The sequence below is a fragment of the Astyanax mexicanus genome, chromosome 1 (genome assembly GCF_023375975.1).
Source record: "Astyanax mexicanus isolate ESR-SI-001 chromosome 1, AstMex3_surface, whole genome shotgun sequence".
NCBI classification, from domain to species: domain Eukaryota; kingdom Metazoa; phylum Chordata; class Actinopteri; order Characiformes; family Acestrorhamphidae; genus Astyanax; species Astyanax mexicanus.
The window spans coordinates 62,274,810-62,337,500 of NC_064408.1; the positions used below are offsets into that span (position 1 = coordinate 62,274,810).

At 37.9% G+C, this 62,691-nt stretch overlaps 2 protein-coding genes across 4 annotated transcripts; both read right to left on the minus strand.

Moving 5' to 3' along the window:
• Positions 1-22,623: 22,623 nt before the first annotated feature.
• Positions 22,624-47,394, minus strand: oma1 (OMA1 zinc metallopeptidase). Of its 2 annotated transcripts, XM_007260655.4 has the most exons (8): positions 46,633-47,394; positions 44,880-45,108; positions 44,528-44,701; positions 43,302-43,409; positions 36,881-37,009; positions 35,379-35,453; positions 33,376-33,525; positions 22,624-25,123 (listed from the first exon to the last, which is right to left on the minus strand). In XM_007260655.4, the coding sequence occupies exons 1-8, from the start codon at positions 47,007-47,009 to the stop codon at positions 24,863-24,865; spliced, it is 1,503 nt and encodes a 500-aa protein (XP_007260717.3). In that variant the 5' UTR covers positions 47,010-47,394; the 3' UTR covers positions 22,624-24,862. The 2 variants fall into 2 exon arrangements, with proteins under 2 accessions (XP_007260717.3, XP_007260718.3); XM_007260656.4 differs by lacking the exon at positions 44,528-44,701.
• Positions 47,395-49,137: 1,743 nt separating this feature from the next.
• mysm1 (Myb-like, SWIRM and MPN domains 1) lies at positions 49,138-60,332 on the minus strand. Of its 2 annotated transcripts, none has more exons than XM_022665866.2 (20): positions 60,002-60,332; positions 59,292-59,373; positions 58,143-58,213; positions 57,999-58,064; positions 57,801-57,873; positions 57,525-57,623; positions 56,446-56,914; positions 55,984-56,188; positions 55,654-55,784; positions 55,410-55,513; positions 55,111-55,188; positions 54,327-54,409; positions 54,139-54,193; positions 53,968-54,018; positions 53,437-53,511; positions 53,021-53,209; positions 52,118-52,250; positions 51,879-51,984; positions 50,193-50,250; positions 49,138-50,113 (listed from the first exon to the last, which is right to left on the minus strand). In XM_022665866.2, exons 1-20 carry the CDS (start codon positions 60,058-60,060, stop codon positions 49,742-49,744), a joined length of 2,559 nt encoding a protein of 852 aa, XP_022521587.1. In that variant the 5' UTR covers positions 60,061-60,332; the 3' UTR covers positions 49,138-49,741. The 2 variants fall into 2 exon arrangements, with proteins under 2 accessions (XP_022521587.1, XP_022521598.1); XM_022665877.2 differs by lacking the exon at positions 60,002-60,332 and adding an exon at positions 59,632-59,988.
• Positions 60,333-62,691: the final 2,359 nt, after the last annotated feature.

Genomic DNA, 62,691 nt, shown 5'->3' on the forward strand with positions numbered 1-62,691 from the left:
TGACAGAATAACGTGCTTTTATCAATTGATCCTCGATTGCTATTAAATGAATGCGTATTTTAGTCTGGCATTGCTATGGGATCAATACTACAAGGCATAACCAGGTCCTGAGTATTTGCATTTCATAAGGTCATAGCAGTGAATTGTACTGACTGTATATTTAAGCAGCATTTCCTCTGGAACGTAATCTCATTAGCAGCAGCTTATTCATCTCAAAATATCTGCACAGAATTATTAATAATAATAATAGTAGTAGTGTAGTTACCAAATACAACAATATTAATAGAATAGGACAGGTCAGACAGTATAGTCTACAGTGAAAAAACCTGGCTGCAGAAAACAATTGGATGCTGACGAGGCAAACTGACCCCTATACAGAGATGGATCGAGATATAAAGCATTGCTGTTTTAAAGATGGTTAAACTATATCTGGGGAAGGTGAGAAAAATCACCACTTCCTACTGAAAACTGAAAATACATATTTGACACGGCTGCCTTTTCAGTAGGAAGTGGTGATGTTTCTCCCGTTCCCCAAATATATATAGTTTCTAAATCAGTTTCTCTGATTTTGCTGTTTATAAGTATATGTTTGAGTAAAATAAACATTGTTGTTTTATTCTATATTCTATAATAAAATAAATAAAAATATTGTCATTTAGAGCATTTATTTGCAGAAAATGAGAAATGGCTGAAATAACAAAAAAGATGCAGAGCTTTCAGACCTCAAATAGTTCAGAAATCAATATTTGGTGGAATAACCCTGATTTTTAATCACAGTTTTCATTCATCTTGGCATGTTCTCCTCCACCAGTCTTACACACTGCTTATGGATAAGTTTATGCCACTCCTGGTGCAAGAAATCAAGCAGTTCAGCTTGGTTTGTTTGCTTGTAATCATCCATCCTTCTTCATCATTTTAGCTAGCTAGCTCTGTCCATGTTGTAAAATAAAACACACACTTCCATATTCACACACTCCCTACACATCAACACACACATTGATTAAGTATTCTAAGTTGTTTTGTGATAAAGACATAGAAGTATGTTATTGTGGCCAAAAAATGTTTTTTACGAACTTATTTACAAGACTATTATTTTGCTTTCTAATGAAACATTGATTTTGCCTCTTCTGATTGTGCCAATGTGGATGGCTGTTAGCTTATTTAACAGGACTAGTAGTTAGTGTGGTACTCTTAGAGTGTTCAAATGTCTAATGACGTTAGATGTTATTGGCAGTTTGAAAAGATGTGGTGACACTTTATGTGATGTTCAGAAAGCACAAGTTAACATTCACTTTCCACTGATATTACTGCTTGTTGGTGGAAGTGGGGCTTAACTTGTGATTGAGAGCTGAAATAATAAAACATAATGTGGACAATGACGTACATATATGGACATATAAACGTACAAATGGCACTTAAAATCCAGCCCGACCCTACCCAAACCCAGGCCATCATCATAAGCCCTAATTTTAAGCACAAATTTTTTAGTAAGTAGAGCGTTTAAACTTATCTTAACTACAATTTTGAGTTGTAGGTGACCTGTACTTCCTGATTTCTGCCCCCAAAACTTTCCATTGTCTTGTCTGGCAGCCGTGTCCACACCCCCTCATAGTTAGACAAATTCTGATGTGCTGAGGTTTTAATTGTAGCTGTGTGGAAAGCTGCAGCTGTGGACAGGTGGAGGAGCTGGCGTGTGTGCACTGCACAAGCCAGTGTTGGGTGATTATAACATCCTAACTTTTTTAAGGATCCCAGCATACTTAATGCATTCTTACTTTGCTACAGCATATTGTGATTATCACGCCATAGAATTGTACACAAATCTAAACAGCAATTAAAAACGTAGCCTTACATCATAGACCATTTTCTTGAGCTTAGGCAGAGAATCTAAACTCCAGAGCACCATGACCAGCATTTTCTGTGGTTTGAGCCGTGGTATGCTGGTCAGCCATCACAGGACTATCTATGTAAGTTTTAAGCATTTTAAATTACTCTGGGACCTACTCGTTCTTGTAGTTGTAGAACTGAGACTTTTAAATGCATTCCTCTCAGAATATCCCAGTGCCCTCTGCTGGCGCTAAAGAACCCAAAGCCAAGCTCTAAAGACACAATCAAGGGAGATGAGGAGTAAAAATAGCACAGATGCTAAAATGCTAATTACACAGGCAGCACTAATGCCCTTCTCTGCTGCTAGCATGAATTAGCATTAGCGGTCCTCGCCTGCCTCCAGCAGCAAATTCACCCTGACAGTAATGCATGCTTCAACCCAACGCAGCATAGAAAAAGAGAGGGTGAGATAAAGGGAGAGGAGAGAGTGAGAGGAAGAGAGGAAGAGGATGAAGAAAGGAGGGAGGTTATAATTTATAGCTGGGCTTAACCGGAGTGTGGAGCACCAGTGACCGAAGAGATCTGTGGGAGTTATTAAGCCGGTGTTATTAAAAGTTGAGGAGTCCCGCTAAGACCCTCACAATGGGGCCGATCTGAGTGTGTGTGTGTGTGTGTGTGTGTGCGCCATAAAGGATTGGGGCCTGCTGCGGTACTCCAGCTGTGGATTAAATGTGAGGAGGAATGTAAAGAAAGAGAGAGAGAGAGAAATAAAAAGAGGAAGGCTTAAATCTGATGTGTATCACTGTTGACTGTGGGCTGTATAAAAGGGGTCAAATAAATAGAGTTGGGGGTTTTATACTAATTCCTGACAGAGTTAGCACTAGGCTACTGAAGCAGTCCCGTATCCATTCAGAGAAGTGCTGAATATAGCATCTGCAGCTAATCCCATTAAGTCCATCCAAACTAGAGGCTGCATGGAACAGTCCAGGCCTCTTTACCTCTGTTCTTTCTATCAGCAAGCTCAGAGTTATTGGGCGGCACACACTCAAAGGCATGAATGTATGTAGATAGACCTCCTATTTTTAAGGCATAATGCATGATGTATAAGCTTTCCCTGTTAAAGAAACTGTTAAACTGGATATAGAAATAGAAATATCATGGAGTACACAGTCAACTGTTCCCTTTAGCTCTATAAAGTGTTATTCTATCAGTTTTAATCTCTATTTGTTGCTATTATGGATTGAAGATTTGAAGTACCGTAAATAGAGCACACTTTGCGTGTGCATGCATGTGTGTGTGCGTGTGTGTGCACGCCAGCAGACATTGCTTTAAAACACAGATGATACAGGGTTGACCTTGTGTCCTCCGGCTCTGTAAGTGCTTCGTGTACAGTTAGAGAGGCTGGATGTAATGCAAGGTCAATGGTCAAACCACAGCTAAATGCCAGAAGGAAAAAGTCTGAGTGGGAGGGTGGTGGTGGTGGTGGTGGTGCTGGTGGAGTTCTCTTACCCACCATATATACACACTCACACATACTTTATCTCTCTCCCCCACATCTCCCTATATTTCCCTCTCCCTTTGTTCCTCAACACTCTTTTTAATTCCATCCCATTTCTTTCCCTTCCCCCATCGCTCCCTCCTCCTGCTTTTCCATTCCCTTCCTTTTAACTTTCTCTGTAATTGAAAAAGACATGCTCTGCGCTTAAATTCCATAGCAGCCATTTTCTTAATCCACAAAGCCGTAGGTGACAACCTTAGGTGTTAAATATCATCTTTGACTGTCTCTTTGATCTGAATATGTGCTGTGCACCAGCTGTGTGTTTCTTTGGCTGTATATAATATATACAGTTTCTTATTTTCTGTATTGATTCCTCTTTACTGAGCATCTCATATAAAAGCTCCTTTCTGTGTTTTGTTTTTTTCTAAAGAAGCACCACATGCCTACAATGTAGAATCTAGAACAGCTTGGGAACACCCAGACCTGTATAAATTGTGAGGTGCTATCTTGTGAGAGAAGCTAAACACTGGCAAGCATACTAATGGAAATTAGGATTCCAGATGTATGGGGCATTCAGTTTCTTTCTAAGTTGTTTGTGCATTTATAATTTCCCAATTCACAGTGCCACATGTGTACCAGGAATATTGTGTAAGATAATGGAAACCTCTTTATCTTTTAGCATTTTTATCGTGACTTTGTGGTGTCTGGCTAAACCTGTGCATGCAAATAGACAAGCAACATTGGCAAAATCATATTAATCCACCATATAGACAACCCCCAGGTCAGTGCAGCGTTCTTTAGCTTTCATAGGACATGGCAAAAGACAAAGGATGTCAGACATCCCAAGTTGCAAAAGTTGATTTTAAGGCCCTGTCCCACTGCGACTGCGTCTAAATATCCACTAAAGTACGTCCAAATTTATCAGAAAACACTGCGTCCACTGAGTGAACGCGCTGCGTCCAAAATATAGACGCACTGCGTCCAAATTACGTCCATATTCCGTCTAAATTGAAGTTGTACGCCGACTTCCAAATTTGTACGTCCACTTCCACTCTTTGGACGTCGACTTCCAACTACATATGGTTGTTTTTTCTAGTGAATCATCATTTCTTCTTGAGCTACAAGAGAGAGCACATCTATTCTCTTCCATGGACCACAGATTCCTTGCAGTGATGGTGCAGCAGCAGAACATACTCCTCCATGTGCTGGACCAGACCGGGAGGAGGAGGAGGCGGCAGCAGGAGAGGACTGTATGGGTCAGGCCTTGGATTGTACGCCGGGTGGAGTTTGGACTGTATGACCGGCTGATGGTAAAGCGATGGACGCCAGAAAAATATTTTTATGGACGTCGACGTCCACCTGGACGTGCCGTCCAAATATCCACTAAAATACGTCTGTACTGCGTTTAAATATCCACTAAATTACGTCCATATTAGTCGCTGTCTATTCCAAAAATTTTGGGAGGTACCAAAACCACTTTTGCGTCTAAAGTGGACGGCAACGTCTAAACTACGTCCACTTGGACGGTGCCGTCCAAATATCCACTAAACTACGTCCAGATTGCGTCTAAATATCCACTAAATATCCACTAAACTGCATCCACTGAAATTTGGACGTACTTTAGTGGATATGTAGACACAATCGCAGTGGGACAGGGCCTTTAGAGAGGTTACCATGAAACACAAATGGAAGGACCGAGGCATGGTATAGGATTTGATTTACAGCAGTGGTGTACTGAGTTTATTTTTTAATAGCTGAGTAGCCTTTAGCTTGCTACCTATTAATGCTCCATCAGATTTTAAAAAGGTTGTTTTTCAAATACTAATAAAAAACTATATTTTTTCTCAGTGATCAGAACTGATAAAGATAATAAAATAATCCCCAATATATGAGGGGCTCAGTAAGAAATAATCTAATCATGCCATGGGAAGTGAGCAGGTTTCATCTTTTCATTCATCTTTGCGAATTAAGAAGGACCTAACGCATGATGTGAGAAAAGAACGAGCCAGTTCTGCAAATGTTTCCCTAAGAACTTCACAAAGCGAAAATTAACCAACAAGTTAAAAGAACATCTTTGTTGACTACTCCCCTGAAACAGTGCTCAATATGCAGTATTTAACTAACTACTTCTAACCTCATTTCCTTCTTGCCCTCCTTCACTTTTCTATCCCCTTACTTCCCTTCGACCTCCTTTAAGCCCTATCTAAACAATGTTTTACCTTTAACTTCTATTACTTTTGTATTTGACTATTGTAAGTAGCTTTGGACAAAAGCGTCTGCCAAATGTAATGTAATGTAATTTATTGATTATTTCACCCAAAATTTGTAGAAATGTGTTAATCATTATTATTATTATACATATTCTGAAATTTGAATAACAAACGGATGTACTTAGGCATTGACGAAATACTCCTAAAGATACCTATGACTAAATAAATAAACAAATGTAACTTTATTAATGCTACAATCTATTTTAAATCACTAAACTGCTGTGTATTCATGTGTGTGTATGTATGTATATATATATATATATATATATATATATATATATATATATATACACACACACACATGAATACACAGCAGTTTAATGTAAGTTACATTTGTTTATATAAATATACATACAAATTAACAGGTTATTCGTTAATTTGCAAGCGAGTTCACATAGTACTTTATTTACGTAAGGTTTTGGGAATCAAATATCAATCTTAAGTATGAGTTAATGAAGTTCTTAGCATAAGCTATAATGACTGTTGAATGTTTCTAATGCTAATTCAAATGTCAATTTAGGCAGGAATTAATGAAAGCATAACTGGCCTTATGTTCTGTGAATGGACATTCTAGCAATATTGTTTTTTAATATTGCAGATTTGGAATATATTTGTGCTTATGAAAAGGGAAATCTGGAAGAAAGACCTCATAACACCTGCAGCCGCATTCAAACTGGTCTCACAACGGCCTGAAAAGGATGAGAAAAAATGGATCAAACACCCAAGCATCAATCCATACTTAAACTTTAACAGAATATCTAACATTTCAATGTCTGACAAAGAATGAGTGCCAAAAAATGAGGGCCAGTGACTGGTAGGCATGTTTTACACATGCCCAGTGATTAAAGTTGACGTTAAGGAAGAGAAGAAAAAGCACCCGCGCTCATTCAATACACACTCCGTTCCCTGGCTCTCTCCTACAGACAGGCCTGGGTAATAAACCGATAAAGCATGTGTCCAATCGAAGGAGAGAGAGAGCGGAGATGAGGAGAAAGACAGAGCGACAGAATAAGCTACATGAAATCACATCTCTGCTTTACAAAATCGAGAGTGAGGGAGGGAGAGAGAAAGGGAGAGAGAAAAGAAAGAGAGAGGGAGAGGGAGGGATATCCTGTTTATTGATCAGATAAAAGCAGAGACACGCAGTAACAGAATGGCTGCTACAGCAGATCGCCTAACTCATAGATCTGCTTCATCTGTAAGCACCAGCCCCCTATGGAGAGAAGCAGTGAGCAGCAGAGAAGGAGGGACACGAGCAAAACGCTGCAGTTTAACAGCTAATTGGACTCTCTAAGGAAAGAGGAGGAAAATCTTGTTTGAAACCCTTGCTGGAAGCTTTAAATGTCACACAGTGTCTGTATGAGCCTTATGTTAGGAACCACCTTCCATCATATTCTGTATAGAAACAGATAGCACTATAGCATTAATGGCAGGAAGCATTAGCTAATAATATGAATAATCTGATTTTAAAAAAATACATTTACATAAAAAACAGGATTTATTACTTACAGTGGTGTGAAAAAGTATTTGCCCCTTACAGATTTCTTTTGTTTTTGCGTTTTTGTCATAATTACATTTTTCTGATGATTAAACAAACTTTAATATCAGACCAATATGACCTGAGTAAATATAAAAAGCACTTGTTAAGTAATAACCTATCCAAACCAATCTAGTCCTGTGTAAAAAAAAAAAAAGTGTTTGCCCCATAAAGTAGCTGTGATTAATCACACTTTTTGGAAAACTGAGTTCAATTTCACTATAAATTCCTGTAAAATCAAGAAATCACTTAAATAGGACCTGTCTGACAACATGAAGCAGCTAAAAGATCTCAAGAACTTTAAAACAGACGAGAAAACAAAGTCATTGATCATCTGTCAGTCTGGAAAAGGTTACAAAGTCATTTCTAAGGCTTTGTGACTCCAGTGGACCCCAGTGAGACCTATTCTTTACAAATAGAGAAGACATAAAACACCAGTGAACATTCCCATAAGTGACCAGCCTATACCAAAATTACTCCAAAAGGGCATGAACAACTCATCCAGGAGGTCACAAAAGAACCTAGAACAAAATTTAAAGAACTGCAGGTCTCACTTGCCTTGTCTTGCCTTGCCTCGCCCTTGTGGCAGCAGAGGGGAACAGTCCACACATGACACTGTGGGGTCACACGGGGTTCCTGACCTTTAGTCTTCTCTGGCTCGCCATAATGAAAAATAATTGTCCTGCCATGATGGGCCTGGGCCAGACAATTAGGAAGGATCGATGAGAGCAAGTAAGAATTCACATTACCCTCCCTGGCCTGCTCTGGCCCCAGTCCAAGCCTCCAGCCACCAACACAGCATTTTCTCATTACAGGGTGAAACAATTTAGAGGCATGAAGGTCAGCAGGACCAGGGTAGGGTTAGTGGGACAGAGAGGGCTGTCAGAGAGGAGGAGGAAGGGGAGGGTCAGGATGCTAAACCAGAATAGCTGTAGAATAGTAAATATTGTAAAAATAGTGTTTAGAGAAGACGTTTAGTCAAGATGAATGGTTTAGATCCTCACCTAAATTATGGAATTAAACATCCTAAGCCAACCATCACAAGACTGGTACTCTACAAACTATGGGATTTCACCAGTGCTATACTTTATCAGCTGTCAAATATTAAAAGTGCTTCATCCAGGAGAAGCATATACAGAATACTGGTGGACAAACTGATAAACCAAAAAAATAGACAGATCAGATCACAGAAAGAACATGATGGACAAAACAAACAGAATGAATGAACAAAATGACAAATAGATAGAGGGATGATTGTCTGGAACAGCACTGATGAGTTTTGGTTCTGCTAGCAGAGTTAGCTTTATCTTACTATGGCAGCACAATGACAGTAATTAAACAGTACAGTATTTAATATTGAAATGTTGTTCATTGGGATTTTTTGTGTATCGTGTGAAAAGCGTGTGTAATGTGATCCCACAAAACCTCATTATCTTACATTTAAATGTATCACTTTCATAACCACGAGGCCATGTTCAGACTGTAGGCAAATCACATTTGTTTGTTCCCCTCCACCAGTCTTGCCCACTGCTTTTGGAAAAATTTATGCCATTCCTGATGCAAAATTCTAAGCAGTTCAGCTTGGTTTGATGGCTCATCCATCTTCCTCTTGATTATATTTCAATTTATAGTTATAGTTTTAAATTTGGTAAAATCAAAGAAACTCGTCATTTTTAAGTGGTCTCTTATTTTTTTGTCCAGAGTTGTATATGCCTGGGTTGCTATGGGAACAAAGTCAGCATCAGTAACCACCTTTTGACTTTTTTCTTGGATCCCCACCCTTCTGTCAAATCCCCCATTAAAATCTGATTCAAGAATCCATACCAACTGATTGTAATTATTTTGTATTCATATAATCAAATGTGTTTTGGATCTGATTTGCAAAATTTTGCTTTCATGTGGTTTCTGGCTGTTCAGACTAACAGAAATCTGGATACAATCTAGATATAATATCTTTTTTTACTGTAGATGCCAAATATAATGTTAAATTAATCATTTTAACGATAAATGCATTTTTTACATGCTGTTTTAAGCTTTAATCCATCTAATTCTAGTATATATAGCTAATTATATGTTTAAATTTGTAACTAATCTTCGCAGCCTTTGATTACATTCAGTGTGATCAGGTTCAGTTCTTCACTTCTGACACTGTACTCAAGAGTATGTGTACCATCAGAATAAGCATTGGAATATTGGATCATTGGAAAATTGCAGGTTTGATCCCCCAGTGATATCTGTTCCAGGAGTCCAAGAAAGAACATGTAGTAGTGTAGTACACAGTATTGGTGTTTGTTAGTTGGTGTATTAAAGCAGTTTTTTTACCGTTCTATTTTAAGTGTGTTAAATTTAAATTCTAATATGAATAACTGTAAATTAGGCATATTTCTGTTTGCTACAATTCTCCACAAAAGAGAAGTAAGGATTATAAAGTGACATCATATGCTCGTTATCACCAGTGATGCGCTGCACTGCTCAGGGTACGGTAAAGTGTGTGCACGCTTGCGTGTGAATTTGATCTGATGACCTCCGGCTGCTGACTAGGACATCACTCAGCTCACACACCCCTCTGAGACCCCCAACAGGGCCGGAGATCTGAGTCAGCTCCTCTCTGACACGCACACACACACACCACTGTCTACCCAGTCAAATTTTCCCCTTCACCACCCGCTGCTTTTTGGTAGTGTTTTATTCTCTATCTCTTTATTCTTTATCTCTCTAAATCTTTCTTTTTTTCTCTCTCTCTCTCTCTCTGATAGAGTCTCCTAGGATAACCCAGGATACGTTGCCCAACTTTGAATATAGTTCACTGCTAACAAGATTTCCCTGTTGAGTGTTTTCAGCTGCTCACACTACACAGTCTAATTCTAGGATCTTCCACCTACATGACAGTCCAGAGTCTCTCCTGAGATTTTGCCCCCTGATGTGAGATAATCACAAGTGTCACGACGCCGCTCACATTTGAGGCAAATAGTCACGTTAGAAAATAATTGGCATGTCTCAGACACGTCTGGAGGTATGGAGTTCGTATCTTCAAACTGTCTTCAGTGTTTTCATACTGTAAGACTGCAGACAAAACAAACCTTCAGCCCATAAACGTCAGAATGCCAGTATCATGCTGCTCATTCCCTTCAGTGTCCCTGTGAGCTTTCTAATGTGATGTTAGCACTGAGCCAGTGGTGCAGAAGAGCTTTTTTTTTTTTTTCATTTTTGACATGGCATTCAAAGCCTGTAAAAAATATATATATATATATTTCACATATTTTATTTGTAACAACTTCTGAAAGTCTGTGGATCCCCTTTTACATTTTTTCTCCCATTTGAATAAGTTTGGAACTTTTTAGGGTTTAAAAGAACATATCGCCAAAAACTCCAATGAAAAACAAGTATATCCATTTACTACTACTTTAATACTGTGTCAAAATATCTTGATGAATGGGTTAAAACAAATCTCCAAAAGCACCTAAAGTAAACTCATTTTATATCAACTTCCATTAAAAGTTAAGAAAGTGTTATATCTCTCCTGTAAAGTTTTTCATTGGACATCAAAGACATGGAGTCATAGAGCAAAAGAGGTTAACATTCACAAATAAAATCAATGACAGATGAAATAATGTATAATATGGAAAGTAGTGGGATACATGTATGCATGTTAGGAAGCATGTAAATGCCACTGGGTAATAGGAATCCAATAGATGCCTCGCCTCAGACCACACAGGACTAAAATCTGTGTGAAGCTGCTTTCAAACATCTGGGTGCCAGATAACTCAGGACACATTCAAAAGTATTGGATTCATGAGTTCATGCCTCAACAGGTCAGAAATTATTTGGTGGTAAAATGATGACCTACACTATTTTGCAAGTGGGTTTATGTTATGGCTAATTGGTTTATATTTAATACAATAACCTTATTAAAACTCTATTGTAAAAACATTATTGTTTAGGCGACAACTATTGTTTATACTATAGTATTACTTACTTATTTGTAAATCAGTTTTGTCAGTTTTATAGTCAGTTTTATGTTATTTATTACTTGAAAATGTATGAAAATGAAAATATTTTGTAATCAACCTTATATAACCACGTTTCTAAATCAGTTTTTCTGATTTTGCTATTTATAGGAATATGTTTCCGTAAAATGAACATTGTTGTTTTTATTCTATAAACTACAGACAACATTTCTCCCAAATTCCAAATACTAAAAATTGTCATTTAGAGCATTTATTTGCAGAAAATGAGAAATGGCTGAAATAACATATAAAGATGCAGTGCTTTCAGACCTCAAATAATGCAAAGAAAACTAAATCAAATTCAAGTTTCAGAATTTCAGAAATCAATATTTGGTGGAATAAGCCTGGTTTTAATCACAGTTAAATTTAGAAAAAAAAATGCTGAAAGCTTTCATTATATTTGGATAGTTGATAATTAGGTGATAATAGATGTTATGGGTCCAGTGCTGACTATACAGTTCCTGATATAATTAATGATAAAACTTATTCAGTTGGTGGTACTTAGTCTAGGATTAGGTTTAAACAGAATTCCTGGTTTGAGTTGTGTTGTGGGTTGTGGTTTATATGTGAGAAATTTCCAGTTTAATTAAAGTTGTAAATGATAATACATTGTAGTCTAAGAGTATATATATATATATATATATATATATATATATATATATATATATATATATATATATATATATATATACATGTGTATATATATATAACTTTGCTGTGCTTTTGTTCACTAACATTTCAGAAACAAGCAGAGAGACAAAGGGAGGGATAGACCAAAAATCATCATCCCTTTGTCCTTCACATCAAACACCACACTGTGCATAATGCCAGCCATGGCAATGAGACTAAACACACACTCGCCAAACATAATCTCTGATCTCTCTGAAGTGTGTGTGTGTGTGTGTGTGTGTGTGTGCCAATGCTTAGAAGTAAGCTGGGATCCTAAAGCAAGCACTAATGAAGTTACACTGAGTCTACTGCTTATATTAAACCCATCACATCAAATTCTTTTAGATTTAAGTAGTACAGATAATATCTCTGCAATGGCAAAGAACCTCTTTACTTTCTGACATGCATCTGATTAGTTGGATTAAATGTATTCTTAGAAGTGTTGTCGATTGATTGCAAAAAATCTAAATAGTATAACAACAATATTCTGTGGTTATTCAAAATACAAACTCAAAATACTGAATTGAACTGCAGAACTGCATTCTGACAGTGAGCTTCATCACAACATCTGGCAAAGCAACTTGCAGAAATCATAACTATCATTCTACAAACCAATTAATATAGCATTGTATATTTACATAATTAGTCATACTTAATGTATTTCCGTGCAATACCATATGTAAATATGTCTACAGTGTAAGTTATTGTGTCTATTGTTATTGTGTGTAGTGTGCATATTGTGTATATAGTTATCTGTATATTCTATTTTATTTTACTATTCTACTTGTTGTAAATACTGTTCTCTGCACACTAGTGACAACCTGCAACCAAGTTGTTCAATCACATGTACACCTGTATTCTGTGACGTGACAATAAAAATTGTGAATCTAGAATCTTGAAATGAATCTTGTAAACAGAGACTCCACCCACGTAGCTGCAGGCGACAGGATGTAGTCACTAAACTGCACTGTGAAACCAAAACTAACAAACACACAAACCTTAGTGTGGATTCTGGTCTGGACTTTCAGGTGTAAAAACACCATGAAAGACATGACATGACATGAACCACAGAAAGTTCCACAGGTTTAGTGATGGGTTGAGCCTGAGGATCAGACACAGGGCTAATTTTTCATCATTTACGAAGCCTCTGATATGAGGAACAGTCAATCAGCACATTAAACTAACCACAATCCACTATCAGGCCCTGAGACAGCAATACACCCACTCTTCCATTACACACACATCGATTTCTGATCGCTTTGGGAAGCAATCAGTCCGGGAAGCTAGACCTGATGCAGGCTCGCCCTGAAACAGAGAGGCTTTCTCTAAGCATTGATTCTCAATTGATAAATGGGTTACAGCCAATGAATCATTGAACAAGTCTTTGAACCGCTGCATACCAAAATAAGGCAGATCCATGGGTGAAAATTGGATGTGTGATGGAAGACTGTCAGTTCTCGATGCCATTTATTTAGATCTTTGTGGGGACCAAATGTCTCCTGGTGAATAGAAAATGCATATGACTTTTTTTTCGCAAGAATTAAAAAATAAATAAAGCATATACACCTTTTTTATAAATCACATTAAAGTACGGTACTATCTAGAGTAAAACAGAAAGCAGTGGAAGGTGCCCACACAGTCAGGAATACAAACTGTGTGTGTATGTGTGTGTTAGAGTGTGTAATTAGAGACAGATAAGGGATGTCTGAAGCGTCTAAGGCAGCAGGAGGCCAGCCTCTTCCTCTTTAGTGTGTTTTAATGACCATGGCATCACGCTGCAATTAAAGGATGAAACATTTCCTCTAGAGTGGACGGAGTGACGTCACACATCACGTTCCTGCCAAAACCTGTGTCTCATAGCACAAACCTGCTGTAAATAAGTCCAAGCACGTGCTTATTATAATAATGGCATTCTGCTTCACCTATAGTAAAGCAAGTGCAAGTTGTGGTGAAAACAACAGCTAATTTATCATTCTGGGCCTATTTTACACCATGCACAAGGTGTGTCACGATGCTCATTGCTACCTTACAACAAGGCAACAGTCACCATTTAAAGCTCCACTAGGTAGGATTGAGATTTTGTGCTTGTGGGCTCCCCCTACACTTGCAGAGTGTAATAATTATTTCAGCCTTTTCTGGCTTTCACAGACATATTTGGTCTCTTTTCAGCTTCTGCCAGAGTGTATGTATGTTAGTTTGTAAAGAATGAACCAGTAGTCCATGTAGAACTGTTAGAACTAAAAGTCGGAAAGCAGGTCGCAGTTCTCGCGAGCGTTGGTCACGGCCGCCTCAGAAAACTTAAAGAGTCTGGTTTGAGCTCAGAGGAGCTCCGGCACAGACACGAGAGCACCGCTATTCCTCCTATTACACCTCAGTGCAGCGCTGCAGTGAGTTTAGAGCTGTAATTTCACTTCTTTAAAAGGATAAAAAAAGAAAAAAGCTTCTTTATATACAGCTCTGGATAAAAATAAGAGACCCCTAAAAATGATGAGATTCTTTGATTTTACCAAATTGAAAATCTCTGGAATATAATCAAGAGGAAGATGAATGATCACAAGCCATCAAACCAAGCTGAGCTGCTTGAATTTTTGCACCAAGAGTTGTGTGTAAGACTGGTGGAGGAGAACATGCCAAGATGCATGAAAACTGTGATTAAAAACCAGGGTTATTCCACCACTTATTGATTTCTGAACTCTTAAAACTTTATGAATATAAACTTGTTTTCTTCTTTCTGAGGTCTAAAAGCTCTGCATCTTTTTTGTTTTTTCAGCCATTTCTCATTTTCTGCAAATAAATGCTCTAAAAGAAAATATTTTATTTGGAATTGGGAAAACTGTTGTCTGTAGTTTATAGAATAAAACAACAATGTTCATTTTACACAAATATAAACCTATAAATAGCAAAATCAGAGAAACTGATTCAGAAACTGAAGTGGTCTTCTTTCCAGAGCTGTTTCTATGCCAATGGAAAATGGTTTTACATGTACTGTACTACTGTGCATGCATGCTGGAGCTGTAGTTTTCTTTGTGGGATGGTGAGCTGTAGCATAGCTTCTGGTCTGTTGTGCGTATCCTCAGTTATTGAGACAGTAATGGTGAGATGTGATGGTGACTTAGCCACTTTAAACACTTATTTTACCCCGCACAGAGTATGTCATGTGTGTGTGCCTCCACAGAAGCCAGGGACCAGTGTCCTTTTTTTTTTTCTTTCTAGCTCCTCCACCACGCACTTTCCCACCATAACACGGTGCTCGGTTGACGGCTCGCCTATAGATCGCTAAAATAGGACCCATTGTGTCTGTTCTGGTTGCTGGTTTTATTATAGAATTTGTGAACAGATCTGGAACATCAGTGAGTTTCAGATTCAATATATAAAGAAATGGGTGTCTGTCAAAAAATAATGTAAGTGTATCCAGTGTCTGGTAAAATAAAACAACAATGAAAGTCTTGCCTTCTGTACAGTTTGTTATAGTGATTTTAGCATTGCCTATTCAACATACAAAAGACATGTTGAGGTTAGTTAATGTGACATATGTATATATATAATTTTTAGGACGGGGGACAGAGAGGGGGTCCAAGTTCAGGTCTGGGGGCACCTCCCTGAAATTATTTTTTTGCAACTTGGGATGTCTGAAATGGGTAGACAGGCCATATTGATTCAAGAGTCCTTTTGGTGGAAAAGCTCTATGTCTGATGATAAAGAAGAACTACTTTTGGTTTATAAAGTACAACTGAAGTACTTTTATAATGGTAATGCATCTATAAACCATGCTATCATGTTGTGCAACTGAAGTTAGTACATCATACTAAGCGGTAAATAAAGGTTTGATGTACAGATTGTGTTTTTGAACCCACGGCCTGAGCTCCATATTTGTTGTTGCATTCACTTGTGGAGAAATCCAGAGGGCTGCTTGTAAAGGCCCCGACACCAGGATGTGTCGTGCGTGTTGTACACGGCTTTGAATTGTAATGTCACCATTAGAATGTGTGTCCTAAAACAACAGGCGCGCAAGTGTTGGGAAGGTTAATAGGAAATTATTCAAACGCATTCGTATGCTAATCCTTCATCCCCGCACCGCTGACAGCATCCTCCTGACTGCTGTAATACATCATCTCTCCAGCCTTTTCTTTGGCTCACACAGCGAGTTTGGGCAAGGACGCTTCCGAAAAAGAGAGGGAGAAGCAAAAAATTTGAGTTTCTAAAAGCAATAGTTTATTGAGTTGTGGGTGACGGCGTGGCTGGAACGCTCTATTGCTCAATACTGAGGGAGCAGGGAGCAGTCTGATGAAGCAAGAGAGGATAAAATCTATACATGGGGCCTAAATGTACGAGTTTGAGCGAGAAAAAGAAAATATGAAGACTGAGGCCAAGTGTAAAGCATACAGTACTCTTTCTCTAAACATACTTTGAGCCCCAAATCCAAATGTAGTAATAAGTAACCAGCTAACAGGCTAAGAGCTTGTAGGATACAGAGCTCTGCTCTTAAAGTTGTCTGTAATAAACAGCATGTGAGTGATCTGCTTAGACATGCGCTTTAACATTGTGACAGAATTAGAACATAGAGGACAACAGAGGAGTTCTCATAACACTCAACATGGTTTCTGATTTCACATAAAGTCTCATTTAAAAAAAATAACCAATCAGCTTGTTGGTTACATTGTGAGTGGAAAAAAGTGAACGATCTTGTGGAACCAGATGAAAAAACAACCCTGCTACTTCCAACTTAGTAATTCGTTTTTGCTTTTTAGTTTTATAACATAAATAAATTATCATTTTTTAAAAACTGCTGCTATTGAAAAGCTGCTATTGAGTTTTTCACATTTTTGGCTTAATTAAAATTTTTCCCTTTGAGTTGTACGTGTACAGTAATGGTGGCTGCAGAAGGCCTTGCAAGTTGCTTCAGTTGCATCCTCCAAATCCCTCCAAATATTTGGCTGCTTTTTTTCTGTTGTAAAGGGTGTTAAATGCAGCCCTATACTTTGGGAAATGCACACTGTCTTTTATTAAGAGCACCTACAATATGATTTTTATTTTTATTTTTTTTTAGTTCACAGACTACTTTTAAGATATTTTACCTGCATAAGGATGATGCAGAGTAATGGAGACCCAAAAACCAAGCAAAGCCTGGTTACCAATAACCTTCACTCCTGCCAGCGCATCAGTTTAAGCTTTAGCGTTAGTTCTAGCAGGAAACTTTTGTGCTCATCACTCATATCTCAACCAATCACCAGCTTTCATCTGACTTTATAAGACTTCCCCTACACGTCTTTCTCTGCTTTGCAGGCGCTGTTTTGTTTTCCCTTCTTCCTCCCCACGCCTCCAGTTTGGTCCTGCCGGCTGTTTTATTACATTGCTTGCTTCTGGAATCTTCCTGGTAGAACTATGCATTTTGAACTGTGAGAGTCTAATATGGTCTGGAATGCTCAGTATGGGTCTCTCTGCTACTCTAACTGGTTTATTGTGTAAGCATTAAAAACACTCATATGTAGAGTGTTGACTATACACTACACAGTCTTTTGTGTAGTATAAGGCTCCTTCAGTCTCCTACTTCTCTGTGGTAAATAAGTTGATCCCTCCCTTACCTGTAGCAGTGTATTATTTTAAGTAAGACCATTACAGTAGAGTGGTTTTGAATGGAAAGTCAGTATCCAACAAAGTACACAGATAATAAAATGACCACTGAGTGTACATACAAGGTCAGCATCAGTGCTTTTCACGCTCTTGATTAACCTCTGGAAATAAGGCCATTATATAAAAGCACCCACTAAATCCCAGTAATATGAACATTTGCCGCTTGTGCTCTGTTAGTAAACTCTGAGCTAGTCCCTGGGGCAGCTGGAATGTCGTTTTAGCAATCCCAGATGGGGCCTTTAATCTCTGTACAGCTGGCTAAATGCATTGTTAAACTCACTCTTATCTATAATGGCATGAGGAGATCGCTATCTGTGACTCGAGGAGATCTGAAGGATAAAGACGCAAAGCAACTATGAGATGCGCACACTCTCACTGCCTGATAACAGCTCTGGGGACTTATTAGAGATGGAAAATTATAACACGCAGCAAAAATAGCATTTTGAAAAAGGCAGTGATTCTTATCTCATGAAGGGGAGGAAAGCCTTCTAATCTCAGTACATTCCAAAAATACTCAAAGCGGTGCCCCCCAGTGGATGCATTTTTTTAAATAGTTCCCCCAACCTTTTTTTTATAGCAGTCATATCCCACATTGTTTTTCTCCAGTTATAATTAATCAGGCCTGAGTGCCATTAATTCTGCTATTAATTCTGTAAATCGTCTCTATCGTAAATTGGCTGCCCTGTGCCGTCCCTCATTCACAAAGCATTTCAAACTCAATTCTTTCACTCCTACTTTTTAAAAGCTTTGCACTCCTAATAGCTAATCTAGGCTGAATAGGTGAATGTATGTATCTAAATGTTCTGTGACACAGAGGTGGACTGGATATTTGGGTATTCTGGAAAATTCCAGCCTCTAGTCATTATCAGTGCTGTTGTGATGGTACTTTTTTATGGTGACACATAGAGGCTGTGAGTACATGTTAGTACTATTTAGCTCTATTTTATTTAGTTGTTATACACTTCCTGGCCAAAAAAAAGTCTCCACCTGGATTTAAGTAAGTAAATGATGTGGGGTTAAAGCTGCAGTTGGTCAGGTGTAGGTTCAGCAACAGTATGTGCTGAAAGAATGAGGTCAGCTGACTACCTGAATATACTGAATATAAACCAGGTTATTCCATCAATGGATTTTTTCTTTCCTGATGCACGGGTATATTCCAAAATGATAATGTCAGGATTCATGGTGCTGGAATTGTGAAAGAGTGAATCAGGGAGCATGAGATCATCATTTACACACATGGATTGTTCACCACAGAGTCCAAACCTTAACCTCATTGAGAATCTTTGGGATGTGCTGGAGTTTTTGCAGCTCAGTTTCTACATAGAAACTTTGCTAAATAACACATGTTTAAAAAAGAAAACAAATTATCCTATGGACCATTTAAAGTAATATTTTGTGGAATTTGTAACTCAAAAGAACTGCTGTAACTCAAATAATGTTGCAATTGGGACAATATTGTCTCTATCAATGTTACTTGGGCTCGGAACATCATCTACTCTATGTATCTTTGGTGAAGTGGGCAATATAACACTCATAAGAACTTCATAGTGCGCCGTCATTTGTATAATTTTTTGTATGAGTATGAACTGTTTCAGTCCATAAACTTCTTTCACTTTTAGTGATGATGAGTATCTTTCTATTGTCCAGAAATGCATCCGCAAAGCATGTCCTTTAGGGTTGATGCAAAGCATGAATTAAACTTCCCAATTATAGAGGGATCATAGGAGCAAGGAAGACCAATTCTCACATGCCGCTGTTTTAAACCAATACTGAGTATTGTGAGAAACCTATTCTGGAAAAACAGCATGCTTTTACATGCAATGAGTATCCAACACGTGGTGTTAAACATTATTGGAAGGAGAAGACAGAAGAGTTCATACTGCACACTATCGATTGTTGACTGATCAGGAAGAAAAGATGTGCACAAAACCCTACTAACCAATAAAAAAGCACTAATAAGTGCAAGTCAGACTTGTTGTAGAAATGATTATGAAATATCTGCATCACTCATTAACCAAACCTTAAGCCTTCACCTACCAACCTACTTCATGGGTAGCAACACCATAGCGACAGTTTCTTAAATTACACAGACACACTTTTCCACACCTTTACAGGAAAGCCTTCATCTACAGACAGCCGGCTCTATTTTTATTAAGTGGGTCAGGATTCTGCACCAGAGGCAACAGGGAGAGACCAATTTCACAGGTAGAGCTTAACTTAATTAAGGCATTAAGGTGCTGTTTTTTTTTTCCTTAAAATGAGTCCGGTGTTGGAAAGTATGTGTAATTAAAATGTTCTGGACATACAATTCTAAACTAACAAACAAAAACACCTAAATGAAGTAATCTGTCAGAATCCTAAGAGGGTTCCACCTGCACAGCAGCACAGTACTGCATTCTAGATGGGACCTCATACTGGTATGGTATCTGACCAATACACCACATTTCAGTATTTTATTTAATTTTTTATGGAGCTCATTAGCAATAGAAAACAAGCTTTTCGCACTGGACCACACATCTTCAGATGCACCAAACATAAACAGAATAACTAGTGTCTGACTGCTGGAATACAATATGAGAAGAGAACCAGCGGAAACAGCGAAACAGACACACAGGAGGATAACTGTCAGTTCTAGAGAAAGAGAAAAGCAGGGCAAAGATGTCAAACTGTTTGGAGTGCACGAAAACAATCAAACAACAGCATACTAAATAAAAGAAAGTGTATTGTTTGTCTGTGTGTGTGTGCTTGAGAGGCTATGGATAGTGGCTAGTCTCTGTTCTGGCTTTCTCTTGGGAAGAAATTTCTTCAACTTTTCTGTTCAGCAGCAGGTGTGTGGGTGTGGTTCGGAAATGTTACTTGTGAAAGAGGTCACGGAAAACAGCGCGGCAGGATATCGTCGGGCCACCTACACATAGGAGACGTGTTCCAATCTACTGCCCTCAAACACGTCTGTGTTGTGACTATCAGCAGTAAATATGGAAAAAAGTGCAGTATTGCTCAACATAAAGGCAAGACCTTATACAATACACACACACACACACACACACACACTCGCACATGCTCACTCAGAGTGCTGGATCCCAACCTGGCAGCTCACAGCAAGTGGTCGCTTTCCTTCGGCATGGAAGCCACTGGTGGGCGGGAAAGTGAGCACCACTAAAGCTGTCTGCTAAGAAATTCTCTGCTTTCTCCCAGCCAGAACAAATTCATCACTCTTCTCCTCCTTTTGCTTTAAGACAGGATGATAGGAACAAAAATCTTATTATTTTCTTTATTATTCAATTATTCAACATTAGGCCTGTCATAATCCTGAAATTTTGGCTTTACTTTGATTTGTCTTCAGTATCCTGGCGACACTAACTCTTGTTGCTGAATGCAACCAAATCCTCACACTAATCCTAACACAATTTAACAGTAAAGACAGTCAAAAGCAGGGGATACCGAGTGGTCAAGCGTTCTAAAGTGCTGCCACTATGAGTGGGAGGTCGCAGGTTTGAACCCCGCTCATGCAGCTTTGACATCAGCTGCTGGTACTCAGAGGGAGCACAATTGGCCCTGCTTCCTCCGGGTGGGTAGATGGCGCTCTCTCCCCATCACGCTTAAAGGTGGCGCCGGGCGGCACGAGCCGTCTGTGAGCAGATGTATCAGAACCTAGCCGGTGTGCTTTCCCCCGAGCCGCTATCTGCTCAGACAATGATGCATCAGCAGCAGCTCGAAAAAAAGTGGTGACTGACTTCACAATTGTGGAAGGAGGCGTTTGCTCGTAGGCATCCTCCTAGGGTCGCAGGTGCCACTGGTGATGGGGACGCACAAAGGGGTGGGACAATTGGATAGCCAAATTGGAAGAAAACGGGGAAAATCTGAAATAAAATTATAAAAGATAATAAAAGTTAAAAGCAGAAAATATGTCTCTAACATATTTTTCATATAATTTGAATTACTTCATACTAAAAAAAAGTTTATAGTTTCAGAAGAATCAATCAACTGCTCATCAACCTAAACACCTAGGTTCCCAGCAACCTTTGTCGGAGAGAGAGTCGATGGTTATGGTGAAGTTATGTTGGATAGATAGTTTGGTCCAAAAAATCACACTGAAAAAGAGAGTTTTGGCACGGAGGCCTTCATCTCACAGTGCTTGTCTTATTGTTTGGGCCGAAACCTGAGTACCCCCCTCTGATAAGTCCTGTACAAGTTCCTCATCTGTCAGCCGGGGATTTTCCCCAACTTTTGTTTCAGGTACCGGACAGCAGTCGCGTACAGCAACCTCCTTTTATGCCCAGGTAGCGTTTGCTCTTTGCCTTTAGCTTTAAATTTGCAACACCATTAACTGTCTAGAAGGAGCTGAGAATCTAAGTCCTTTTAAATCCGCCTAATAGCTGCTTGTTATGGTTCTGTTAACATCTATGGGTGCTTTCAAAAACCAAATTAAACTTCTGTTCTTGAGAGTGGTAATTTTTTAAGGGATTGAGTCATTTTGAAAATGAGGAAATCACAAAAAAGATATTTGTTGGTATATTAGTAATTTAAAATGTTGTAATTGAAGTATATACTCTATTTTTTGTCAACAGTCTGTATTTGTTAAGTTTAAGATATTTTGGAATAAAGTGATTGTTTTTCATTACACTGTAACAAATGAATGGTTAGACCACTTCCTCACTGTAGAGCACTGTACCGCCTGTGTGCCCTGCCAGACAACATTTGTGTGCAGTGTTACACAGCCAGTTCTATCAAAGGAACCTCTGCTGGATTTTCTAGATATTCTCTGGCCCTTAGCTCACCATGTAGACTAGACTCTGAGCTACAGGTTGAGAGCGCTTTTAATTGGCTCAGCGGGTGATGGCCAGCAGCTTGATGTTCCTTATGCAATCTTACAGTTGGTAATGAGTTTCTGCTTCAGTTCCCCCGTGGGACCAGCCAGCCCAAGGAGCATGGCGGCTAAATTAACGTGTTCGGAAAGAAAGGGAAGCGCTTAAGCAACAACGCTGCCAATTTCAAGCCAAACACCCATGTGCACACACACACACAGATAGGCCAAGCAGTGCAGAGTAGAGCTGTGAGACCAGAACTACGTGAGTAGGCAGACACTAGCACTGAAGTCCCTGATGAGACGTACCCGTCTGCCAGACATGAGAAAAGAAGAAACATCATCTTTAATAAATGAGCAAAACACCGCACCCAGGCAAATTTGCTTTTCCCAAAAAAAAATGGTTTACTGGTTCCCAACAAGTCATTCCATAGCACTTATATAGAAACAGACATTAGCTGGTTAGGCAGGTCATTTGTACGTGTGAACAGAAAACGAGCTAAGCTTAGTCATAGTAATTCAATGACTCTTATCTTTAATGAGAAAAGGATAAAATAAAGCATTCAAAACATGGAACAATGATAACAATCTTTTAATTCATATTCACTTTATAATCTTAACATAGACATAACACAAATTTATTTAATTTCAAAAGAACTTAAAATTTAATTTCCACACATACTTTTACTTTGAAAGTGTACTGCAGATAAGCAGAGATTGTTTTAAAAAAACACTTTCAGTGTCAGAGAAAACAACCTGGTGATTTAAGCACTGGGTCTGGCTTAAATTTACGGTTAGATTGAGCGAATTCTATCACATTCATTGAAACTCCCTCCTTGTTTCTACATTCATTAGGAATGGGAGTAGGAGGTAGGAGTGTATAATAGAGTGGACAGTGAGTGAACACAGTGTTTAAAAACTCCAGCAGCGCTGCTGTATGTGATCCACTCGTACCAGAACAACACAACCTAATATACCCCTACCATATCACTGCAAGTGCTGAGAATAACCCACCACCCAAATAAAAGCTGCTCTGTGGTGGTCCTGTGGGGTCCTTACCATTAAAGAACAGGTTGAAAGTAGGATAATGATGAAGTATGAAGAGAAACAGATACAGAACTACAATCTGTAATTATAGAACCACAAAGTGCACCTATATACTCAGCTTAGCTGGTACCATGGACAGCAAATATGGAAACATGGAGGTGGTGTTATTGAAGTGGCCATTCAGTGCATGTAGTTAAATGTAAAAAACAAATTAAAAATTATAGAGCATCTAAAAGGGACTCTCAAAAATGCTACTTAAAGCCATGAGGAGAAGAAACAGGATCTATACCTTCACTACAGCTATGCTTATGTTATACAGCTCCCAGTTATTTAGGGTTCATTTCTCAGAAAGGATATTACACCAGATTTTCAACAATTTTAAATTTTAAATAATTTTATATTACCCGTCTGGCTTATAAATATTGCTTTAAGGATAGGATCGAACAGTCTAATTAAATGTAGATGTGGTATAATCACAGCAAACATAAAATCAAACATCTTTGCATAGACAGAAACGTATAGAACTACAGAAGAATTACTTGAAGTATAAAACTACAACGCTATATAAAAATATATATTTTTTCTACCATCAAGTTCAGATGGTACCTGCTACAAGACAAATGACTATTCCGGCTAAGTAAATGATAAATGTGTCTGCATGGAGCCATTATGGTAATTGTAACATTAAAGCTAATCAAATCCTTGTTTACGATCGCTCCCTTATTCTCAGGACGAGCGTGCCCTTTGTTCAGACTTTTATATGGAATATAATACCTCAGATAGACTCTACCTCAGATGCTTGTCTTTTTTTACATTCCTAAATACAAACAACAAAAAACTGAGAAAGACTCGGTCACTGATGTCTAGTGCAGTGGATCTATTCTGACTTGGGTTTTATAACCTGTCTGCACTTATGACATGTTTTTGATATGTGATTTAACAGGAAGTAAAGGGCATTAGGCTAGGCTAAAAGGAAAGTGCTGACAGTTTGATTGAAACCCTTTTCTTTTTCTTTTTTTTTTTTTACTACAATGAAGAAAACTAAATAACTCCTTCCATTTCTTATTCTCAACTTTAAGCAGCACCTGCTAATACAGGGTATTATTCAGTTGTGCACATACAGCTCATATAATCTCCATAGAATACTCTAGAGCACCCATATATAAACGCATGCCCAGTGGCAGGCATGGATTTGAGAGGTATAATGCCCCCAGCACTGGGATGTGGAGCAGCAGATCTGTGTTCTCTGGAGTGATGGAGCTCCATCCAATACCCAATATATAAAGAGCTGAAGAGGTGTTTGAGATCCAGAACTAACCATTCAATATCATTACCTGAACTCACTAATACTTGTATAGCAGTATAGCTATACAGTATAGCTACAGTAAATATTACCATATGTTTTGTTTTGTCATTGTGAAAAAAAAATGAAGCAAGAAAGAAATGGAACACCATAATTATGATCGAACATTAAGCAAATTATAGACAATAAACTACAGATTTTAGAAGCAGCTCTGGTTGTTTTTCACCTTTATTTCAATGTACAATGTCCAAATCAATGGATAATATTTGTTAAACTCCTTTTAGGGCCAGACCATCCATCTGCAGCAGAGCAGATGCAGCCAGTGCTCCACCCAACTGAGGCTGTCCTCCATGTGGTGGAATTGTGGACACTTGTGGAAGAGGTACTAAAGCTCTTTCCCTCTCTTGGTTCTCCTCACTTTCTTGCTTCTTGGCGTCTTCCAGCAGCTTCTGCACAGTCTTAGAGAAGACGGCACGAGGATCGACAGCAGGAAGGTGGGGGCATTCACACTTTGAGCGGAGCTCCAGGGCCTGCAGAAACAACACACAGGTAGATATGCAAATGGAGGACATGATCTTTGACCTTACAACCAGATGCCAGAGCTCTTTAAATGTTAATACCAGATGGATAGATGAAGAATGGATTTACAAAAAAAAAAAAAAAGAGAACTAGAGAGCAGAATTATTGGTATTCAGTCTGTGCACAAAGGTAGCTGCACCCAGTCTTTGTGGAGACTGATCTAATTCAGTGTGATCTCTACCCTCTGACCTCGCTTTAGATCAGAGGACAGAAGCCAACATACAAGGGCTTTATAAAGAACAGCAGGGAAACAAGCATGAGCCCATCATCAGTGGTGCAGTAACAGAAATAAAAAGAACAGTAAAAAAATAATAATAACGTACATTTTCGAATGTTTCCTAAAAGTGAATATGATTAACTGCAGTTTATGTATCAGGAAAATACATGCATCGCGAGGTAATCAGATGTTAACTAGGTACCTACTCTGTTGCTGCTGAATTCAAACCAAAAACTAAAATGCTAAATAAAAAAAATGCTGGCAATTTAGAAAGAAATACCTAATGATGATAATTTCATTGCTCTTTGTTTTATTTTATAGCTAAATTTTAACTTACAACATTTAGCAGATGTTTCTCTCCAGAGTATCTAGTTAAAAAAAAGGTTTGTACCAGAAAATGTTTACTTAGCTGGCACAAATAATTTAGGGGGCACAAATGCCATTAAGTAGAGATCAGTGCCACAAATTCAGACACTTAAAAAGGGGGGCTAGCTAACACTAGCTCCCTAACTAGCTTTTGATTATTTACATTAATAACTGTGTGTCTTTGGCTATGTTTATACAGCCAAAGTCAAAGGTGTCTAAATCTGATCATTTTTGTCAAGTGAGCAGAGTTTAGATCAGGCCCAAAAAATCCGACCCGACCCGGGCCTGATTTAAACCTGACATTTTTTAGTAAGTAAAGCATTAAAAGTAACTGAATTAACACTGCAATACTGTTATTTAAGAACAATGTTTATTAAGAACAGCTACACACAGCACTGCAATTCAAATAAAGTTGGAATGCGGACAAGTGGAGTGGAGCTTACGTGTGCGTGAGCCCCAGAGCTACATTATTATAACATTCTAACTTATTTAAAACACAGTTTGGTTTGTTACTTTGCCATTTTGTGATTATCACATCATAGCTTTATTTAAAATAAAATGTATTCGATCGTGTTTCAGGTCTGGATGTACTGATATTACAGTACATGCAATATAATCAGAAATGCGTATCGCTGTACAAATAAAGATTTATTCCAACATTGTATCATCAGCTGGCATAGCCCCATCACACAAGCCACAGAGGTCTGTGTAAAATGTTACAAAACATTAAGTCAAACATTGATCTGTGGGCCTGCAGAGCATCGCTGAACAGAGGAGCTTTTTCTGGTCAAATCCTTATTCAGAGCAATCTCCCCAAAGGAACATATCAGATACAGCTCTTGACACAGACTCTTTTCATTAGCCTGGGAGAGGGACGGATTTAAGGAGCGCGTGGATGTTTGAAGATCAGGCCATTAGAGGGATCTCACAGCTCTGAACAGATAAATAAATGCAAAAGACACTTGATGAAAGAGCTGCTTGTCCAAAGCTTATTGGCAACAATTACCCAAGGGAACATAGTAGAGCGGCATATCTTTTGTGTGTCATCCAGTTATTTAAAGAGCAATCTAAGATTGTGCACACACTTAAATACTTGTAGATTAGTCAATAACAGAACTATGAATGAACAAGTTTACAATTCAGCCTAAAAAATGGTAGTGATTTAAATGTGAATTCGGCATTGCACAGATCATTTTAATGTACAAATGAAGAACTATGGCATTGCTCCAACTTAAAATAATGTAAAACATTAATGTTTCCCAATAACAATAACATTGTTCTTGGGTTTTGTGAAGTTCTTTGTGATAATTTAGTATTATATTTAACCCACATATTGGTATTAGTAAGAGAATGTAAAAGCTATCAGGAAACTAAAAGAAACAGATTACCATATTTTTGCATTATAAGGCGCACATAAAATACTTTAATTTTCCCCAAAATTGTTGTGCGCCTTTTAATTCCGGTGCACCTTGTGTATGAATTCTACCAGTCAGGTTTTAAGGAGCAGTAAAGCCACTCTGCTGAGATGCAGCATTATACAGGAGTTTCAGTTTAGTTCTCCAGCAGTATTGGCATTAGCAGCTAACCGCGCTAGCCATTCGGCCGTTCAAAGGTGAGTATTATCTGCCTGTAGTCTGCGCATTTACAGTCTTAAAACAAGCTAAGTGAGACAAACAACTATCTAACATTGCCCTGGTTTACCGGAACACTCAGGGTTCCTCAGTGTAGCGCTGCTTGGCAGCAGTTAATGCTAATGCTCCATCCTTAGTGGAAATCTGGAAATCTAAGCTTACTGCAAATAAACAGAAGCGCTTTACTCACCCAAATAAACAGTTTTCAGGAGAGAAATCTGTGTAGCTTAATATCCAGGACTTGTTTCACTTGTCTAAATTTTTTGAAAATGTTTTTTTTGTTTGTTTGTTTTAAGAATTACAGTCTTGTTTACTTTACTTAGCTTAGATTTACAGGTCTCGCCCCCCAGTGGCTGAATTAAAAGGGAAACATGGGGACACCCCTGCTAATAACAAGTGCTGCTTAAAACGTGCCTTATAATCAGGTGCACCCTATGTATGAAAAAAGACCAGAAAATAGACGTTTATTGATAGTGCCCCTTATAATCTGGTGCACCTTACAGTGCAAAAAATATGGTATGCTAACCAGAATCTGGTGTCTTTCACTCTTTATTTTTGGGTTAAAACATAATTTGGGGCTGCACCAATCCCCTCCCTGCAGTACTAAATAAAAAAGAAAGAACAAGAGAGAGAAAGAGAGACAGGGAGAGAGATGGGATCTCCATTTATCCAGCTACAGAACTCAGAACTGCAATCAAGCCACAGAGGAACCCTGTGGTGGTAATATTTAGTAAGATTACTCACGTTTTGTCTCTCTCTCTCTCTGACTGACACACACAGTGTTTCAGAACAGTCTTCCACTTGACTGCTCCATAGGCGAGCTGAAACTGCCACTCAAACCTATTCTCACACAGCACTGCGGCCTTCCACACGTGAACCAACTGCTGGGAGCTCACATTACCACAGCTACTCACGTTTTTAGAGTTTCTGTTGCTGTTCTTTCGTTAGCTGGGATAATGGTTATCAAGAAGGACGTGGAGAATGCATCTCTCTACACTCTTACCAAAAATAGATGATTCATCGACTTATAACAAAAGCAGAAACTTTTGATACAATTTGGTGCCATTTTTGCCATTTTTGGCAAGTCTTTAGTAAAGAACACTTTTAATTACTACATCTTTTTAGATGTAGTTAGGTTACAGGACACTAGAAAGTAACTCTGTATACAAATTATACATTTGAAAAGTCAAAAAATTACAGATTTGCTTTTTACTAATGTCACATGTCCTTAAAATGTTCAAAATATTCTGAAGATCTAGAAGATGTCTCAAACCATAAGTTATGTAATGTGTGTTTGTAGTTGTGGTCTGGATTGGCATTAGTCCTGGGTGGTGTCCCAATATTTCTGCTGCCCAGTGGACTGTAGTGTATACTTTTTGTTTTTCTTAATATTGTCCAAATAATTCCAGATAAATGATCAAATTTCAATACATAATGAATCAAATATCTGTTGTTGATGTTTACAGACCTAGGGCCCTATCTTACACCCTGTGCAAGGCATGTTGTTATGCCCATTGCTATCTTATATCCAGTCAACAGTCTATTTTCACCCTTTGCGCCTTTGCTATTTAAATAGCAAAGACCCTTATAAATATTTCTAGGTAGAGGGGCATGGTGGTCTGGAAGTGCGGTGTGTTTAGATACATTATTGGCCTATTTCTATCTTGGCAACGGAAAACACAGGTACACCACTGACTGATTAGAACCCAGACAACAGTCAGCCGTCAGACGGTGTGCCACACACACACTCATTGCAAGTGTACCTCGCCTATAGATCGCTAAAATAGGGCCCCTTAAATTTACGAACAAAAAAAATTTGATGCCCCTTTATTTAAACTACACAGATGTTATTCTTAGTTACTCCAAAACGTTTTCATCCAATATCATCATTTATCTGAAATTTTATCTTCTTAAAGACAGTAGGGATCACAAAAGTCTTATTAGTAGAAATACAATACAATAAATTACAAAAAAATGTATACCCAATTTAGCACTCGCATAGTGCATACTCATTTTGAATATTCTTCTGGATGCAGTGTCGGGCTTGGAAACTACCTTTTTATGAACAAAGTAACCTTGTGGTAGAGAACGATGAAATGAGCAACAGTAGAAACACTAGTTTGACCATTAGTTTTGGTAATAATCATTAAGATTGGGCACAGAGGAGGCATCTCTCTTGCTGGGGTTGGGTCCTCTAACAGGACACTTGAAAGCACCTTCCCTAAGGAGTAATATAGGTGCACTAAGATTGCAAATGAACACACACAAACACACACACACAGAGACACACACACACACAGGCTTGATGGACAATTAACGTCTTTACCATCTGTTCCCCCTGTGTTTGAGGCACCTCAGTGCCAGGGTGCAGGCAGGACTCTTTCACTCACTGTTACGAGTTCATGCTGAAGGTTAAGTTAGCCCCCGTGAGTCACTAAAACACACACACACACACACACACACACACACAGAGGCACACACAGCAACAGCCACCTCCACCACTTTGCATCGTATATTAAACAGCCATTTTGTGGAGCCGGTGGTGTGTGACGGCAGAGAGGACTGTGCATGTTCCAGTAAATGAGTGTCCTCCACACTCACTCGCCAGCTTTCTCTTAGCCTGCAGTGTGTCAAACTGAGCTCTTCATCTACATGCACACACACACACACACAAAGCACATAAACATCAAATTATCAGCAGAGTAAAGAAGAAGCATCTATGAAAATTGAGGAGATTTCAGGCAAAGCAGGGAATGTGTTGAACCATGCAAAACGTCCAATACAAAAAAAATCTTTTAGTCTTCAGTTTATTAAAACAAAGAGGAGAGCATATTATGACATGAGCAAATTGTGAAATGGTGAGACCTCAGCATCCACTTGTGCTTTCACACAATCCTGCACAAACAACTAAACCATGCTAGCCTTGCTATCTTGTTTTTTTTTTAAGAAACACTATTGTGTGTCCTTAATTAATGTCAATGACAATCAACTATAATATTTATGAGGCTGGGACATTGGCTAGGCCAGCCCCAAAGTTTTACATTTCTTATTTAACCATTAAGGTGTTAACCTGCCTGTGTGATTTGGACCATTGTATTCTTGCATGTCTCTTCCAACACATGTAAAGCCAGCCACTACATCTCTTCAAACTTTCCCTAGTAGCATTACTGGGTGTTTTAAATTGTGATATTTTCATAAGATGTTTCATACCTGAAGTTATAAACATTGAGCTTAGCTAAGACAATGCATATTTACAGTTTTTTACATTTTGTTTGATGTTTTTTTTTCCATTTTCTTAATCATTTATACCTTGCTTTCAGATAGATTTTAGAGGATGGCCAATTCTGTGAGGACAGCCTACAGTTCCTAACATTGTCTATTTGTACAACTGTCCTTCCAAAATGTAGATCATTGGGACCTCAGACCCACAGAAATGCCTGAGGTCTTCAAGAATCCTTCTTCTCTGCAGAATAATGTAAGTGACTTGACAACCTGTATGCTGCTGAGTTTACTCTGATTTACAGGGCCAAAGCTTTTTTTTTTATTGGACAGGGCTGGCCTTAATGTTTTTGTTTGCATTTTCTGTGGGTGGGGGTTTAATAAAAAAAAAAAACTCAATTTCTTACCAACTCTTTTACTGTGTTTGGTGCTTTTTTGTGCAAGACAGTGTTGTGTTATGTATCAAATAATGCCAATGAGGGGAAATGGCCAGTAGCATTAAACTTTACAATTGTTCAAATAGGCTAAGAGTTATAAACATTACTTTTAACAACACATTTTGTTGCTACAGTAATTGTGTTAGTATGTTTTATGAATTAAGTTTATTAAATTGTTACTTAAGACATAATATCAAAGTACGTATTTTGTACTCTTGTATAAAATATGCAAATATGCTAAAATGAACAAAATGTACCAGTATCTGTATCGTTTTTTTTATTTACCCTGCACCATTTGATGTTATGTGCAGTCTACCTTTCAGTTCTAAAATTGCTGACAATATATTCAGCATAGAATATACATCAATATAAAATATATGTGTAATCTATCATAACAACAAAATAGTCATGTTGCCCACCACTAATTAAGAGTAAATAATTACCTCACGCCTGTCAATCAACCATTTCTCCTGCATTAGCTACTGTTCAGCAACCCAACAGCCACCAGCCAATATTCCCCCCTTTTGCCTTTGTGTGTGTGTGCATGCGCACGAACATGTATGTGTGTACATGTGAGTGTGCATTTGAACACTAACGGCTGCAGGAGCAGCAGGGCAGTCTCTAGACGTCTTGTTAGGGTGGGTCTAGTCTGGAAATCACAGACAGGACTGGGAGCTCAGTGCACTGCCGTTCTGACTGCTCCTCCTCGCACCAAAAGCTTCCAAAATGAGAACATCATGTCTGTGAGTTATGTTCCTGTATTTCATTATCCATAAAAAGCAACAGCACCTTTGTATAAGGATTACATGCTAGCTGTTTAACTGTGGACTCCAGTGAGTCCTCTAGCGCTTTAGCAAAGGAAGGTCTTGAAGTAAACAAAGAGGGATCTTCTAGCAACTGATCTGATTTCTACAGGCTTTGTTACAGTAATGATAATTATTATGTCATGACAGTCTGTTTTATAACAAATAAACTGTTAATGAGACACTATTTAACAAAGATCTGAGATGCAATTTAGGTTTGGAGGACTCATCTGTGTTTCTGTGTTACATCTGTGTAAGTGCATGAAGACTAACACAATAAGGGGCCAGAGCTGTGTAATTTTACAGACAGGCACAAGTGTGAATTTTTGGAATTTCATGGTCAATCTGATCTGATCTTCATCAAGTTAAAGGTGCTGAAAAAATATATAATGTGCCTAAAATAAACAATGATCATTAATTTCTTTATTTACCATAAAAAACTCATGGTTTAAAGCCTTGTGTTAATGACAACAAAAATGCTAATTAAAGTCAAGTGTTAGCACACCTGTAGTCTTGTGAGTTTGGAGGTGTGGACTAGAACCAGTTTGACTGATAGAAACCACTCAAATTTTCACAAAAAATATGCATGTATGTGAGACATACTACATGAAAAAAAGGAGCTTTCAGAGGATCTTCAAATCAAAATCCTTGAATTATATAAAGCTGAAAAGAGTTGGAAAGGGATTTCAAATACTTTAGAAATTTACCCGTCTAATGTAAGACAAACTGTCTAAAAATTTAGACAATTTGGGACTGTCGCTACTCTTTCAAGAAATGGGCACCCAGTCAAAATGACTCCAAAAGCACGGAGACTCACCAGCGAGGTAAAGAAATAACCCCAAGTGACAGCCTGTCTTAATGATGCCTATGGAGAACATTATGAAGGAAGCCACCTGAAATTTGTGAAAGTTTACTTAAGAGCACACTGATGTTCCACAATATTACTGGCGAAATGTTTTATGAGAACTGAACTATTGCTGCACTACATCTAGCACAAAAAGGCACTACACATCACCATTAAAACAACTGAAAATAAGGTGGAGGGATGGCTTTGATGCATTAGGGTTTCAATCATTAAGGGAAAGATGAATTGTGTATCAAAATATTTTACAGGCTAATGTGAAAGTGCCTGTGTGTCATCTTAAACACTGTAGTAGTTGGGTAATGCAACAGGACAATGACCCAATATTGGAGCAAGTCCACAAAAGAATGCCTTTAAGAACAACAAAATCCGCCTTTTGGATTGATCACATCAGAGCCCAGATCTTAGATGCTATAGCCTGATGGCTAAAGCTGCTATACCATGAAAAATGGGTTAATAACCATTTGCAAGTTTGATTCACAGCTACAGGAAGTGCAAGACTGAGATTCCAAGGGTTCACATATCTGTAAGATCATATTTTGCTGTGTGTTATAATTTCAGACATATTACATTAGTCAATGACGGGAGATCAGATCACATTTCATGGCAAATTCATGCAGAATTTTAAAGGGTTAACACACTTTTTCTTGCCACTGTATGTGTATTACCTCTGGGATCAAGCGGTCGAGGTGTGTGATGCGGTTGCGGTGGGAGGGGTGGGTAGACAGCCACTCTGGTATGGTGGGTTCTCCTTTCAGTTGCTCAGCTAATTCCATCTGCTGCCAAAACACAGGTCCAGACCTCACATCTGCACATGCCTAGGGACCAGAGTGACAGACAGATAGACAATTATATTATTTATTTATTTATTTTATATTCTCAAAGCTTACTTTCATTTGTTTTGTTTTTTAAGGACATGATGTACAGTAATGTGAAAAGGTGTTTGAAAAGGTGTTTGATTTCTTTTTTTTTTTTTTTTTTAGTCCAAATATTAGTCCAAGGCAACACAAGTAAACAAAAAATGCAGTTGATAAATGAAGGTTTTAATTATTGAAGGAGAAAAAATATCCAAACCCACATGGCCCTGTGTGAAAAGGTGTTGCAATGACTTAAACTTTAGAAATGGCTTTATAACCTTTTCCAAACTGTTATATATTAATTACAGGTGCATCTCAAATAGAATATCACTGAAAAGTTACTTTATTTCAGTAATTCAGTGCTTACAGCATGTAGTGCTGTAAGATTTTTGGTTAAAACACTGCACCTACTTTGGACTTAAAAAAAACCCACAGTGGATCAACACCAGCAGATGACATGTCTCTCCAAACCCTTACTGATTGTGGAAACTTCACACTAGACCTCAAGCAGCTTGAACTGTGCGTCTCTCCACTCTTCCTCCACACTCTGATTCTTTGATTTCCATATTAAATGCAAAATATACTAATGATCAGTGATGGTTTGGAGAATCATGTCATCTGCTCGTGTTGATCCACTGTGTTATATCAAGTGCAATCTCAGTTGACTGTGCTGTCTCTGGACTATACTTAAGACTTGTACCGTCTCTGAACTATACTTGAGACTTGCTGTAGTAAAGAACAAATAGGTCAAAATCCCATTTTCTGTAGAAATCCTTCAACGTAATGCTACAGTTTAGCCAAGCTCTCTTTGATAAGACTGAAGGCTTTGTCCAGTGCTGTTTATAATCCAACACATTCACTACAGACTGCATTAACCTTGGCTCTCAGTCTGTTCCTTGTTGCTTTTGGCTTTCTGTCAGCCCACACATCTGTATTAAGGAGTTCTGTAGCTGCCTGCAGACCTTCTCACTCAATAAGTACCCTGACTACTCTCCCTCTGTTACCCAGGAAACATGTGGGTGCTCTTGATGGTAAGGGATGTGACTAGATATAGGCACAGGAGGTGCCCGCTGACAGCAAAGCTGACCATTTCATTCTTAAGGAGGTCTGCTTAGAATGAAAGATATGATGGCAACACGGGTCTAGATGGCACACTAAAGTCTCTGAACCAGCAAATACTGCGCTCTGTAAAGCCACATTTGTGTGTGTGAACACTGCCATCTAATGGACACTGTGGATATTACATTTAGCATGAGCACAATCTACAAACCAGAGCAATAAGCAGTAGACCTTGTTTATTCATGTTGTTCATGAATTTTTATCAAATGGGTTTTAGCCCCTGCCTTTTCTGCAGGTCATGCTTTTCTTACCATTACTCATTATTTGCTGTTTAACATTAACACCACCTCATCAGCTATACTGAGGCATACGTGAACACACTGTAGTTCTATAATTACAGACTATAGTCGTTCTGTTTCTCCGCAAACTTTGGTAGCTTTCGGTTTATACTTTTGAAAATAAATACTACTACACTGTTTGTTATTCTTGGTTAAATGTCTTTACAAAAACTGGCAAAATTCATTAACCTTCTCAGACCCTGCTTGCCTGCTTTTTTTTTATAACGTTGTGTTGCACATAATTATTAGACCATTAACCAGCCAATGAACAAGCTCATAAACCAATGAAACAGTAACTTGGCCCCACCCACTGCACTGAAAAAACAGTAATTTTTTTTTTTTTTTTTTTTTTTTTACTAATTTAATGTCATTTAGAACACTTTTATGATTGATGAGTTCGTGTGTGGTCAGCAGTACCTTAGCAGCCAGTTGCAATCCAACCTGGTCAGCCTCTGATTCCAGCTTTCTGCTGTAGGGTCGGTTAAACATAAACTAAAACAGAGACAAACAAACCAATCACTCAGTACATTGTCAAAATACCAAAACAAACTCACAAACAGTTTAGCACAAATGTACAACAATTTCCATATTGCTTACTGCTTGTTTATTTGATCATTTTCTCTGGAGACGTGTGATGCTACTGTATCCATCCACAAATTAACAGAAGCTTAGCACACATATTAGCATTATACAAACTGAATGGCTTGCTCCTACGTAGCCTTAAATGAACTTGTGTATATGGTTTCTGACACTGTATGACTGTATGTGATTTTCTATACAAATGGACAAAAGTACTAACAACATTTACATATTTGACGATACTATCGGATACTAATATAGTTGTACAAAATTACATATACCTATAGGTGTAGGTCAGCTACCTACAGCACTGTAACCTCAGTATGAAAGTCAAGACATAAACTTTAGATGTTTTGGCTGACTGACTGCCAGAACCGTTAAAGATCCTCAGAAAAAGACAGTGGGAAGGAGAGGTTCATGGGAAAGTGGCAGAGACATAAAGAGAAGTGAATGAAAAAAAGAACAAAAGAATAAAATCAAGGAAACTGGCAGGGGAGAGCAAGTATCTAGTTAAGTGGAACAAAGAGTTCAATACAGTCTGCAGTGAGTTAGATTGCAATTAAAACTACAATTAAAACAACCAGTGACTTACTGTTGTTATTTAAATGTGCTAAAATACAACTATACAACCATCTCCGGGTCATTTTTAATTTCAGTACTGAATGGAGAATTGTAATTTTACTGCAGACGTCACAACAGGAGTGAACACTCTGTCAACTGCAGGAGAAAAGCGTATGCCACAAGAATTCTATTTCATTGTGGATTTATAATTCACTTTTAAAAGGCAATTGTCTGAAACTTTAGAATCAATATGCAGTCAGTGTTGGCTTACTAAAAAGAACCCCACCAAGTTTCATAGAGTTTGCATGTCTGACTTTAATTTAATTCTCAACAAGTACATTGTTCATGTGTATGGTTTACAAAAGAATACAGCATGCCTTGGTGAATGGGATGAATTCCAAGCTTTTAAGAGTAAGATTTTGGATGTATCTACAAAAATATAGCTATAACTTTACTTTTCATTACAGACCTGAAGTGCTTTTGGTCTTTGGTGATGAAAAAAATTCACAAGTTTAGTGTCTGAAGTCTGACACAAAAAGGCCATTAGCAATACTAAATATGCATTATGCTCACTGTAAGCTATATATTTCCCTTAAACTGTTACTCTCAAATAGGCTTTTCTAACATGTTTTCTGGCCCCATAGGTTATCTCTGGTATCTTAAAACATGGACACATTTTTTTAGACAAAATTCAGGCTGATTCCATTTAAAGAACATGCATATTCTTAATCTTTTGGTATTTTGTCAAACTATGGCTTTAATCCTCAGATTTCTCTCACCTGGACCAGTTTACTTTGTATCCATTGGCCCAGCACAGCAAGGCTGTCTCGAGGACAGATGGCCCATATCGCCGTCAACAGGATCAGAGACAACAAATCCACCACATGAGACAAACTGGCCTGTTCAGCCTGCAAATATGAGAGAGAGAGAGAGAATGTAAAGAGAGAACAAGAGAGAGAAAATAAGAGCATCCGTTAGAGAATGGGACATATAGAAAGAGTGCAAAAAAGTGAGAATGCACATGAGAGAGACAGAAAGACATTGAGAGAGTGAGGACAAATTAAACAAAAAGAAAAGTAAGAGAGACAAAGATACAGAAAAAATACATTTGTGAATGTGACAAAAAGAGAAAAAAATGGACAGAGAGATGCGAGACAAAGAAAGGGAGAGAATGAGAGAAAAAAAAGAGAGAGAGTAAATTAGTATTACATAGATCACACTCACAAAGCTCATTATTTTAATATTCAGTGCGAGAGCCAGAGCTTCGTAGCTTTGCTTTTATTATCTCGGCTCGTTTCATCATTCAAGTACTCTAATTTGTTTGTATTTTGTGGTTGTAAAGAGAAATTACGGCGCATGTTATTTTTTATTGTTTATCACCCATTTTTGACAGGCCAATTATGCGTGAGCACTTACCAAAACAACAGCAACACAAAAAAAAAAAAACACACAACACACTAAACAATTTCAAATAAACATAGATAAAAATAAATTATTGATCACCACCTGACTCAAAATACCACTGTGAAAACCAAGCCAAGTGACATCCCAAGAGTCACCGCCTCGCCTGCAAACAGCTCAGTAAGCCGCATTAGCAAAATCTGCCGCAATGCAGATGGCATCGAAACTTTATATTACCTCCCGGAGCAATCAAATCAAAAACAACCCCGCTCAAAACAGCCCGTCTTTTCAGAAAGCTAACGTGCCGCTCGCTCGCTGTTGCTATAATATGACTCCATATCCCTCCCAGCAGCCCGGCTGTCATAGAGCCCTTAAAGTGCACTTCGCTCGTTCATTCTCCTCTGCGTCTCAGGGCACACAAACATGACACTCATCTCATAAACATCCAGTCTTTCTCCAAACTCCATAGTTATAGAGCCCCTCAAACACACAGCCTAGAGGTAAACATTCAATACAGAAAGATAGGGATCTGGAAGCCGCAGCCTTAATATGACTGACAAGGCTATAAAGGGATGGCAGGCATGAGAAGAGTAATAGGTTTTTTTTATTTTTACAGAATAATGGTAACATTTGACACAGGGTATTGTGTTTTAAGCAAAGCTAGGAATGTGACAGCTGCACAATCGTTTAGGATAATGAGGATCTTTAAGAGGCTTGTGAATACGGAGGACTAGCTCTTTATGTGTGAAAATGGAAGAGAGAGTGAGAGACACTATGAGAGACAGTATGACAGAGCCAGAGACAAAGAGCAGAGAGAGAGATTTCCGACTTTAGAAAAGCGCATTCATTATATCAGACTGAAAACCTCCGTCAAAATGACAATATGCAAATTATTACCTGTTATTTATAATGTCATTCAAAAAACTAATTTACACACATCCCTCAGCTGTATTACATCAGCCAAGACATGTTTAGTTTGCTTCTTTAGTTTTGTGCTGGATTTATAAGGCTAATATAGCTTCTAGTGAACCAGTATCTCTCAAAGCCATTGGTTGTACTTGAAGCATTCCTATATTGTAATCCAGATGATCGTTAACTTTACATTTGTTTTTGTTTACTGCTTAACCTGTTAGACCCTGTATGTAAACTAACACTTAGTTTCATAGCAATTACAGTAAAGCCCTGTGGCTTTACTCCACAGGATGTGCTAAGTCAACTTGCTACCAATTCATTCACAATAGTCTTCATTAGGATTAACAGCTAATAATTGATCTAGGGTTCATGGGGATGCAACACTCTAGTTCACTATAAACTACACTTCTGTTGTTTTCCTCAGTCTCATGCTTTCTGAACTAGGTAATAGGTAAAGTAGGTATACTGTATTGACCTAAAACACTAATCCTATTGTGTTAGCTTGCAGACTGCAAAAGCAGGCCAAACAAGTTCCAAACAATTGGTGGAGAACCATTGGCGAAATAGATGATGTATGATGTGTGGAGGGAGGTCTAAACATTTGAGAATAGCTGCCTCGGCTGTACAGAACATGTTCTTTACACAAAATCACTCTCACATAAAGAATTTTTACAGCTCTATTCTTGTCCGGATTAGACCCTTTCAGCATTGAGCCGTTTAAGGGCTCGGTCATTTTAATGCAAATAAGATATTGCTGGTCACTCTGTGTTTAACACCACACGAGGGTTCGCTTGTACTAAATGGCAAAATGCGAACAAGCCCATGCTTAACAGCGATAGTATCACAAAACTCATTATTTTACTGACTTGCCAATGACAGTAGGTAAAGATGCCTCCCTCTGACGAAGTCTGCTGAGGTTTTCAATCAAAATATACAAAACAGCAGATCTTCAACTAGTGGGTGGGGCTCTGGTGGGGGTTGATGAGTGAAGGGTGGTGCCAAGGTGGTTCTATGCAGCCATCCAATCAGCTCATAGAAGCATATGATTGCTGACACCAAACTTTTTAAGGTGAAGGAAAGGATTGATGTTTTTATTCATACTTGGAGTGTTTATAGTGGAGTATAGTCAAGACTGAAATGGAAATGCATAAGCACACAAAAAATAAGTTTTGCATAATATGCCCCCTTTAAACCATTAAACCTCAAGCTGTCTTGTGACATGTATCCTAGATTAACATACAGAGAACTGCAAGCCTTACTCACTTAAACAAAACAGCATTTCTGATCATTAGAGATGCAATAAGATGCAGTGGCAGACGTCACTATAAAAACGCAGGTCAAAAATGTTATCCATGATTAAGCTGAAAAGCAAAAACTAATGCTAACCAAAAGGAAAATAAAGACTTGTATCACATATGCCAAAAAAACACCCCCAAGAGGAACAGGAACTTTTTTATAAGACAGAGTCTCAATGAATCAAGTGCAAAGCTGACACAATAGGAATAATTTCAATATAAGAACTAATAACTGTGGTAGTGTCATGGTGTGGGGACGGTGTACTGCTTCAGGACACACCTGATCAACTTGCCACAATTGATGTGAACTATAAATGATGCTCTCTGATTTTCATTAGCGACATTAGAGTGATGCAGCAAAATAACAATATAAAGCACACCAGCAACTGCAGTGCTAAAATAATGATTCAAAATAAACAAAACTAAAGATCTGGAGTAGCTTAATTAAAGTCCTGACTTGAACTCCATTAAAATGCTGAAGCAGGGCTTTTATTTGGTACTTTAAGGCTGAAAGCCTTCCTATGTGACCAAATCAATTACACAAAGAAGGGAGGGCCACAAGGCCTTCACAGTCCTTCACAGTTTGGTTTAGTTGCAGTTGTTGCTGGGGGCACATTCAGTTAAGCTCATGTACGCAAATTCTCCTGGGTAACATAGGTGTTATAAACATTTTTATATGTCTGTTCTTTTGTTCATTTATTAATTAGTGGCTGGATAATTGTGCTTTATTAGCTGGGGTAAGCAAATGCTTTTTAAACTCTTTTTAAAATGGTGTCTGATGTAAATATATTAAATGTCCTAAATAAAAAAGTGTTATTTGTTTTGTTTTTTTTTACAATATTTAATATATTTATATCAGACACCATTTTAAAAGTATTGAATATAGAAAATTGGATCAGCAGTTTGTAAGGTTATTCCATGGGGTACCCTAATTGTCTTTGCACACCTCCGCTCCTCACCTCGGGCATTGTGTTGTTAATCAAATGAAATCATGAAGCCTGGCCAAAAGGGCAGTTGACACCTCTTGCTTGAAGATGGGGCCAAAGGGCAACTGACCATCTTGCTTGAGGATGTCTACTGAGCTGAAGAATCTTTTTAAATGCTGGATCTGAAATGTATCTTGTTAATATGAAATGTGAATGTCTTTGTGTTTGGTATCATTTTAATGGTCTCAGTGTGAGAAGTACAATGGTCTCAATGAAGAAATGTTAAAGATAACCTTAATAAAACATCTCTGAACTTTGGGAGAAATGTCTCCATTCTGGAGAGACACTCCCCTTCCTGCTCCTGATGGGTTTAGGATTGCCCCGTGATGATCAAAGGCCATGATGAACAAATGGTGGTGATAGTCGGTAAATAGTGCCAAATTCCAATCTCAATGTAAATTTGAGGTGTAATGTTCTGGTTGGATATTTAAGGAAAGCACAAAGACCTACTCGCTGAGTTTGTCTGGTAGTATGAGACCTCCCATGCTCTGCATGTAACCATCACTTCAAATATACCATACAACATTGTATTTCAAATGTACTGTGCACTATTCTTAACTGTTATCTTTAGATCTGTCTTTAGATTACTTTAGGAATATTGTTACATTGTTACATATGTCAATTAAGGTCACAATAAACCACTAACTGTTAATCTGTAGCAATTACTTTGTTGAGTCTTTTTCCTAGTAAGCCTAGGAGCCAAAGAGGTCTGTAGTCTGAGATTCATTAAGTTCCTAGACTTTCATAGTTATATAGTGAGTTTCACTGGGTGCTATACTAAGCTCTTAACCGCTGAGGGGAATATGAAGTTTGAGTGTTATGTCCTGTAACTATTAATTTAGATTAAGTTCTGGACCGCTGAACATCTCAACCTAGGTGCCGGGCTGTTTTCACATGTTATGTAGTTTTGTTGGCTATGCCACACTCTAACCTCTGAGGGAAATAGATAAGATTGAGTGTTATGTTCTGTAACCGCTAGTGTAGACTAAGTTCTGGACCGCTGAACATCTCAACCCAGGTATCAGGCTGTTCTCACATGTTATGTAGTATTGGTGTCTAGCTTTTATGCCCATATCTCCTATCACTGAACTATTTAACAAGACCTAGTTTTATTAGATAGACTCTAATCTTAGTAGATGTGCTACTATTAATAGTTAACAGTTAATCTTTACCTAGTTGATAATTATAAATGGAGTCAGATTAGTTTAAATTAGTGTCTCACCTAAGTCTCATCTAAAAGTACCGGTTAGACGGAATACGCATTAGGAGGACAAGGCATAGGCCTGTTGTCGCATCCCTTACAAGTTTATAAACATAATGCTTACTGTCCCTTTAAACAGTCAAAAGGATTTTAGAAACTGATGAAATAACTTTTAAAAGTTACAGTTTGGCTTATCACTAACCTATTTTTTTAACAAGGGGTTTAAGGGGATGCAGCATAGACACCCTAGTTATTTCATACACTGCACTCCTGTTGGTCTCCTCAGTCCTAAGCTTTCTGAGATGTGTTAGTGGGTAAACTGAAACTGACCAGAAACAAGCAAGCTCCAAACAAATGATGGAAAAACATATCAGAGAGGCAAAAAATACCTTTTAAGCACCTGAAAAAATATGAAAAAAAGTTTCTAGACAATGTGTGGACCTTCACTGTGACTGGACTAAAGGGAGCAAGTACTGAAATGTCTATAGCCACTATTAAGAGAGTGATGCATCACTAAAATGTATTAAACAGACATTTCTCATTTCAACTGTGAGACATGGTGCCACCCATATGAGACAGGGTGGCAGCATTATAGTAAATAAAACCTTGAACCGATAACAATCATGAATTGCATTATATCTTGTGGAATTTAAGCACATACTCTGTTTGGACAAAGTCAGAGTTTGAACGTAATTTGTCATTAGGTGGATGTAAGTTTTGACCCTTGAAAATAACTGAAAATATAAATTTTATTTCTTTATTTATATTTATTATATATATTTATATTTATATGTACTCTATTTGTTTTTTGCTGAGTGAAAATAGAGGACAAGGAAGTACAACTGTCTTTGTTATGTCTTGTCATTTACTGTCAGTGTGATGAAGACTCTCCCAAGCCTATCCATTACTTTATACCATAAGAAGGCATGGAGACCTTGGCAACATTACAGTGCTGACTGTGCAGTGCTTATTGAAATCATACCCTCAGACTCACCTCAGTGCACTGATGCAACATCACTGAAACTACACAGACTAACATTAAACTTGGCCTTTAACTTTAACTGCACTTAAAATGTACATTTAAAAGGGGGAGCACATTTTGCTGCAATTAACCCCAGCATAGAGATGAAAGCCACACATAATATGGCCAAAGAGAGATAAACAGGCAGTTTAAACCCAATGAAGGCTGTTTTACCAAAGGGCAGGAGGACAGCAAAGGGAAGGATGGAATACTAATTCATCTTTTTTAACACTACTACAAGAGGCATAAACAGGCCTACAGGAAGCATATACAGCTCTCACGGTTTGCAAAAATCTGAATTAAAATGAAGCAATTGCATATTTCTATACTAACATATAGCAATAAAAGATGGTAAATACATTGACATGAATGGGTGAAACTTACAGCATGACCAATCAAAGCGTGGGCCATCTCATGCCCCAGTACAAAGGATAGCTGGTGGATGTCTGCCACAGCTTCCAACATTCCTGTAAACACAAATACCTTTCCATCCTGTCTCAAGTGCGTACACACACACACACACACACACACACACACACACACACACAATTAGTTAGCTTACCTAGTTAGTCAGATACTTTATTACTGTCACACAAAAAATGGTAGCTTTACAGCAGAAGTAACTTTCACTGTGTTAGTATAAAAAGAGCATATCTTTTGGTCCATTCATAGTGAAATTTCATAATAACAAAATAGTTAAATAATAAAAAATAAAAAAAATGTCAAAAGTTAAAAATGGAAAACAAACAAGGTTTTTTGTATGACAGAATTGATTTATTAAAGCCATTTCATAAATATAAAATTTGGATGAAAACAGAATCTTAAATGATCAATTCTATCGACACAAAGCTGAAAATGGGACAGGTCTATACACACATTCCTGCTGAAATGGCTTGGCTTTTAACAATCAGTTATAAATTCAGTTACCAGAAAACTATAGGTTTTTCATATCCTTGTAACTAAGCATGCACAGTTAAAGATTTCCTCATCCTATGACTTTGATCTGCACCATATTTTAAAAGACTGAGTATTATTGGAAAAATTATCAAAATGATAAAATGCATCTACACAAATGATAACACATGAAAAAATACTCCTAAATAAGCAAATACCAGAAATTATGTATTTATTGGTGTCAGTTTTACAGACATTAAAAAACAATATACTTCACCGCAGGTTTACCCTATTCGCTTGATTAGCTCCACCAAATGGAGTAATGAAGGAGTAACTTTAGTCAGTCAAACTTGGGGGTGACTCTTAGTGAGTTTACAGTAGAGTGCCTATGTTTCAATAATAATATGGATATTTGACACCACATATTGATAACGCATCACAAAACTAAGACTAAACGATATAACGTAATATTGATAAATTGTCCCACCCCTATTATACAGTGCTCCTCGTCTCATAAACCATCACTGATAAATCAGCAATGTTTTTTTAGACCCCAAAGACCTTTACTGGCTATTCATTTCCTTGTTATGGTGTCCAGCAGCCATAACAGGACATAAATCTACAGTAGCTGGACAAAATAATTTGGGATTAAATCTGAGGAGAAATGGTTCCATGGCGTGATGTTGCTTCTATTAATAATCTCCGAATCGACTCACAGGCAGAACGAAGGCATTGACGACTGGGCTTTCTACTACATGCACTTTCCAGGGCAAATAATTAATCCCATCCATGTCTTGGTTTCTTCGGACCAAGTGCTGGACCACTTGCTCAACCACCTGTTGCCTGGGGTCTGAAACAGGGATGAACAATTTCTCAAATTCCTCCATGTACTGGATAGAATAAAAAGAGAGAGATAGACAAGAATTTTAGCAATTTCTAAAAAAAAAAAAAACCTCATCACTGATGCCTTTTTAAATCACTGCAGGATTGTTAAAATCACAGTATTACGATCTTAACAAAACATTTAATTCCAATCTAAGAGTGACGGAGTGAAGGGAACCGCCCTACCTCATTTGACGCATGCTGGGCCAGTTCCATAAAGCTCTCCTTACTAAAGACCAGTAATCTGGTTCTGCCTGTGATTGGAGACTCTTCCAGATGGGTAAATAAAAAGAGCGAGGTGATGAGCATCAGTCCCGCACCAGCTGCTACCAGATGCCATCGACGCTGCCACACCCACTCTCGGAATAGTTGCTTCTTATTGGGTGGCAAAGCCTTCCACCATTTCCTGATACTTCTACGAGAAGGAAAAAAGGGAGAAATGTGCTGTAAAGAGCAGAATGATTCTGAATTACAGAGAATAACAGTGAACAGAGAATATTCTGTTGGGCTGTATCATCAAACAGTATGTTAACTGTACTGCTTTTAAGCCGAAAACCCTGAAGAGGGTGGTGCGCACAGTCTACCTTATTTCTTGGGTTCAGCTCCCAAAACTGCTGGATTTGTACACCAGCTGCTGCCTGAGGAACCTGGGTAACCTTTCATGGTACTGTCTGTTCTCACAAGAGTTACAGAAGAATGGAGAACCAGCAAGTTCCCACAAATATAAAACTATAAACTAATCTTTCTGACATAGTCAGCTGCCAATACGTTTTATATGTTGATGTCATAGGTGTGGGGTTCGAGGAGTGAAGTGTGGGAGTGGAGGACAAAATGACAAATGACATAACATACAATCAAACAAAAAATCAAAAAGTTTGTGTATATACTGCACACACACAGATTTCAAACAACAGTTGTTCATAAGCATGTGTGTGTGCATGTATAATAAGAGTGGGCTATATCAAGGTATTGTTTATGTTTGTGTTACTAACGTTGTTGCCTCTTTACTTACTACTCTTAATTTGGTGCTTAGTAATTATACTAGTGCAGCTCAAAAAATTTGAATATCATTGAAAAGTTACTTTATTTCAGTAATTCAGTTAAAAATATTAAACTGATATTATATAGATGCATTACACAAAGAGTGATCTATGTGTGATCTACAAAAAAAATAATATTATATAAGAACAACTGGTACTTTTTACAGTGTGGGCAGTGTGCCAAGTCCTGCTGGAAAATGAAATCTGCATCTGCACTGATACTACACTGCACAGTGGAGCAACACCAGCAGATGACATGTCTCCAAACCATCACTGATTGTGGAAACTTCACACTCAACCTCAAGCAGCTTGAACTGTGTCTCTCTCCACTCTTCATTCAGATTCTGCTCCCTTGATTTCTAAATAAAATGCTTAATTTACTGATGGCCAGTATTGGCCTGGAAAGACATGTTATCTGCTTTGCGGTGTTGGTCCACTGTGTTTTATCAAGTCCAAAGTCAGTGCAGAGTTTTCCCAGAAAATCTTACAGCACTTCATGTTTTCCTCTGCTGACAACTTTAATGGAGATGCAGATTTAGTTTTTACAGCAGGACTTGGCACACTGCCCACACTGCCAAAAGTACCAATTGGTCTTAAATAATATTCTAATTTTCTGAGACACTTCATTGGTTGTAAGCTATGATTATCAAAAATAAAAGAAATAAACGCTTAAAATAGATCACTCTGTGTGTAATACATCTATGTAATATACAGTATTACTGAAATAAAAACTTTTCAATGATATTCTAAATTGTTAGATGCAGTAGCACTTGTGCTATTTAATAACACTTGTATTAAATGATAAATGACTATAGTGGGTGTGATTTGGTGTTTTTGGGTGGTTTGTGAGAGTTTGTTCATTGATTTATAGTCCATTAAATAGATTTACAGTATCTCACCTTCCCAGTATTATAGCTGCCAACTTCTGGAGGGGTTTGAAGACCAGCCAAAGGACGGGGGCGGGCAGGGCTCGGAGTCCAGCTGAGGTGTGCAAGAGTTTAGCGGGCTGAGTTAGTGCTGGGAGGCGGCTGGAGGTCTGGGGGAGGAGGTGTTCAGGGCTGGAGTAGATGTGTCTGGTTCTCTGGAGTCGAGTCTGAACCCCCGAACTCGGACAGAAGACGGAGTGCAGCCTCGGGCGGGTCTGAGGGGGGAGCTGCTGCTGCTGGTGCTGGTGCTGAGACCACCGCGGCGCCCGAGTCCTGCTCAGAGTCCTGCTCAGAGTCAGCAGAGGTGACCCGCTCTGGGGTTTAAAAAGCCGAATACACATGAAACTCATACTAGCCCTCTCACACACAGGTCTAGATACTAGACTCTTTAACTAATATACCCGAGCCGGTCTGAACTGACCTGCTCGCTATAAATCAGCTGTTAAACATCATCACACACCAAAGTCATTATAACAGCAGTGTTAGTCAAGCGCTGGTGTTTTTATTAGTGTCGCTTCAGACTTCCTCATCCAGAGACCGGCTGCTGCTTTATTCAGGGCTGAAATCCTGTTAATCCTGAGTTAAAGATCTGAATAAATACACATCACATCTACAATAGTGATAGTTAGTCGTGGCGGGGTCAGTGTGAGCTTTCTGACCTCTCTCTCTCTGAATCTCTATGAAACTCCCACCGCCGCTGACAGTACTGAGAGAGCGCTACATCAGAAACGGTCCCTCCGCAAACAGACCCCGCACACGTGGTTCCTCCTACACCAGAGGTTCTCAACGGCTCTCAGCTCGGGACACAAATTTACTGATGGTCATTAAGTCGCGACCCACTTTTATAGCATACAAATTTATTTTTGAAAAAATTAAACATATCTAAAAGTGAATTTAAGAGCATTTTTAGGAAACTGAGGAGGAACAAGACAACTCCATGTATAAAGGTTACCACAATAAAATTAAATATCAAAACTTCACAAAATATGTAAGGCCACAAATTATATATTTCTATCTACATTGTCACCTAATATTAAATATATCAATATTAAATTTACAATATAAAAATATAAACATTTTTTTTGTAGATTTAAACAAAAAGTTTTTTATAGAGAGAGATGTCTGAGAAGGTGTTTGATAATCATAAGCATGTTGTGTAGGACAGTGATTTATAACTCATAATTAAAAAATAACCCTCATCTGATTTTGTACTCGTCTTTTATATTGAAAAAAGACAGTCAGACGCACGCTGTGTGGCCTTATTTTTTTGTGCATTTTTTGATATTTAAATTTGTTGAAGTAACTTTTATACGTGTATATGTTCCTCCTCAGTTTCTTAAAAATTCTCTCCATTCAGAATACATTAGTAAGAAACTGAGCAGAAACATGCCAACTGCATGTATAAATGTTACTACAATAAATTGAAATATTGTAGTTTTCCTGGAGGGGATGCTGAATTTTGGCACAACACCAGCAAACAAATGATGGTTTCCATGGCAACGTAAATGCTGTGTGCATCTGACTGTCTTTTTACCAATATTAAAGTAGCAGTACAAAATTAGATAAGCATTAATTATTTTCATTTTTTTATTTTTTAAATGTATTTATTTTTTACAAGCTGTCTGCGACCCACCCATTAGGAATCACTGTCCTACAAAACCCGCTGAAGATCAGTCTCTATAAAAAATATGTTTTTACATATTTATGTATTTAATATTAGGCTACAATGTAGAAATAAAATACAATAAACACAAATAAAAGTATTGCATGAGAAGTGTCGAACCTTTGGCTTGTACTGTACATAATTTTTTGTTTGTTTGGCTAAAGTAATAAAAATGAAAGGTGTAATTTTGTTTCTTGTAACCTATTAATTCTTGCTCTTTTTGAAATATAATAGGTAACTCCGAGTTGTATATGCATGCTGCATAGGAAGATGTTCTTTATTGCCTGCTTTAGAATAGAAAATAGACAGAAAAACAAGATTTTAAATTTTTTTTTGCAGGATTATCTTCTTTCAAATATTGATATAACCTGTTCTTTATTATATTAGAACTGCCTTTAAACATGTTATTTAATGTTTTAACCTGTTAATACACCTGTTCAAATTGCAATGAAAAAGAGCCCAATGCCTCCAATGTGCATATCTTCACTGTCCAATGAAAAACAAGTATTTCCAAAACAGTAACTTTACAGGAGAGAAAAAAAAACCTTCTAAACTTTCAATGGAAATCAATGTAACAGCTTTATTTCAGGTCATTTTAAATTTTTATATTGGTCCATTCGTCAAAAAAAATTAGCACAGTTAGTGTATTCAAATTATGTAATAAACTAAAAATCGACAAAAACTGAGATATTTTTTTTTTTTTTATTGGACAGTGAAGATATGTTGTTCCAGGCCTATTTTACCATAGTCATTAAGAGCATTTTAGTTTTCCAATTCTTAGCTGATGCTTACAGAATTATTTAAAGACAAACTGGTTATTAAAAATAATCAACACTGGCTTTATTAACATTATCCTATCTAGTTAACACTTTCAACAAGAAAAAATAAATATTGACGAGGACGTTAAAGCCAATGTAAACAGTCAATAAACATAGTATGATGTGAAAGAGTCCATCTTACTGACATTTCTATTGTGGTGATGGGAAATCAGGGGTTAAGATGTTCCTAATGTAGCCATATAGCAGTTTATAGCATATAGCAATTTCATTTACCAGTTAACCTGTAAGAGTCTTATAAGTTGCATATATAGTGGTAAAATATGGATACTGTATTTACTTACAAAAACTTTCATGCATCTCTGCCTAAAAGGATTAAATCATTTTAATTTAGCTAAAATATTGAATATGTCATTTGACTGACACTCATTTCCACAGTGATACATTAAAATTATGTTACACAGATAGATGAAGGTAGAGTTAGGAGTGCTGCCCAATGTCTATAATTAGTGTGGCGTATTTGCCCAGCCTGAAAACCCAAGTTTTTATAAATCCAGATACACTAGGTCACATCATAAACAAATTGGAATGGTCTTGTTTATATAATACATTACTCTCTGAGAGATCAGAACTAAGATAAGAGTCATTTCTCATTTTCTTCATTTACTGTTTGTATAGAGGGCACAGTGACTTCTGGATGGGGTATAATTTGGTTACCAGGACTGGAGGACATTTTATCAGAGTTGCTGGAATTAGTGGTGGATTGCTCATCTGTAAAACACATTTCATCAAAGTCCAAAGCTGCACCACTGTTATCTTGCTCAGAGATGGTGAATATGTGTAAAGGAGATCTTGTAACTGGATCATGAGGATGAGAGGAAGAACCAGCCATATCTTGAGGAGTCTCTTGCTTAACAATGAAATGTGTAATGAACAAAGTTTCAATCTGGATGAGGAAGGTCTCGGTCTCAGTCTCTGGAACCTCTGTAAGGGTCTTCTTTAGTGAGACAAGCAACTGCAAAAAACAGCCAAACACAGTTTTAACTTACAATCAATATATTACACAATTTAAACAAGGCTGAGTATATGCTTACCTTTTCTAGACATGTGATCGAGGAATCTCTGCGATACAGCCTGTCCATTGGAACACACCTGAATAAGGAAGCCCACAGAAAGGATTGCAGATAAAACAGAAATATTAAATCTCCCAATAGTGTGACAATTATTGGGAGTGTAAAACTTAATAGCAAACAGAATACACAGTATTTTAGGTCTTCTTGTATTATATAGATCATAAATCCTGTGTATTGTTTTTAGTATGGTTTATGATAGTATGTGTGGATGTTTAACTGGTATTTTTAAATGTAAGATACTTTGATGTGCATTTTAGAATCTGGTAGAACTGGGCGATAAGTCGATTTTATCGATTTATTTGCATTTACTGTTAAGGACGATGTGTTTTTATGTGTTTTCTCATGAGTTCTCGTTTCTCCGACGAGGATCTGTGATCCATGATCAATTAATTATGATCAAAGTTTCTTTTACAGTAACTTTCTGTGACTCGTTTACTGCTTTATTTCTCAGTTTTCAGCACAAACAAGCATTCTGAAGTATGTAGTATCCAGTGTGTATCTCTGAGTTTCTGCCCGACTGCGTATAAGGAGTGTGATATCAATGCATGGGCTTGTAAACAATGTTCTTAATCATGGATCATTGTCAACTCTATACTAAACCCTAAGCATCTGAACACCACAGATCACATGATAATTTATAAAATATCAGTAGAGTTTTAATGTGTCCCAGCTTTTATTTACTGTACAGGCCAAAGGTTTGGACACACCTTCTCATTCAAGTCGTTTTCTTTATTTTCATGACTATTTTACATTGTAGATTCTCACTGAAGGCATCAAAACCATAAATGTGGAGTTTTATGTGCTTAACAAAAAATGACCTGGCCTCCACAGTCACCAGACCTGAACCCAGTCCAGATGGTTTGGGGTGAGCTGCACCACAGAGTGAAGGCAAAGGGGCCAACAAGTGCTATACACCTCTGGGAACTCCTTCAAGACTGTTGGAAAACCATTTCAGGTGACCACCTCTTGCAGCTCATTGAGAGAATGCAAAGAGTGTGCAAAGCAGTAATCAGAGCAAAGGGTGGCTATGTTGAAGAAACTAGAATGTAATATAGAATATATATATTTTTTTAGTTATTTCACCTTTTTTTTGATGAGAACATAACTCCACGTGTTCATTCATAGTTTTGATGCCTTCAGTGAGAATCTACAATGTAAATAGTCGTGAAAATACAGAAAACGCATTGAATATTGAACACATTGAGAAGGTGTGTCCAAACTTTTGGCCTGTACTGTATATATATGATTTTTGTGCTTGTTAGAAACAATGTTGGAGAGAGACTTCTAAAAGTTACAGTATGTTGTCACTCTTTACAATGGTATGGTCTGCCATCATATGTACATACTTGTTTCTGGTTACACTTGAAGAAAAAAAATAAATAAAGGAAAGTCTAGTTGTCAACCATTTCTTTGTGTCCTGTAGTTTGATTTTTAATAGGGAAAAAAAAAAAATCAAAAATCATTTTTTTTTTTTTTGTGTAAAAATTCTAATAATTTTTTGGCCATATCGCCCAGCTCTAGAATCTGGTCATAGAAATCAGATGAAACTCAGACTTTAGGGCTAAATCCATCTTATTACCAGTTACCAGATACTATTTAATGAGTGCTGTCTGTAACAAACATATTATGAAATCAAATTGCACGAACCCATGAGACTCTCTGTATTTGAACACCACCCATTCTGCTCTTCTCATCACCTCTGTCCAGTCAGGGATCTCTGCAGAGACCAGGTACTCAAACTTGTATGGATGCTCTGAAACAAAAAGTTTGCCCAATTAGCCATATTTTGAGATTATAGTCTTAATGTGTTTTTAGATTTTTAAGCAAAATTTATATCAATCATTTTTGGTCTGATTTTCAAGTTTAAAAAGAAGCTGAGTACACACTTTGAGTATCCGTAGGCCCAGTCTCTTCCTGCACAAGCAGACAGGTGGTCTGGGATACAGGAGAGGTGTTACTGGGGTTATATGGGCTCACAATCATTCCTATGAAAGGAGCACCTCCTCGAGAGAAATAACTCTGCAGGAGACAGAAAGAAATGAGTAAAAGATATACATAGTATATAATAAAACAGGGAAGACACTGAATTATTGTAATACTTGCAATACTTCCATGACAATTTTATGAATAAGTGTATATCTCATTTTTCACATTACAAGGCGCACTTAAAATCCATTAATTTTCCAAAAAATCATCAGTGCGCCTTATAATCCAGTGCACCTTATGTACGAATTTTACCAGTCAGTTGTAAGGAGCAGGAAAGCCCCTCTACTAAAGTACAGAGTTATACAGGAGTTTCACTTTAGTTCTCCAGCATCAAGGCTGGAGCAGCATTAGCATTAGCCACTAACTCTTCTTAGCGCTAGCTTTTTTGCCATTCAGAGGGGAGTGTTATCCGTCTGTCCCCTGCTGCTAACCCTGGCTGGCACTGCTGGAGCACCGTTAGCATTAGCCGCTAAACGCAGTGCTAGCTCTTTCGTCGTTCAGAGGTGAGTATATCAGAATGTAACCTGCGTGTAAAGTCTTAAAGCAAGCTATGTGGCACAAACCTCTAGCTAATATCACCCTGGCTTACTGGAACACTCAGGGCTTCTCAGTGTAGCACTATCAGGCTGCATTTACTAATGCTAACCGTGGCTAGCAGCGAGACCTGCTAATTTAGATTTTAGAATTTAAATCCTACTAGTGCCACTTAATGCACCTTATAATCCGCTGCGCCTTATAGTGTGAAAAATACGGTTTGCTAATTATCAGTTGCTTCTCTTAATCAAAGCTTTTAGATTTCATACCTGGTATTTGGCCTGGGTGTCAATGTCTCTAAGGGAGGGGTTGGGATCAAAGGCGGGATGGGAGTGATACCAGCCGACTACATTGTGACCTTTGGCCCCGAGAAGCTCAGAAGCTTGTGTCTGGGAGACAGGGTCCATTTCACACTGTAGTCCAGTGCTGAGGCTATTACATGGCTCGGCAGCGCAGATCTGCAAAACACACACATACCTTAAGTTTACTTAGACATCATCAACCACCCAGTAAGTCTATTATTTTCAATGACAACAACCACAATACAGTAACACTGATATAAAGTGAGCATAGAAACATACTTTATTTTCTATGTCTACAATATTGCAGGCTTGTAAATATCAGCAGCACAAAATTACCATCATATACATCATATATATATATATATATATATTATTACTCTCACCTTCAGCACTTTCTCTTCATCATCATAGGATCCGCCTAGCAGCCCGATCACCTCTCCCATAGAGACATGAGCGTGCTGGCAGAAAAACAAAAATCAGAAACTGGTGGACACCAAAGGGTTGGGTGTCTTATTTAAAGACTATATATGAGTCTGCTGTATTTGATTTCAGAGACCAGACTAACAGTTACAGGCTAAATACAGAGTTCCCCAATGGTGGAACAAACTTCCTTCCACTACCAGATCAGGAGCATCACTCACTATCTTTAATTAACTCTTGAAGACTGAGCTTTTCAAAGAAGACACTTATTTTCCTTACTCTATGTACATCATTATTAAGTCGCTTTGGACAAAAGCGTCTGCCAAATGTAACGTAATAATAAATATTCTTCCTGTTATAATAAATAAAATAAATGCAGTGTACATATGGTAGCATATGTTGTTCCTGAAGGTGTGAAATTCCCGCTGCAGTGTAAAACCAGACTGTCTTTCAGAACACATGCATAAGTCAAAACTAGTCAGTTGTAAACATACCACATCCATGACAACCAGGGCTTCAGCGCACACGATCACTTGAAATGGCTCCTGGACACAAAGAAAAATGTGACATTAATGCATAGTTAATCTTCATTTACTCTTACAATATGCTGTGTGTGTGGTGTGTGTGTGATTGAGTTTGTGTATTTTTGTGTGCATGTCTTTTACCTGTGTGTCCTCTCCAAATGTCTTGCAAGGAATGAGCTGGAATGGATCAAAAGAACTACGGGGCAGACAAAAACAATATTTAGCATACTTTTAAAAGTATGATCTGTGTCATATTAAGGCAACAAAAGTGTGTTGCTTTAGCCTAGTAATGTGAACAAACCCAAAGACATACACAGACACATGCTCACCTGCGTTTAGGGAATTTGCAGGGCCTTGGCTGCCTTTTCTTCATTTCCTCTCTTCTAAGGGACAGATCTGCTGCGCTTAAATGCTAATAGTAAGGGTGGCACAAAAAATATGGAATATTTTTGTCAGAAACTGACCACAGAAACAATCATTTGTTTTTTAATCGAATAGAAAAAGTATAGATGAATAAGACAAAGCTTCAGGGGGTAAAAATAATAGTATAATATAACATTAAGAATTTTGCAACTGCAGAGGGTACACTCCACAATACACTAGGCCATTAACATTAACTCATGTAAATGGTAGACCCAACACAAAATGACAATGTCACAGAGGTCACTTATGGGCGGACCACGGTCTGGGTCCGGACCCAAACGTTGTCCAATGCGAACTCAAACCTACTGAGATATATTTAATTGTTTACGTGCTTTACTGCGGCGCAGTAAACTCACAGATCACGTGTGGGGTAAGATCACCAAACGCTCTCTTCAGTCAATCAGATCTGTGCAGACGCGGTAAGGAAAAAATAAATGAATAAACACACCGCTCCTCACGCGGGATCGAACCCGTGTTGTTAGGGTCACAGTCCCGCTGCTCCGGCTGTTGAATTTGGCCGTGAAAAAACGCCTTTATAAGGAGATAGGGTGCCCGAGAACGGGCGGAAAAACTAGAACTGGCGGAAACTAAAGTCACACCGAGCGCGACAGAGAGACAGGCGAGGAATGTATACAAAATCTGGCCAGAGAATTGTAAATGTTATTTGTGTTTGTCCAGTTAATCCACTACCTCGTATGTCTGGCCCTCTAGGTCTTTAGCATCACACCAGTTTCCCCACATGTCCCGTACTCGGCGCTTCCTTGTGCGCTGAGAGACAATAGGACAAAGAGACAGATTAAAATTAGCTTCAAATACACAATAACCATTTAACAAATGTGTAAACAATTTATCAAATGTGTTTGAATGCATCATATTAGATAAAACTTAACAAGCAACTAAATGTATATGTAATTACTAATTCTGAGTAGAAATGGTACCAGCAGCACCAGAAAGTGAGTGTGAGAATAACTGCTACAGGCCTCCCTCACCATGGACTGCAATCTTTGAGCCAGCTGATAAGCCTCCAGACTGTCTCTGCTTTCCTTCAGACGAGAGCGGTCCACCGGCCGTGGACGATTATAGATGGCCTGATCTAAGGCACAGAAGGAGGGACAGGTTTTGTTAATGAAAAGGCATAATTTGCAGTTTGCTTCTTTTCCTAATAGTCCACAGGGTAGAGAAACAGAACTAGAACTAGAGTAAAAAAAAAAAGAATGAGTGTAATAGCTTTACCACAGTTGAAGTTTATTGCTCCGATGAGCTCCAGGTAAGTGTGTATCCGGCCAATGCAGTTCACATCCCCGCAGTTTTTCAAGCCAGGGCGCACTGATGTCTTATTCAAGTACTTGGGTTTACTCTTTTCCCTAAAACAAAAAATATATAGACATATTAAAACACTGTGCTGACAGTCAGCATTAATACATTAGTACAAACTTAGTATAAATTAAACATTATCTTCATAAAAATAGTTCTAAATAGCATCTTTTTATTCAAACAGCTACTTGAATCACTTTTTTTGTATTTGTATAAATACATTAATTACAGTCACATTTGTAGACTTACCACTGATCCAGAATGTAGTTGCGGATTTTTAGATATCTCTCTGGAGTTTTTGACGGACGGCCCTCAAAGAACTCTGGAATGGCCTGCTTTTCCTCTTCTGCGATGGTTTCTAGGTGTAGTGTCACTTCCTGCTCAGGAGCCTTCAGCTCTTCCTCTTCCTCCTGGTCCTCTTCTGTTTCCTCCATGGCAACACCTTCCACCTTTTCTACAGAAAAAGAAAAACAAAACTATCAGGTCTAAATAGTTTCAACACATTCGGTAGTGATGTGTGAAACTTATTGATTCATACAAATTTTTGCATGCCTATGAACAGGCATGTGTGAATAGTAACTAGATACATTTGCAGCACACTCGAATGAGGTACACAGAATATTTTATGAAATATATTGGATATGCTATGCAGGCCAAAACTTTGCTTCTATAGTTTTAGCCGGCAGTGTTAACGCACTGAGCAGCACATACCTTCAGCACGCTCATCTCCGGGCAGAGTACATGTTTCGGGGCTATCGTCACAGAGATATTCCTCTTTATGCTCTCCAGGTTCTAGTTCCTCCACTGACTGAGGGCTGCCGTTAACCTTAAGGCTCAAATCTGCTGGTCCGACAGACAATTCGCCCGGATTTAAAAAGTGTTTCTTCACTCTGTCTGTAGAGGAAATGACTAAAACAGGATGTTCTTGCTCATGCAGATCCTGAAAACCTTTGGGCTCATCTGCTTGGTCTAACTGGTTCTCTGGTTGGGATGCACTGTCACTGAGGTCATCAGTGATGTCAACATCCTCATCGTCGGACAGCTGTTCGATGCGTATAGTGTTGGCCAGCACAGGGAGGTGTGGCTGGACAGAAAGAGTTTTTGATCCAGAGGATGAGGTGTGAAGTAGTGAACTCTGTGTTTTGGCAGATGACTCTTCAGTAGGACCTTCAGCTTTAGCCTTTGTGTTAAAGATTAAAGAAAATAAAATGTGAGATCATGTTTACAAATGATCATTAAGTAAGAATGTTGTAATATATTTAGTAAAGTACATGCCATGGTGCGAATTAAATAGCATGTCAAAAAGAAAACTAAAAATACAGTTTTAGTTAAACACAGTTCTACCTGAGTAGATTTAAATTGAAGTATAAACAAAAAACACTGATGTAGCTGAAACCTATATTGGATGATTCATGTCTGAATTATATCTGACCATACCATCACAAATGTTCCGCAAATGCCTTAAAACATTAATGTATAGGTCCAGCTAAACATATCTTTAGCAATCTTTACAGTTAACCTGACACAGAAAAACTTCTGCTGATCTTATGAAATCTCATAAACAAAAAAAAACTTTTGCCTGCCTCTCAAATAATTCTTGTTTTTTTATCACAGGAAAAAATAAATATTATGTCTATTGTGCCACTAACACCACCTACTCTTGAAAGTAAATGCAAGCTCAAAAACCCTCTTTTATTCACAGGTTTAGTCAAAAATCATGGTAATGTAAAAATACCCAGGATTCACAAAATACCTAGCCATCAAATATCATCCATGTTTTAAATCCATACCTTGTGTTTGAAGTACTGCCTGGCAAAGCTCTTTACTTGAAGAACAGTCCTTGAGCCAATTAGTTTTGCAATCTTGGTCCACCTCCGCCCATACTGAGCCTAGAGATCACACAGTTTATATATGATTGAATGCTAACACTGTAATTACACACAAAAATAGTTGGCAAGATGTTTTTTATTTCTGCATTGCATGCTATTGTAATGCCCTCTGAATTACTTCAAGTAAACAAATTTGCATTACTGTGTATAAAACAACGCACAGAAACAAAGACATACCAGTCCTTTCTCAAAAAGATCCTTTTCCTCTTGTGCCCAACGAGCTGGAGCTCCAGAGCTCTTCACTGGTGACCTGCCCAATGTGAGAAGACTCTCAGAAACACTCCAGATGCATTCCCAATATACTGTACCTGGTATACTGGTGTGAAATCAGTCAAAGCGGAATCATGCAAATCTAAATGATGTTGCTTTACTTACTTTTTTACTTTTGGCTTATCTCCAGTCCATGCCACTTTAGGTGCCTTCTTACCAGCAAAATAATATCTGAACATTGTTAAGAAATTACAGTGCTATACTCAAAAGTAGATTCTGATAGCATTGTTTTGGGGAAAAAAAGGATACTGTTCTTCCAACAGCATGCTCTCAATGACCTCTCTGTTCTCATCACTGATTGAGCTGTCGAGGGTCCAGGGCTTACAGAAGACATAGAATTTTAAATCATAGAATCTTAAAAATCATTTATAAAATGGAAAACATTTAAAGAGAAAAAAAGTGTCACTTCCATGGAATTAGGCTCTTCATAATAATCACATGATCAGCTTTTAATAGAATATTCATACAATATATTATAATTCATATAATATTCATGCAATCATTTTCTGACCTCAACTTTGCAAGTTGTATTTATTTGTGTTTTTGTCTACGTAAGTAAGAATTTAAGCAAACAATTTTTCACTGTGACAAGTTAAGATGCCTCACAAAGTTTTTCTGAAGTTTCTACCATAAAGTTGAAAAAATAAGAGATCACAGTTTTAAAAACAGTTTCTCTGATTTTGCTATTTATAAGTATATATTTGAGTAAAATGAACATTGTTTTATTTTATTGTTTTATTCTATAAACTACTGTCATTTAGAGCATTTATTTGCAGAAAATGAGAAATAAAAATAAAGAAATTAAGACCTCAAATAATGCAAAGAAAACAAGTTCATATTCATAAAGTTCAGAAATCAGTATTTGGTGAAATAACCCTGTTTTTTATCACAGTTTTCATGCATCTTGGCATGTTCTCCTCCACCAGTCTTACACACTGCTTTTGGATAACTTTATGCCACTCCTGGTGCAAAAATTCAAGCCATCCATCTTCCTCTTTATTATATTCCAGAGTGTTTTTAATTTGGTAAAATCAAAGAAACTCTCTTATTTTTATAGAGCTGCATATATAGACAAAAATCCCATCTAAAACAAAACTTTTTTTTTTTTTTTTTTTTTTACAGTTTTACTAGCTGGGAATAAAAAAATCACAGATTTACGTTACCATTACATTGTCAGTGGCATCAAAGTGTCTTATAATTAAAATATTATTGTTTATTGCCATGTTTCTGCTGTTTAACTGGTGAGGTTTACAGACCAGATTAAATAGTTATTGTAATAGGCCTATGTGGCACTATGTTAATAGTCCAGTGCAAAAACAATGACATTTTAGATACCAATGTGTTAATTAACATCTTATATAGACTTTATTCATCTAAACATACACAAAGTGGTCTTACCAGGATAGCAGTGCTGGTGCTCCAGGCTGACTGTAAATACTGATCCTGTAAGATCATAGCTCCAGTAACTCCAGACAGGTCACTGACAACACAACCAAAAAACACACATAGGAACATCCAGATACTGGAAACTTTAAAAGTTCTGTAATAAAGAACTAAACCCTTTAAATGGGCTACTTATCTTCCTACATAATTCAAACTAATCCTCTACAGCCCGTCAGATGACAGTTAAACAGAATCAGTAAGAGAGGCAAATAATCTGAGTTAGTCAACCCAGCTAGCGTTAGCTAGCTTACTCCTATATACATACACAGTTAAATTATGTTATAAAGCACTTTACCTTAACAACTGTCGTGAATATTTCCAGCAGAAAACGCTCTTATAAAGGTTATATCTGTATTCATTTAGCTAACGTTACATACTTATCCCCTTGTGAGTGTGTGTGTAATAGAGGTGGGTAACCCAGGTCCAGAAAGTAAAAATCCATCCCGCAGCTCCAACAGCGGGATTTTTATTTTCTGGACCTGGGTTACCCACCTCTAATGAGTGGTTGAGTGTATCTGATGATGATCGCCTGTGTAATTCTCCATCAGCTTCTGGATAACTGATCTAAGATACAGGCCTTCCTGTCCGGTCACTCCTCTACACACTCCTCTCACTCAGCTCTCTCTGTCTGTGAGTCTCAGAGGTGTCTCAGCGGTCTCTCTTACCCTTCATCTGCTCCACACTCATCCCCCTCGATATCAACAACATCCAGCTCGTCCGCCATGTCTGTGAGGATGACGCTCAGAGCGAACCAGAGAAGAGGGTCCACCAGTCTCCTCACAGCGACCCCTTCAGGCAGGAGTTCACCCTCAAACTTACACCATTGATAACTGCTGAACCTAAAGACTAACTTCACACTCTGCTAAACTTCACAGCATGAGTGTTTATACCTGTAAACCAGGGGTATTTAATTAAAATTCAGTTCGGTCCAGTTAGAGATAAATACGCCAGGCCGAGGTCCGGACCGTCGCCATTTTTAACTTGTGTTATGATTCAGTATTACATACTGTATACTGAAGAAGCCTAGAACTTCTGTCAGTGTTTTATGTCATTAACAACTGAAAGACAAAACAAATTACACATACTAGTATATTTCAACAATATGTATTGTTTTAAATAGACCTGTCACAATAATTACATTATCAACCTATCATAAAATAAATGGAAACACCCTGAACTTATCAAGTCTATTAATGTGAATCTGTATGTTAACCTTGTTTAAAAATGCTATATTTATTCTATTTGATTTTATTTATATTAGATTTAGGCCTGCCTGTCATGATAATTACATGACAAGTCATACAATATATGGAGAAATTTGCTGGCCAAAATATCAAACTTGGCCAAAATATCAGCTTTAAAAAAAAACAAAAAAACAGAAGTTTATTTTATTTAATAATATTGCTGTATCAGACTTTATTATGTTGTGGGTAAAACTGATGGGGGAAGTTGCCCCCTGGGGGTTGCCGAAGTTTTAAAGTAGAGTTGTTTTGGGAGTAGAGAGAGCGCGCCTGCGAGCGAGTGTTTTTTTTTTCTTGCTGAGGAGTTCTGATCAGGTGGAGTAAAGTGGAATGTTTTGGACTCTTGTCTCGGTTGTTTCTCTTTAATTCCTCCAAGTAACACCACTTGGTTACATTACTGTTAGTATGTTTTATAAAGATTGTATCTTAATTTATTTATCTGGTGCGCACCATTTTTATTCTCACCTTTTTACGCTTTATTCTTCGACTGCAGCTTCTCACCGCCTGCTTCGCCTGTGTGGCTCCGCACGCTCGCATCTGCACTGATCTGATTGGCAAAGGAGAGCGTTTTTTTTTTACAGCACACGTGATTGGTCAGTAAGTTTACTGCGCTGTAAAGCACGTAAACCGTAAGGACAAAAACGTTCCGCCGCTTTAAATAAACGCTGTCAGAATTAAATCCTTCTCAGTAGTTTATCGGTTTGGGTCCGGAGTGGACAACGTCCGGGTCCGGACCGCGGTCCGCCTATTAGTGACCCCTGTACTACAGCATACATTAGGCTGTGCTGAGGTGTTACAGCTAGCACCAACATGGCATGTGGTAGGATAATGCTGAAGTGAAACCATACGTTTCTGTGTCTGTGGATGCACCAACTGACAGTATGCATCACATAAGGAAAAGATGCTAAATCATCATCACCCTGTGCAAAATGAACCGAATGATACAAATGATACAGAAAAATGTAGCCACAGTTCTGTGCAAAATTCTGATTCGCCGAACTGTGTTTGGTCCAGTCAAAAAAAATTATATTACATTGCAATTAATGAAAAAAGCAATATCTTTTAATCTTTTAATGTATTTTTTATTCAGTATAAGTTTAAAAGCTTGTAAACAAAAACTCATTTACTGTCTCACTTAAAATAGTTTGAATTACAATTGACATCAGAAAAAGTTAGAACAATATAAAAAATGTAATTTAAAAAAGCAGCAATTCAATTTGTCACTAACATCAGTCCCTGCAGTTCATGTTTTTGCAACAAGATAATGCAAAATGCTGTACACACATGACAAAGAGATATTGAACAGACAAAACATTAAATATCTTGGGTTATTATCTATCTATCTGTCTATTTATATATCTCTATCTATCTATCTATATATATATATGTGTGTGTGTGTGTGTGTATATACACTACCGTTCAAAAGTTTGGGGTCACATTGAAACGTCCTTATTTTTGAAGGAAAAGCACTGTACTTTTCAATGAAGATAACTTTAAACTAGTCCTAACTTTAAACAAATACACTCTGTACATTGTTAATGTGGTAAATGACTATTCTAGCTGCAAATATCTGGTTTTGGTGCAATATCTACATAGGTGTATAGAGGCCCATTTCCAGCAACTATCACTCCAGTGTTCTAATGGTACAATGTGTTTGCTCATTGGCTCAGAAGGCTAATTGATGATTAGAAAACCCTTCATGTTCACACACCTGAAAACAGTCTAGCTCATTACAGAAGCTACAAAACTGACCTTCCTTTGAGCAGATTGAATTTCTGGAGCCTCACATTTGTGGGGTCAATTAAACGCTCAAAATGGCCAGAAAAAGAGAACTTTCATCTGAAACTCGACAGTCTATTCTTGTTCTTAGAAATGAAGGCTATTCCATGCGAGAAATTGCTAAGAAATTGAAGATTTCCTACAACGGTGTGTACTACTCCCTTCAGAGGACAGCACAAACAGGCTCTAACCAGAGTAGAAAAAGAAGTGGGAGGCCGCGTTGCACAACTAAGCAAGAAGATAAGTACATTAGAGTCTCTAGTTTGAGAAACAGACGCCTCACAGGTCCCCAACTGGCATCTTCATTAAACAGTACCCGCAAAACACCAGTGTCA

Excerpts from the sequence above, each read along its gene's own strand:
- oma1 (XM_007260655.4), bottom strand. The coding sequence starts at position 47,009 with ATGAGTTTCATGTGTATTCGGCTTTTTAAACCCCAGAGCGGGTCACCT. Across the intron at positions 37,010-43,301 it reads ACGCTTTGATTGGTCATGCT|GCTGAACAGGCCAGTTTGTC; the intron begins GTAAGTTTCACC and ends TCATATTTGCAG. Across the intron at positions 25,124-33,375 it reads TCGACCGCTTGATCCCAGAG|GCCCTGGAGCTCCGCTCAAA; the intron begins GTAATACACATA and ends TTGTTTCTGCAG.
- mysm1 (XM_022665866.2), bottom strand. The coding sequence starts at position 60,060 with ATGGCGGACGAGCTGGATGTTGTTGATATCGAGGGGGATGAGTGTGGA. Across the intron at positions 57,874-57,998 it reads GATAAGCCAAAAGTAAAAAA|GTCACCAGTGAAGAGCTCTG; the intron begins GTAAGTAAAGCA and ends CACATTGGGCAG. Across the intron at positions 55,189-55,409 it reads CTCAAAGATTGCAGTCCATG|CGCACAAGGAAGCGCCGAGT; the intron begins GTGAGGGAGGCC and ends ATTGTCTCTCAG.